The sequence below is a fragment of the Tenrec ecaudatus genome, chromosome 2, assembly GCF_050624435.1.
Source record: "Tenrec ecaudatus isolate mTenEca1 chromosome 2, mTenEca1.hap1, whole genome shotgun sequence".
Classification (NCBI taxonomy): domain Eukaryota; kingdom Metazoa; phylum Chordata; class Mammalia; order Afrosoricida; family Tenrecidae; genus Tenrec; species Tenrec ecaudatus.
Window position 1 is genome coordinate 245,005,283 of NC_134531.1, and position 67,546 is coordinate 245,072,828.

Below are 67,546 nucleotides of genomic sequence, written 5' to 3' on the forward strand. Positions count from 1 at the left end.
CAAATCATGTGCATCCTTCTCTCTGCCCTCTGCCCAGGGGTAGAGACAAGAGCTCTGGGAAGACCGGCCACCCCATCGCTATGGGGCATGGCCCGATGGTGCTGGTGCACAGAGCACTGGGCAGGCAGGGCTCCCTAAGGCCCTTGCGCCGTGTGGGGCTACAGAAGGGGAGAAAGGCAGAAGAGTGCTGTCAGGAGCCAGCTGCACTCTGGCAACGTGGGGTCCTCTGGGCTGGGCCACTGAGGTAGGGTGCTAAGGCTGTGCTCCCCTCTCCCTCTTCCCAGGTGTGTGGTTGTGCTCTTCAATCCACGGAAACACAAGCAGCACCACATCCTCAACAGCTCCAGGTAAATGGGCTCTGGGGCTTTGGGGAGTGCCACCTTTCCCCAGGGACGGCCAGAGGGGTGCCACCTGCTTTTCTGTGGCATTGGGCCCTGTTGGGCCCCAGGCCTGCAAGGGAAGCAGCACAGGGACGACGGGTTTGCTGCCCTTGTTTTGAGAGGGGACTGTGAGAGGCCAGACCTGGGGCAGGCTGCCAGTGTCCCTCTTGAGCCTGCCCCCATTCCTTTCAGGAAAACCATCACTGCCCTTGCCTTCTCTCCTGATGGCAAGTACCTGGTCACCAGCGAGGTTAGTGAGGAAGGAAGCTCAGGCACTGCAGAGGGGGTAGCCTGGCCTTAGCAGAGAGTGACAGCCTGCGGCCCACATAGGACTGGTGCCAAGTTTGACTTTCTGTACTGGTGTCCACTTTGGGTGTTTGGTCTGCCCTAGAGCAGTGTTCTTATACTGTAGCCTGCGTCAGAAGTGCTATGGTGGCCCCTTAGTACAGACTGCTGGCTCTCGGGTTCAGCAGGTCTGGGGTGGCTCTCTTCAGTTTGCAGTGCTAACAAGTAGTTCCCGATGAGGCTGATGCTGTCAATTTGGGAACCACATTTTGGAAAACACTTCCTTAAAACATTCCTTATCCCTGGAGTCCCACTGCTGGTCACAGTGTGGAACAGGGCTGCCCTCCCATAGACTTGCCCTGTGAGGCTGTGAGAGCAAACCGCAGGAGTGGTGGTTCTTGCCCATCCAAATCACGCCAGGAGCCCGTCCCTGAGAGTCCCTGTTCCCCAACACTGATCACATTCCCTCTGGGGGTGTCCTTGATTCATGTGCAGGCGCATTAGGTTAGGTGTCCTTCATTTATGTGCAGGCTCTTGTCCAGTGGCTGGGAGGGCCAGGCCTCCGTGGATGGGGAGGGAGCTGGCTGCCTCTGGCCTTTACTTCGGGGTCTTTGGTCCATGCAGAGTGGACACATGCCTGCTGTGCGGGTATGGGACGTGTCGGAGCGCAGCCAGGTGGCGGAGCTTCAGGAGCATAAGTATGGCGTGGCGTGTGTGGCCTTCTCACCCAGCGCCAAGTACATTGTCTCAGTGGGCTACCAGCACGACATGATTGTCAATGTCTGGGCCTGGAAGGTGAGTGGGCTGCTGGCCTCAGGACCGGCGGCGCCGGGAGGGGAGCCAAGAAACTGCTGACCGGTGGCCTTCACTTCCGCCTGCTGGCCTCAGTCCCTTTCTAGAGAACTCTGAGCAGAAAGGAGCACCTGGGTATCTAGGTTGCTGAAGAAGGGGCAGAAGGAGTGGTCAAGTTCACAGCTTGTCTAACCTCCTTCAGTGTGTAAGTTCCTTTTCCCTCAGCTCCTAGAAGCAGAGCCTGATTTCCCTTGACTTTCTCTCCAGAACAACATTGTAGTGGCTTCCAATAAAGTGTCCAGTCGGGTGACAGCAGTATCCTTCTCTGAGGACTGCAGCTACTTTGTCACTGCAAGCAACCGGCACATCAAATTCTGGTACCTCAATGACAGCAAGACCTCAAAGGTGAGGCAGCAAGTAGCCACTAGGGTGGGGTCTGCTCAGATCTGTTCCACCTGCGTCCCCTTCTGCATGCTCAAAAGCCCCTTGGAAGTCTCAGCTGGGCCAGGTGCTATGTCAATCTGCAAGGGAAGCCTTCTCCCTCTCTCCCCAGGGCCTGCTTTCCAGGGGGTAGCCTGCAGGGTGGGTGGGTGGCACCTGTGGTGTGTCTCCACAGGTGAATGCCACTGTGCCCCTGCTGGGCCGCTCCGGGCTGCTGGGGGACCTGCGGAACAACCTGTTCACTGATGTAGCCTTTGGCCGCGGGAAGAAGGCTGACAGCACCTTCTGTATCACATCCTCGGGGCAGCTGTGTGAGTTCAGTGACCGGAGACTGTTGGACAAGGAGGTGGAGCTGAGGGTAAGTGAATGCTTTGTCGGCACCCTCCCGTCTGTCACCTCCGGGCTCCGGGGGACCTGGGGCTAGCAGAGGGGTCTGCATGCACTCTGGGGGAGGCCCCAGGCGGAGGAAGGTGTTTGGGAACCTCTCTGCTCGCTCGCGCCCTCTGTCTCTGCCTCTTCCTCTGCTTTCCTCTTCTGCTCAACACAAAGACAGCATCACAGTAAGTGTGCTGGCCCTGTCTACTGCCTCTGCTGCCTCTCTCTTGGCCGGCCTTTTCTGAGTGTGTCTTGGCCTAAACCTCAGGTGCCTTATAAGGCTTGCTGACTTCTCCCCCCTAATTGCACGGGGCTGTGGGCCCTCTGGCCAGCTGCTGTTAGAGGGAGGGACATTGAGCGGCTCCAGCCAGGGCAGCTGGCCTGCTTTGCACTTGTCCTTGCCTCTTGGCTCATGGCTGTTGAAGTGTCGGGTGAAGGAGTGGGCAGACGCCCTTGCTGACTGGGGCTTCTGTGCTCACAGACCACAGTGGCCCACTGCATCTCAGTGAGCCAGGATTACATCTTCTGCGGCTGTGCTGACTGCACCGTGCACCTTTTCAACCCCTCCAACCTGCACTTCCTCAGCACGCCGACCCGGCCCCATGTCCTGGGGACAGACATTGCCAGCATCACAGAGGCCAGGTGAGCGGTGTGGGTGGGCCCCTGAGTCCTGTCAGAGCCCCACTCTGTGCCAGGCCGTCCTTGGCATGCTTCAAGGAGAGGAGGGCACACATAGACCTCTGGGAAGACCCTTGCAGTCAAGCACAGGTGGGTCTTTTAGCACTTGTTGCTCACTGTGGGCAACCGTGGTAATCTGAGTCTGCAGTGTGGTAATGCATTGTCCTGTAAAGACCACAGCTAGGACAGACGGGCAGTTCCTTAGGGTTTCTGAGAGATACTGGAGACCTGACGGAGCAGGCCTTTCACCCTCAGGGTGGTCCTGGGTAGCAGCTGCGGTAGGAGGGTCTTATTGTAGCCTCGGGCCTTGGGTTGGGTGATTGCAGGAAGTGAAGTTTTGCTCTGGTTTCAGTGCTGTCAGGAAGCGGGGCAGTTCTGCAGTTGGGTATATTAATTTCTCTTTCAGGGCAGGAGGGGACTAAATCTGCAATTGGTAGGAAATGATATATGACCACAGTTGTGGTTTGCACAGTGTCCTTCCTTGTCCTCTGATGTGAGTCTAGAAGGGCCTGACATCTGCTTGGCTGCATCACGGCCACACACTGTCCCCGCCTGACGTTGGGGGCTATGAAATAGCTTGTGTTCTTTTGGAGAGCCCCATGGCAAGGAATGCCAGGCCAGCCGCTGCGTTCTTTCTCCAGTGACTGCTGGCCAACCTGCTGCTCCTCCCTTTAGTGCCCCATTTCATTAGTGCTCACTCACCAGTTTGCCCTGTCTGCCCTGGACACCCCGCCCCCCTCTTTCCTTAGTCGCATTTTCACTGGAGTGGCCAATGAGAAGTATCCGGACACCATCGCCTTGACCTTTGATCCTGCAAATCAGTGGCTGTCTTGTGTGTGCAATGACCATAGTTTTTATGTCTGGGATGTGAAGGACCCCAAGAAAGTGGGCAAGGTGTATTCAGCTCTGTATCATTCCTCCTGCTTCTGGAGTGTAGAGGTACGTGGGCCAGGTCTGCTGAGACTGACCGTGTTTCCTGATCTACCATTAGGAGCTGGGGTTCCTCAAGTGTGGAATTTGTTTCCTCCAGCACCCTTGCTCCACAAGCAGTGCCCCTGGGTCCCTTCATATCTGTTAATTGTCTCTGAGGATGGGAGGGGATTTTAGTGCTGACTCATCTCAGACGTTTTTCAGTATGCACCTGTGCAGTCTTAGCATGGCCTCTTTGGACATGTTCCTGAACTTGACCAAACCTTAGTTTCTGCAATTGTGAAATGACATACCTGATGCATTTGATTTTTATGAAAAGGAGACAATGAAAGTGGGAGATTTAGAATGCCTAGTACTTACTAGGTGCTTGGTTAATGTATATTCCTTTACTTGTTAAAGACAAGAGCTAATCATTATGACTTGCTTGCTATGGGATAAGCCTGGGGCTAAGTCTTGACCAACCTTTTCTCTACTCTCACTCCGTCCCATCTGTGTGGGCAGCCAAGGTCTGACCCAGGTCCTCTGATACTTGTGCTCCTCCAGGTCTACCCTGAGGTGAAGGACAGTCAACAGGCCTGCCTGCCCACGAGCTCCTTTATCACCTGCTCTTCTGACAGCACCATCCGCCTGTGGAATACAGAGAGCTCTGGGGTGCATGGCTCCACCCTGCACCGAAACATCCTCAGCCACGTGAGCCTGGTGCCCCCACACCACAGTCTCAGGATCTGGGTCTCCAGACCAGACTGTTCCAGATGTTGTTTGGCCAAACTGTGACAAGGATGTCCTCTTGGCCCGCATTTCTCTCCCTGACAGGTGTCCTGTGTCAGGCCTTCCTCACCCACCTCTTCTCCTGACCTGTTTCACTAGTACCTCATTAAGATCATCTATGTGGATGGGAACACGCTGGCCCTGCTGGACACCGAGCTGCCTGGGGGAGACAAAGCTGATGGGTCCCTGATGGACCCCCATATGGGCATCCGCTCTATGTGCATCAGCCCCAACGGGCAGCATCTAGCATCAAGGGACCGTATGGGCACGCTCAGGTAAGGCCATTTCTGGAGTGCAACCCGTTGCCTCCAGGGGACAGGATGGGGGAACTTTAGGCCCCTAAGGACAGAGGTTCAGGAGGGTTTAGCTGAAAAGGGTTGGGGACAAAATTTATTATCTTCAAGGGAAAGATACTAACTTGACAATGAAGAAACTGCAAAACCCACCCTTAGCCAAGTCATTAAGTTTAACATCCCGTGGCAGCAGCATGAATCTGGTGACAGGGTACACTGAGAGTCTTCAAAAAGTTCCCAGAAAATGTTATGACTCTTAAGAACTCCCAGTAAAATGTTGAACAACAACAACAAACGTTGATGGAAAGTTTCTTTTAGTTCTGTTTTTCCATGTAGCCTCCTCCTAGCATTGTGTCTGGTATTCTTGACCCAAATGTATAAGGAACTTAGGATAGTCATGAGGAAACATCAGGCAACCTTCATTTGAGGTACACCTGCCAGAGTAACTTATCACACTCTCCCAGGTGTCAGGGTAGGAAAGACAAGCAAAGACTGAAAGCCCTTCTAGACTGGGACAGATGACACCCATGTGCCGTGGGGGCTCCTAGGATGCTGGAGCAGAAGAAGGACATTCATGGGATAAACAAACAAACTCATTGGCATTGGGTTGATTCCAGCTCAGAGCAACCCCCGCTGGTGACATTTAAATAAAGTCTAATAATGTTGTACCAGTGTGACCTCCGTGGTCCTTATCACTGTGTACTGTAGTGCATAAAACATTAATACGAAGGGAGACCAGGTGAGAGAGTTGAATGTGACATATCTTGACTCATTTTTCTAAGTCTAAAGGTTCAACCCAAAAGGTAAAGTAAAACAGCTCTTGATGGAGAGGAAAAGGTGGAAGAGGGCGAGTGATGATTCTTTCCCTCGCTGCCTGGCACTGAACGGCCTCTCCTCTCTTCTCATTTTGCAGGGTCCAAGAATTGCAGTCCCTGAGTGAAATGCTGAAGGTAGAGGCCCATGAGTCAGAGATTCTGTGCCTGGAGTACTCGAAGCCAGACACAGGTACCTGGCCCTGGCCTAGAATGGCCTTGAGTGAGCCCCTCCAGTCTGCCCAGAGCCACTGATACTTGTCCTGCCTCTTGACTATGGGGCTGATCCTTCTTTTTGCTACCAAAAGAGTTAGTGATCCTTCTTGATCATTTGTTGTCTCTGAAGGCTTTGGGGAGGACTGCATCTCAACTCTGCCCGACTCCATGGCTCATGTGGCTTAAGGATGTGGGGCTCAGTTTCTCTGGGTGCTGGGCACTCATCAGCTGACGGAGTTCATCCCATCCCAGGTCTGAAGCTGCTGGCATCAGCGAGCCAGGACCGGCTGATCCATGTGCTGGACGCAGGGGGTGAGTATAGCCTGCAGCAGACGCTGGACGAGCACTCCTCCTCCATCACTGCTGTAAAGTTCACAGGTGTGGGCAGAGCACTTAGACATACTCTGCCACCTACCACCCCTGCCACCTGCCTGCCACCCCCATGAAAAGGGAAGGTTGGCCTGGATAGGGGCGACAGGTGATGGACTCCCAGCCCAGGGCATGCTGAGCCAGCAGGCTATGCTAAGGGCAGAAAGACACATCTGGCATTGTTTGTTGGCTGTCCTGGTGAAGAGTAGCTGTGAGAGGGGAACTGTGTGGGTGGGTGTGTGGGGAGGGCAAAGGAACGGCAGTCCCTCTGTTGAGAGCGTGGAAACATCTGGGCCCCCTCCTTCACAGCCAGCAGTGGACAAGTCCGCATGATCAGTTGTGGAGCAGACAAGAGCATCTACTTCCGCCCTGCACAGAAGGTATGGCACTGGGCTTCCCGAGGTCGGTGGTGGGGAGGTGACGGAGATGAAAGCAGGGCTCTCGAGTCTGTCCACCTGTCCCCCCTGCAGTCTGGAGTTGGAGTACAGTTTACACGGACACATCACGTGGTTCGGAAGACGACCCTTTATGACATGGACGTAGAGCCCAGCTGGAAGTACACGGCCATTGGATGCCAGGACCGAAATATTCGGTGGGTGCCCCTTCTTCCCTCATGCCCTGGGGGGCTGCCTCCAGACATCACGTTCCCGTTTTGTCATTTTTCCTAGGATTTTTTATCACTTTAGAATCTTACCATTCCCAGGAGTTTGTGGCTCCCTGGGTGTTGGCGGTGGCTCCCCTCCAAGGACGCGGGGCTGGGAGGGAGGGCTGTGTTTCTGCCACCCCTGGGTGCACAATGCGGACCTTCTCCCTCAGCATCTTCAACATCAGCAGCGGGAAGCAGAAGAAACTGTTTAAAGGGTCTCAGGGCAAGGATGGCACCCTCATCAAGGTCCGGGCCCCGAGGGATGGACACGAGGTCACAGGCCTGGGAGAAAGGGGTGCTGGCTACAGAGAGAGGACCAGGGCCGCCTGTCCTTGTCCAGCTCTGTGGCTTTCTACTCAGGTGCAGACAGACCCCTCCGAGATCTACATTGCCACCAGCTGTTCTGACAAGAATCTCTCCATTTTTGACTTCTCCTCAGGCGAGTGTGTGGCCACCATGTTTGGACACTCAGGTGAGTGTAGTCTCCGTGCCCCACCTCTGACACTTGGCCTCTTTTGGGACTCAGCAGAGCTGCATGGGCCCTGCTCACGAGCGGGCCTGCCTCTGATGCTGGCTGAGCCTGGGGTGAGAATTCAAGGTGGCTCACTGGCCCTGCTCTGTGCTCCTTTCCAGAGATTGTCACTGGAATGAAATTCAGTAATGACTGCAAACATCTCATCTCCGTGTCTGGGGACAGGTGAGCGGAAGCAGCTTCCCTGGGGGATGGAGTCTCGTCTGGGCCCTGGACGTCTCCTGCCTCTTTCCTCTCTTCCATCTCAGGGCTTGGTGGCCGTGGTCTCTGGGATGTGGAACTGCACAGGGATACTTGTGGGCTGAACTGGACCTGGCAGTAGACGGCTGCCCAGGGAGAAGGAACTGATGACACTGCCCTTCCCAAAGGCCGTCCTCCCCTCCCTGACCCAACTCTGTGCTTCTGTCCCAGCTGTATATTTGTGTGGCGCCTGAGCTCAGAGATGACCATCAGCATGCGGCAGCGACTGGCTGAGCTGTGCAAGCGTCAGCGAAGGATCAAGCAGCAAGGACCATCATCACCCCAAAGGGCTTCTGGGCCCAGCAGGTAATAAGAGGAGCTGGGCCCAGATGGTGGGCTGCAGTCTTCCTGGCCCGCCCTCCCGGGCCCCAGATCTGTCAGCCAGCCACTTCTTCCTCCCAAGACCTATCTTCTCACATGAAGTCCACCTGGTGCCCTCTTCCCCGACTCAGCCTCCTTTCCCTCTGCCCTTCCTTGTCTCAGACTCAGGCACAAAGTCCCCCTAGTGCTCTCTGCTGGAGCAGCTCTCTCGTCAGACAGTGACAAGGAGGGAGTAGAGGAGGGGCCGGAAGAAGAAGAACTCCCCGCTCTGCCTGTTCCAGCCAAGAGCATCAGGAAGGAGCCAGGTCTGTGGGGCTCAGGTCTGACGGAGTCAGGTGGCCTCCGCGTATGGAGCAGCGACATGTGGGCTGCCTGGAACTGTGGGGTTGTGGCAGTGCTCTGGGGGGCGGGGCTCTGCGCATGGGTGGGCAGGAGCCACACCCTTTGACTGACTGTTTTTGTCTAGCCTCAGTCCCTAGTTCAGCCCTGTCAGGAAGCCTGTCCCACTGGGAGATGAGTCGGGTAAGTCACCATCCTAAAGGCCAAGGGAGGGCCTTGGGGTGGAAGGAGGTAAAGCAACTACGGATCCCAGTGAGGGCCCAGGGGAGCTCGGGTACTTCCTGGGTGGGCTCCATGAGGTCAGAGGACCAGGGTGAGGTTGGGACTGGAAGGGGGATGATGTCACAGGACAAACAGAACTGAAATCGGGAAATCGAAGGTCCCAAGAGCAGCAATCCAGAGAGCGCGCCCTGAAGATCGCAGGCGAGGAGGCCAGCTCAGGACCCGAGCATTTGTTAGAGCAGTGGCTCTCCACCTTCCTCATGCCGAGACCCTTGCACACAGTTCCTCATCTGGTGGGGACCCCAACCAGAAAGGTATTTTCATTGCTACAAATTGAACATAATTAAAGCGTAGTGATTCTTCACAAAACAACATGTAATTATATACTGTGAAATATTTTTTTGAAATCATTTTATTTGGGGATCATACTAATATCACAGTCCATACGTACATCAATTGTATAAAGCACATTTGTACATTCGTTACCCTCATCATTCTCAAAACATTTGCTCTCTACTTAAGCCCCTGGCACCAGCTCCTCATTTTTCCCCTCCTTCCCCCACTCTCCATTCCCTCATGAACCATTGATAATTTAAAATTATTCTTTTGTCATATCTTACACTGTCAGACGTCTCCCTTTACCCAATTTTCTGTTGTCCATTCCCCAGGGAGGAGGCTATGTGTAGATCATTGTAATCAGTTCCCCTTTTCTACACCACCCTCCCTCTACCCTCTCGGTATCTCCACTCTCACCGCTGGTCCTGCAGGGATCATCTGTCCTGGATTCCCTGTGTTTCCAGTTCCTATCTGTACATCCTCTGGTCTAGCCAGATTTGTAAGGTAGAATTGGAATCATGATAGTGGGTGGGGAGGAAGCATTTAGGAACTAGAGGAAAGTTGTGTATTTCATTGTTGCTACACAGCCCTGACTGGCTTGTCTCTTTCCCGAGGCCCTTCTGTAAGGGGATGTCCAGTAACCTACAGATGGGCTTTGGGTTCCCACTCCACATTCCCCCTCATTCACAATGATATGATTTTTGGTTTCTTTGATGCCTGATACCTCATCCCTTTGACACTTGGTGATCACACAGGCTGGTGTGCTTCTTCCATGTGGGCTTTGTTGCTTCTGAGCTAGACGTCTGCTTGTGTACCTTCAAGCCTTTAAAAATCCAGGTGCTATATCTCTTGATAGTGGGGCACCATCAGCATTTTTCACCACATTTGCTTATGCACCCATTTGTCTTCAGTGATTATATCGGGAAGGTGAGCACACAATGGTAGAATTTTTTGTTCTTTGATGCCTGATATTTGATCCCTTAAGCACCTCATGATCACACATTTTGTGTTCAGCAATCGTGTTGGGAAGGTGAGCATCATGGAATGCCAGTTTAATAGAACAAAGTATTCTTGCATTGAGGGAGTACTTGAGTGGAGGCCCAATGTCCATCTGCTACCTTAATACTAAACCTATAAATATATGCACCTATATCTGTTTTTCAATCCTCATATATAAATATATTTACATATGCACATGCCTTTATTTAGACCTCTATAAATGCCCTTTGCTCCCAAGATCTTTCCTCTATTTCCTTTGACTTTCCTCTTGTCCCACTGTCATGCTCAGCCTTTATTTGGGTTTCAGTAATTCCTCTGGTTACATTACCCTTGATCAAACCCTACCAGGCCTCTTACATCCTCGTCACCACCGATTTGGATCACTTGTTCCCTGGTCTCTGGGTTTGTTAACACCACTAACTTTTCCCCCACCTCCCCCTCTCCCATGTCCCCCCAGAACTGTCGGTCTGGTTGTTTTCTCCTCCAGATTGTTCATCCTGCCTGTCTTATTTAGACAGACTTGCGGAGAAAATAAGAGGCACACACACAAAAAAAAGACAGAGCAAAACCAAGCAACAAAACAACAACAAAAAGCCAATGACAAAACAAAACACAAAACAACAACAAGCAAAAAAGAAAAGCTTGTAGTTCGTTCAAGGACTGTTTATTGGCTTTTAGGAGTGTTTTCCGGTCGAGTCTAATGGGATGCCAAGCCCTGGACCCAAAGGCTAGTTTTGGTATTCCCTGGGGACGTCGTTGCTCTGTTCTCCTTGCTGTTCTGTCCCCACACTCTTAGTGTTTGGCCTCGATGTGGTGGGATCAGATCGGGTTTAATTCCCACACTGTATCTCCACTGTTGTCCCCTGTAGGGTTATGGGTCAGTGAGGGATGCCATGTCTCCTAGTGGGGTCGGCCATATGGTCTTCTCTGGGGATTGGCTGCTCTGAGCGGGAATATCGTCCTCAAGGCTTGGTGGGCCAGGATGTGCTCCACTATCACTTCCTCCCCCATCATTTGCTCCCATGTGCTTTGATCAGACATGCCCCTCTCCCTGAGCTGTAGATTCAGTGCTGTCCTCTGAAATAGATTCTTCTCGTGGGGGCGGGGGGCGGGTCAGCTGTCCACATAGTTGAGATTGGGGCCGGACCCTCAGACCTCTCCACTGGTTCCCTACTCCATACCGGCATGTTGCATTTACATCTTGGAGCACCGGGTTGAAATCTGGTCCCTCTTTCCCTGTGGAGATATAAACAATACCCTCCCCTTGGGTCGGTTAGTGCCCTGTGCTGCAACTACCAATTTCTTTTTTATTTTTATCCTTTCCCCCCTTCCTTTTTATTTGGCTACCATATATATCCCTGAATTTGGTCTGGTCACTACCATACTACCTGGTCTTCAACTCCAGGAATGTTTGTATACAATAGCTTTTTCCCATGCCCCTTTTGCATTTTTTTAAGCTTACCTCAGACTCATGTTTTACTTGTCCTTTTGTGCTTGGCTTACTTCTCTTAGCATGATTTCCTCCAGTTTTTCCCATGTGGCGATGTGCTTCATATGTTCATCACTGCTTTTTACTGATGCGTAGTACTCCATTGTATGTATGCACCAGTGTTATAATCCACTCATCAGTTGATGGAAATTTGGGTTGTTTCCAACTCCTTGCAATTGTGAACTGTGCCGCGATGAACATTGGAGCACAGATGTCTGGCCATGGTTTGTTTCTTGCTTCTTCTGGGTATATGCCCAGTAGGGGGATTGCTGGGTCATTTAGTAGCTCAATTTCCATTTGTTTTAGGTATCACCACATTGATTTCCATAGTGGTTGTACATACCTACAGGTCCACCAGCAGTGGATGAGAGTTCCTCTCTCCCCACAGCCCCTCCAACACTTCTTGCTTTCTGATTTTTTGAATTGGGCTACCTTTGAGGGTGTTAGGTAGTACCTTATTGTTGTTTTAATTTGCATTTCTCTTATGGCTAAAGATAAGGAACAGTTTCTTATATGTTTATTGGCCATTCGGTTTTCAGACTCTTTGAAACTTCTGTTCAGGTCCTTTGCCCACCTCAGCGGGAAATTATTTTTTTTTCTTTTTGGAAGCTAGCAGAGTATTGTAGATTTTAGTAATAAGGCCTTTGTCTGATGTGTCATTGCTACAGATGTTTTCCCAGTCCATGGACTCTCTTGGTGAATTCTTCAATATACACAGGTGTTTTATCTTCAGTATATCCCACTTGTCAATTTGTGCCTTCTCTGTGTTTGTGTCCTTCCCTATTTCTGATAGCCTCTGTACTCCCTGTGCCAAAGAACTCAAGTTAGTCCCAATTCCCTCATTGATGGCCCTGATAGTGTGGGGTTTTACTTCAAGGTCTGTCATCCACCTTGAGTTTATTCTTGTTCATGGTGTGAGATAAGGGTTTTGCTTCATTTCCTGTAGGTAGATATCCAATTTTTCCAGCACCACTTGTTGAAGCGGCATCTGCTTTCCACTGGACATTTTTTGGGCCCTTATCAAAGATCAGTTTTCTGTATGCTTATGATTTTATCTCTGGAGTTTCAGTTCTTTTCCATTGGTCTGAGTATCTGTCACACCAATACCATGCGGTTTTGACAACTGTACCTGTATAGTATGTGCTAAAGTCAAGTAAAGCAAGCCCTCTCACTGTGTCCTCCTTGAGGAGTCTCTGCTAATTCTGGGCTTCTTTCCTCTGCATATGAAGTTGGTAATCAGTTTTTCCATTTCTTTGAAGAAAGATGAGGGTAATTGTATCGGGATTGCATTAAACTTATATATTGCCTCGGGCAGAACTGACATCTTTACTAAAATGAGTCTTCAAATCCACGAGCATGGGATATGCTTCCATTTGTTGAGATCACTCTGGATTTCTTGTAATAGCGTTTTGTAATTTTCCTTATATAGCTCTTTTGTTTTTTCAGTCAGGTATATCCCTAGATATTTGAATTTGTGCTTGGCTATTGTGAAAGGTACCACCTTTTTTATCTCCTTTTCTGTGGTCTTATCCGATTTGTATAACAGTCCGATGGACTTCTGTTTGTTGATCTTGTATCCTGCCACTCTGACAAACTCCTCTGTTGCTTTCAGTACTCCCGTTGTGGAGCTTTTGGGACTTTCCATATATAAAATCAATCATCTGCAAATAACGATAGTTTCCCCTCTTCCTTCCCCAGACGAATACCTTTGATGTCTTTTCTTTGCCTTATGCTGTTAGCCATAACCTCCAGTACAATGTTAAATAAGAGAGGGGACAAGGGGCATCCTTGTCTGGTCCCCCTTTTCAGTGAGATTGTGTGCGTCTTTTCTCCATTGACTACCATGTTGGCTGTTGTTTTTTTTTTCATGTATAGCTTGTATTGTCTTGAGGAATTTTCCTTCTGTTCCTATCGTCTCAAGTGTCTTAAACAGGAATTGGTGCTAGATATTGTCAAATGCTTTTTCTGCATCTATCGATATTATCATGTGGGTCTTATAGTTTTTCATGTAAATGTGGCGAATGATACTAATGGTCTTTCGTATGTTGAACCATCCCTGCATCCCTGCATCCCTGGTAAGAATCTCACTTGGTCATGGTGAATTATTTGTGCCTGGTTTTGGTATCAGAGGTGTACTAGCTTCGTAGAAGGAGTTCGGGAGTTTGCCGTCTTCTTCTATGTTCCTGAAGAGTTTGTGTAGGATTGGTGTTAGTACTTCCCTAAGTGCTTGGTAGAATTCTCCAGTGAATCCATCTGGTCCAGGGGATTTTTTTTGTTGGTAATCCCTTGATAACCTGTTCTAGTTCTCCTATTGCTATGGGTCTGTTGAGGTTCTCGACGTCTTTTGGGGATAGTCTAGGGAGGGATTGTTTTTCCAAGAATGTGTCCATGTCTTCCAAGTTGTTGAGTTCATTGGCGTACAATCCTTCCTAGTACTGTGTAATTATCTGTTTGATTTCATTAGGGTCTGTTGTAATGTCCCCTCTTTCATCCCTCATTCCTGCTGTTGAAATTTGTTCCTTCCTTTCTTTGGTTAGGTTTGCCAGCTGTCTGTTGATTCTGTTTATCCTGTCAAAGAACCAACTTTTAGCAGCATTAAATATTTCCATAATTTTATTATTTTCTCACTCCTGAATCTCAGCCCTAATTTTTATTATTTCTTTTCTTTTCCTATTAGTGGGATTTTCCTGCTGACTGTACTCTAGTTGTGAATTTTTTGGCCTGCATATCAATCATGAGTCTCTATCTTTTTCAAGTGTGCATATATTGCTATGAAACTTCCTCTGATAACTGCCTTTGCTCTGTCCTGTAAGTTTCGGTACATTGTGTTCTCATTCTCATTGGTTTCTAGAAATTTCCCAAATTCATCTTTGATCTGTGCCAGTATGCACTCTTTTTGCAGTAGAGAGTTATTGATCCTCCAATTATTTGCTCTTGTTTTCTTTGTCTTCCTTTTGTTCATTTTCCAGCCTTATGGCACAGTGGTCAGAGAGAGAGAGAGGTCTGTAAGGATATCAATGTGTTTAAATTTATGTAGATTCGCCTGATGTCCCAGCATGTGGTCTCTGCCATGTGGGCTTGAAAGCCATGTGATTTTTTTGTATTTGGATGAATAGCTCTGTAAATGTCTATCAGGTCAAATAGTCTAATTGTAACGTTTAGATCTCTAGCCTCCTTGTTGAGTTTCTTTCCCTGTGATCTGTCTTTCTCAGTGAGGTGTATTGAAGTCCCCCACTACAGTTGTTGAGGCTGTGATTTATTTTTCCAACTTTTGGAGTGTTTGGTTGACATATTCATCAGGTCTCTCATTTGGGGAATATATCTTTAGAATGCTTAGAGGTTCTTAGTCTACCATTCCTTTGAGCATTATATAGTTTCCTTCCTTATCTCTTTTTATGGCTTGCAATTTGAGGTCAATTTTATCTGAGATTAGGATTGCAACCCTTGCTTTTAAATGAAATCCTCTTTGCTTGGCATGCCTTTCTCCAGCCTTTGAGCCTCAGCCTATTTTTGTCTGTAGCCTTGAGATGTGTCTCCTGCAGGAAGCAGGTTGGTGAGTTGTGTTTTCTAAGCCAGTCTGCTAGCCTCAGTCTTTTATTGCCTGAATTCAGGACACTGATATTCGTGGTTATTATCTCCATCTATGAACTCTGTGATGTCATCTTAGACCTTTTATGTTGGGTGTTTGCCTACCTTCATTTCTCATTAATGTGTTGTGCATGTTTGTGTGTGTATCATTCTTGACTTCTTTCCATCCTTAAGCCAATGCTATCTTGGGGTCTATTTTCTATTTGTTGACCTCTGGGTGAGGTTATTCTATGTGGCGGTCTCTTATTTATGCTTGGTGAATGCTGTTCTTCTGCCCATACTGGGTTGGCAAGGATCTTTTGTAGGGCTGGGTTTCTTATAACATATTCTTTGAGTTTTTCCTTGTCTGAGAAGACTCTTACTTCTCCATCTATCTTGATTGATAATTTGGCTGAGTAGATTATTCCTGGGTTTTCATGGTTTTCCTTCAATTTTTGGACTATGTTACTCCACTCTCGCCTCTTTATAGTTTCTGCTGATAGGTCTGAGCATATTCTTATTTGGGAACATTAATATGTGATTGCTTGTTTTTCCCTAGCTGCCCTCATGATTTTCTCCTTTTCCTCTAAGTCGGATAGTTCAACTATTATGTGCCTTGGTGAGTTCTTGGGATTTAGTCTAGCTGGTGCTCTTTCAGACTCCTAAATTGTTGCCTGATTTTTATTCATTAAGCTGGGGAAGTTTTCATCCAAGAATTCTCTCATTATGGTTGCTGATGACTTCTTTGTTATACCTTCCTCTCGTAAGCCAATAATTCTAATGTTGTTCTGCTTCATAGCATCAGACATAGCTCTTAGGTTTTCTTCAGCTTCTCTGATGATCTTATTAGATTTTTGTTTGCATTTGTTAAACTCTGCTTGGCTGTCCTCCAAGTCACTGATGCAGTTCTTTGTTTCCCCCAGTCCATTCTCAGGTCTGTTAGTCTACTATTGGTTTTTGTTATCTCCTCCCTAAGCTCTCGTACTTCCCTTTGTTGTATGGACTTTATCTCCTGTTTCATTTCATCCTTTTTCTGTATTGTTTCCCTCATATCCCTCATATTGACTCCAAGCAGCATTTGAAAATTTCTTTCTGTGTGGCAGCTCATTGTCTGCTTCTTCTATGCATGTCGTTATGTTCAGGATGTCTTCTGCCATTGCATTTTGTTTCTCCTGTTTTTGTGTCTATGAGGTCCTTAGGACTGATTGGTGTTTGCGTTGCTTTGTTTAAGCTGAGCCAGGTGTCATTTTCCAGGTTGTCTAAGAGCACTGGCTTCCTCTGGGAGACTTGTAGGAATGCTTCCTCGAACTGCCTACAGCTAATTTCCCTATGGAATTAGCCTACCGCTTTATCCTCCTGTGGCTTCCCTCTCAGGGGAGTGCCCCTGAACGCTGGTCTGTTGCCTGCTTTGGTGTAGACTACCGAGAATGGTGGGCAGAATTGTTCTGGCTAGGTAGCTCACTGTGGAGGTTGGGCAGAGGTTCCTGCAGCATCTTGAAATGTTGGTAAGTGTTGGCCGATTTGCCTTAAGCCGTGTGAGCATTAAGGTAGGAGGGAGGAAGTTCCCTCAGTCACTTGGGACAACAGAGGAAAAATAGGAGCTCCCCCAGCCTCACAGGCAGGAATTCTCCAGTTAGAAGTTGGGTGGGATATCTCCTGGTGGAGGTTGGCTGGGATTTCCCAATCCTCGGGCTACGCTGCACAGGGCGGAGCTCGCCTAACTGGGTGGGGTGCAGGCGGAGATGCACTAGGCTGAGGTGAGTGGTTTGGACATCAGCAGTGGTGTGTGAGAGAACAGGGAAGAGACAAAGAGGAGAAAAAAATAAACAAACAACTAAGACTGCTGAGACTGGGGGGGGGGTAGAGAGAAGAGAGGGAAACAAGAGTAACAATGCAGCTGAGCCCTGATCCCTGCCTGTGCGGCTGCAAGGGTTTAATCCCTGCCCTTGGTGTAGGCAAGCTGTGATGTGTTGAGATTGAGCTCCTGCTCTGGCTCTAAATGATCCAACCCTAGCTGGCCTTCACTGTGGTAAGCCAAAAGCCCCCAGCTCCTCAAAACGCTGTGTATCTGGGCCTACTTATCTTTATAATGCTCCTCCTGCAATCCAGCTGTGTTGAATTTCCTGCTTAGTTACTCTCCTAGGCTGATTTCTGTGGAGTCCCTCTGGTATATGTTACTTAGTCACCCTCTTCCTGGAAGTCAAGACAGCAGGGCATGGATCTGTTGGCTCAGACTGCGAAATAGTTATTTCTAAGGACAAATAATTGAAATGTGTCTTGAAGCATGGTTTAGCATAGGTAACAGTCTTCATGCCAGGCCCATGCATGTGGGTGTATCTGCATGTGGGTGGACTCGCCTGGAGATGGATAGAGGAGCGGTGTCTCGGTTCCCAAGACCATCGGAAATATGTTTTCTGATGGTCTCAGGCAACCCCTGTGAAAGGGTCATTCGATCCCCAAAGGAGTCTTGAACCACAGGTTGAGAACCACTGTGTTAGTGGAAGAAGGCTCTTGCCAGACAACACAGATAGGCAGCTGGACGGACGGACCGATATGTAGAGAGCAGGGACCAGGCAGCCCCACACCTCCTCTCCCCCAGCTCCTGGGCCAGCAGCAGCAGTTTTCGGGGTGGTGGTGGTGAGATGTCTTCAGGGCATGCTGACTGGTTGCAATGTCCAGTTTGGGCCCTGCCTTTGTCCTTGGTGCAGTGAAAGGACTTTGGAGCCCTTTGCAGGCGGTCCCCAGTCGCAGGGGACTTTTAGAGACTCCTTGCTCACAGGCGAAGAGCAGGGTGAGAGGATATTAGGTGATGGCAAGGGTAGAGCTCTGGAACCAGACTTACGTAGACTGTGGGCTTGGCCAAGGTACACAAACCTGTGCTTCCGTTTCCTCGCCTGTCAGAAGTGGATAAGAGGTTATTGTGAGGATGAAGTGAGTGAATACTTAACGTTAGTGAATGCTAATGTTAAGGGCATACAGAGCATGCACTAAGTGCTATCCGAGTGTTCTTGGTGTTCCTGCTGCCCCGCTCCCCACACAGGAGACCGGGTTCCTGGGCCCAGCTCCTGCATCCAACCATGGACCCAGAAGAAGGGGCCGCTGGGCTCAGCCGGGGGTGGCGCTGAGTGTTCGCTCCATGCTTGACCTGCGGCAGCTGGACACGCTAGTTCCGAGCTCTCAGGGCTCCAACCAGGACTCTCTAGCAAAGACCCTCTCTGGTCCTGGGAAGTCTGGTCAGAAAGCCTCTGAGGCCTCCCACACTAGCCAGGTGAGTAAGCTGCAGCCTCGGTCTGGCTCTGTTCTACAGTGCACAAGGTAACCCAAGCTGCAGGGGTGGGTGGGGGTGGGGGTGTGTGTGAGCGGATTGTGCTTGGGGTGGGCAGTGGGGAGAGGGAAAGGTGGCCTCTTTCTTGGGTGTGGTGACCTGGAGGACCCTTGGTGGTACCTGGTGGCTGGACGTTGGCAGCCCAGGGCACTGATCTCAGAACTCCCAGCTGGGCCCCAGGCTGTCTTTTAGCTCCCCTCCATAAGTCCTCGCCCGGCCGCTCACCAGGGCCCCTTCTCCCGTCAGCCACTGCAGTAGTGTGCCTTTCTGTGTTCCCAGAATGAAAAGCCCCTTTGGCCGTATGTTTCCCAACTCTGTTCCTGCTCCCACATTATCCAATTGTTGTCCCATGAGGAAGGGGTCTTTGCCCAAGATCTGGAGTCTGCTCCCATAGAAGATCGGACTGTGTACCCGGAGCTGAGTGACAGCCCCACCCTGGATACCAGGCAAGGGTCTTGCCCTGGCCAGCCTCGAGGGGTCAGGCAGCCCCCAGTTTCCCCTTCCTATGGAGTGGTTTGCACTCTTTACTCCCTGAAGGCTGTTCAGGGAGGGTTCTCAGGGCTAGCCTGCCTCCTCTTCCCTCCCTCCTCTGGCCCGCTCACAGACAGAGTTTGAGAAGGAGGCTGTGGCCTGCCGCTGTCTACTCACTGCGCTTCCTCTCCATGCCTTGTCGCAGTGAGTTCCAGGTGCAGGCCCCGTCTTACGGGGCCCTGGGGAGGGTGTACCCAGGCAACAGGGGCTCAGAGAAGTACAGCCCGGACAGCGCATGTTCAGTGGATGACAGCAGCAGCGTTCTTTCCAGCCCTGAGCACCCCAATGAAGGTGAGGCCAGCAGAGTGAAGGGGGGGGGGATCTGGTGGCAGATGGGGGCAGCGCAGTGTGATACCTACCCCCCGCTCCCCACATCCAGACTCTGAGAGCACGGAGCCCCTGAGTGTGGATGGCATCTCCTTAGACCTTGAAGAGCCAGCCGAGGGTGAGGAAGAAGAAGAAGAGGAGGAGGGAGGCACTGGCTCCTACAGGCTGCAGGAAGGCAGCCCCCATACCTCGGACCAGGAGCAGTTTCTCAAACAGCACTTTGAGACCCTGGCCAATGGGGCAGCTCCAGATGGGACTTATGGCTCAGCACTTGGCCACTGTAGATGGCCCTTCTCCCCAAATGACCTAGCTGAACAGGAGGGTTCAAGGGCAGAATCCCACCCTGGGCTTCCCTGCAGGGGAGGTAGAAGGCTGGGGCCCGCCCACTGTCTCCATTCTTGATGTCTGTCCCCCTGGCAGGGGCCCCAATCCAGGTGCCAGAGAGGACAGAGTCTCGGAGCATCTCTTCACGATTCCTGCAGCAGGTGCAGATCCCCCCACTCAGGTATGGAGACTGCCTAGGGCTCCCGGCAGGGCCCACCCTGCCTCCCTTAAGGGCATCTGTCTGCCATGTCCATGATGGTTGGGGACAGTTGTCTTGGCCCTGTGCCTGTCCTCCCTCCTGGCACCTTGGCCTGGTGGAGCACTGAGCCTTGTCCAGGCCTAAATCCACATTTCACCCCACAGGGAACTATCACCAGCAGCCTCCAGCCCAGCCCTGCAGTCCAGACCCGTCCAAGCACCACAAGTGTCTGGTGAGCAGCCGAGAGGCAGTGATGCCAACCCCCCGGGTGCTCCCCCAGAAGCAGAGCCTTACCCCGGCAACCCTGGACTGCCCCCATGCTGTTGCCACGACACCGTTTGAGCCTCGACAGCAGCTGGGCCCCCAAGAGAGCAGCCACAGCCGGCTCTGTAGGTGGAATCCATGAAGTCCAGTCCGTGCACAGCCTGGGGCTTCAGGGTGAGGAGCCTGGTGGATTCCTCGGGGTGGAGGTGGGGTGCGGGGTGCAAGAGCATGAGAAAAGGAGGGTAAACTTAATGTGGCCTTTCGGTGTCACACCTCACCTGGGATGCCCCTCCTCAGGTAGCACTCCTGGGCCCTGGAAGCCTTATTTAAACCCTGCCCTGCCTGTCTCCTCTGCAGATGAGACGTCTGTACCAGGCCCATTGCTCACCAGGGAGACCAAGGCCCCAGAGGCCCTGGGCTCCCTGATGCAGGCAAATGGCTGTCCACCGCTGCCCCACTCCTACTAGAACACCACCACCAGCTCCAAGGCCAAGATAGCCTGCAACATCTCAGTAGGGGAGAACCTGGGCCTGACTGCTGAACTGCAAGCTCTGTCTCCAGTCCGAGTCTCACCACTCAGCAAGCTGGCCCTGCCTAGCCACGCCCACCTGGTCCTAGACATCCCCAAACCACTGCCTGACCACCCTACTCTGGCCACATTCTCACCTGTCACCAAAGGCCGGGCCCCTGGAGAGGCAGAGCGACCTGGCTCCCCAGCAGGCCTGGGGAGGGCTCACAGTACACCTGACAGGTGGGCATGCTTCGGGGAGGGTGTTATTCCCAAGCCTAGGACAGAGGACCCAGCTCAGCCTGGGCCCACCCGCCCCTGTGCCCAGCAACTGCCAGTCAGCAATCTACTCCACAGCCCTGAGAGCGTGCAGCCGCCATCCACTGAGAAGACTCCTAGCCCTGTGGAGTGCACCAGGCCAGGGGCAGCCCTGAGCCAGGACTCAGGTGTGCATGGCCCCCAGCTCTCATCTCTTGTCCTATCCTCTCTCTCCTGTCTCTGTTGTCAGCTCTCTGGCTCCGTTCCATTTTTGTGTGTCCAGCCTCTGGCGTGTTGCTTCCTGTTTGCTCCTGTCTTGGTCCATATCTCACACCCCTCACGGTGAGACCCTCCTACCAAGTCCATGGTTCTTTCAATAGTCTTACCCAAACCATAATTCAAATTGTGCAGGAAGTATAAAAAGAGGAGGGAGGGAATACACCGAGCAAGAGGTAGCATATGACCAAGAACCGAAAGTGCTAAAGAGGACCAAGTGGTACTGAGGGTATTAGCAAAAGACAAAGCTCCTGGCCCTAGGGCTGGACAGACCCTCGCCTCTAGATCTGGTTTTCTGTTTAGTGTTGGGCGAAGAGGACAGGGCAGGTGAGAAGGGTGCCTGGCTGTGGGGAGTCCTCTCCTGGATGCACAGACCCTGGGGAGGGGACCTCACTAAGCTCCATTTGTCTCCCCCAGACACAGCTGTGAGCCTGGAACAGTGTGAACATGTTGTGGCGGAGCTCCAGGACAACATGCACTGGGCCATGCGACTCTACCGTGTGGTAAGTGTGTCCCCTGGCAGGAGGCGCCGGACTATAGTGCCAGCGGCTGGAGATGCTAAGATTCCCGGACAGTCGTGATACAGTCTGTCCTCTGCTGGTGGGCCAGTCCTGGGCAGTGGATGAGAGCCTAGGCAGGGCTATTGATCCAGTGCTATTTGGACACTTCCGGCAGAGAGCTAGACTTGCTCCAGTCACCAAGGACCACCCTGAGCGTTCACCTGCCCTAGTTTCCTCAGGAGGAGCCCAGTGGGCGCCTGTTGCTGTCACGCACCTGTTGTCTAGCGCGGCTCTTTGCATTGACCCTCCTGCAGGTGGCAGTCCGTGAGGGGCTGATGGAAGCCGCCTCAGACTAGCCCTGGAGCTCCTGGGCCCCGGGTGGTTGTGGGCTTTCTTGCAGAGCTTGGGCCAGGGAAAGTGGACTTTGTACTTTGTTACTTTTCGGGAGCGAGGAGCCCTCCACAGTTTCTCCAGCTCCCCCGGGGCCCTGTTGCAGGTGGCCAGCTGCAAGACCCCCTCGGTGGAGCAGAGCCGCATCACTCAACTCCTCAGAGACACCTTGTCCTCAGTGCGGCAGGAACTGGAGGCCCTGGATGGGGCCGTGCTGGCCAGCCCAGGGGGCAGCCCAGGGGCAGAGTGGTGCATGGAATGCAGACTCTGAGTTCCCGCAGCCTCTCCCAAGTGGACGGAATGTGGCTCCTTTGCCACTCACCAAAAGCTGCGAGCGGCAGGGAGGCCTGGAGTGGCTCGCAGGGACCAGTGCTCAAGAGGACCGCCTGCCCCTCGGAGGCCCCTGTATTTATTAATTTATTTCCCTGACTGTTGCCTCACGTCCTTGGAACTCCTGCTTCCACAGCCCGGGACTCTTGGCTCCTGGCAGGGGTCGGTCCTAGGTCTTAGTAATCTTGGTGCTGTGAGGGGTGGGAGGGCAGCGGCCTTCCCACCTGGGGAAATGGGCAGGCTGGCCCTCCCATTTTCGAAGCCATTTGAAATTACTGCAGGGATCAGCTAGCTCCCTGGGGTGGAGCATACACAGGGTATTCTGTGGGGTAGAGGTGAGAGGTGGGAGGGTCGTCAGTACCCTTCCGCAAAGGGGATCTTCACTTCTACCTCCATTTCCCCTCCCAAACCAACTGCACTCGCCTGGCTGCAGAGCAGGCCAGGGGTTCGCCCCAATTCTTCACAGCCCACTGACCCTCCGGGGCATTCCTTGCCTTTAGGAGGTCCCGGTTGGTATCAGGGCCCGAGCCTCCACATTCCACTCCCATGCCCTCTTAAGAGACCCCTAGCATTGTCTGTTATCGCCCCCCCCCCCCCCCCCCCGCACACCTCAGCCAGCCCTGGTGCAACCAGCTGTGGAAATTGCTGCAGGACAGTAAGCCCTTGGCTGGGCAAACATAGCAGCCTGACCCCCTTTCCTCAGGCCTCCCCCTCTTTTCCCACCCTGGTCCCCACCAGGCTGCTGTAGTCTAGAGGCTACCTGCTCTCTGCATCCTGAGAGAGGCTCAGTCAGAAGCTTGTGTGGGAATTTCCTTATGGTTTACAGGGCGCCGGCCCACCTTCTAAGGACCTTGGCTATGAGATGAAACCTTCCTACATGCAGACGCACACGTGCACACACACATGCACACGCATGCACGTGGCTCCATGTTCTTTGCTTGAGTACTTGAATGGCTGCTGTGTGCTTGATTCTGCCTCACATCCTGCCCCAGCTTCACCACCTGGCTTGTGTACAATTCAATGATTGGCACAGAAGAGATGGGATACACTGGATTCTTGGTGTCCCGGCCTAGCTAGTGTGAGATGCTTCGGGGGAACCTGGTCTGGCAGGCAGGAGCCTCCCCAGGTGCTGGAGGTTGCATAAGGAGGCCTAGGGACCAAGAGACACACTGGAAAGGTGGGAAGTGGGCCAGGTAAGTGGCAGAGGTGTGAGGCTAGATTAGTATTGAACGGGTGGGACAGTGACTAGAATCAAGAGGGGACAGATGTGAAGTACGGTAGGCAGCAGAGAGAGACCAAGTAATGAGCATTGGTTGTCAAAGTTGGGTGAAGATTGTGTGTCTCTGGCCCCTGTGGCTTCCCTCTGCCCCTGAAAGGTCAGGGCAGCTTTAGCACAGCTTCAGGCTGCAGAGGCCACTCACCACCAGCTTGGATAGCCCTCCAGACCCTGCTGACTGCATAGGCAGAAGGGAACCGGGCACTGAAGGATGCCTGGCCCTGTCACATCAGCTGCTCTGCACCTGACAGATAAAAGCCTATGTCACCCCACTTTCTACCACCCCAGTCACCTGCATGGGCAAACTGCAATGAGGCCGCGGCCTCGGGCCCTCATAAAGGCCAAGGTGGTCCCTGCAGGGCTGCCCCTGCCAGTAGCCCTGTGAGGGTTGGTCATCCCTCAGCTCACAGCAGCCACATCCTACCCAAAGTATGGCTCTAGCCTGGCCTCTGGGCTTGCCTTTCCCCATCCTCAGCCAGCCTGCCCCATGCAAGGAGGGGACTATGCTCATACAAAGGTCTTGTTTTAGAAGGTGGGTTCCTTTCCCCTCCCCACTGGCTAGGGTCAGGCTGGCGCCCATCCCCCTCTGAATGTCTGAGGCCACTGGCAAGCCCCACCCCTTCCAGATTTGCCCCGCCCAGGATTGAGGGCCCTTATTTATAACTTCTCCTTCATCCTGGACGTGGCTCTTTCCTCCTCCTCGGGCTCCTATGGGCTCCGGGCTGTTTTTAACGTGTCCGTTTGTATTGATGTATGGAATTGTCAATAAACACAATCATTTATTACTTTGGGATGCTTGCCTGTGAAGCAGAAGGAGGTCTTGCTCCCAGGGCGGCTCGGGGGCGGGGCCTTGGGGCGGGATGTCTCTGTGGGCCGGAGCTCGGTGATGTGGGGGCGTGGCCTTGAGGGGCGGGATATTTGGGCGTGGGGGCCTTGAGGGGACGGGATGTCTGGGTGTGGGGCGGGGCATCGGTGATCTTGGGGCGGGATGTCGCTGTGGGCGGGAGCTCGGTGATCTAGGGGCGTGGCCTTGTGGGGGCGGGGCGGAGCCTCGGGAGGGCCTTTAGGGACTCATGGCAGCAGGGTCATGGCGGAGGCGGCTTTGGAAGCCGTGCGCAGGGAGTTACAGGAATTCCCGGCCGCGGCAACAGGTGAGTGGACTCTTTGGAGCGCTCGACGTCCTCGCCTCGCCCGTGGAGCAGCTCCGGGCCGCGGGCGTGGCCTTAGGTTTAGAGGGGACCGGGCGCCAGAACCGGGTGCGCCCCTGCCGCGACCTCAGCTCCCAGGCCACGCCGGCCTAGTCACTGGTTCCCCGGGTCCCTTGGCCACTTGCGCGGGCTGCTTGTAGCCCCACCCATCGCTTTTCGGGTGCGCTCTCCCTCCCGCCCCACATGTTAACAGTGGTTTTCGGGGGTGTGGACGTGTGTGTAGGGAAAATACCACGAAACCGTTTTCTACTTCAACAGTATGTGCTCAGTGACGCTAATTACATCCATTACACTCGGCGACCTTCACCACTATCCATTTCGGAGGAAATTTCCACCACACTGCACAGCAGAGCTGTGAGGGACTTGGGGCCTGTTTTGAGCCCGGTTCTGTCCTGTTGTCGTTCTTGCCTTTCCTGGCCTTTCCTGACCTGAAAGCATGTCCGGTGCCTCTGAGTCGGTTCTGACTCTTAATGACCCTCCATGTACAACAGCATTAAACACTGCCCACCCCGGGCCATCATTCAGATGCACCCAGGCTGCTTAGAACAGGCCTCCCTGTTCTGTGTTCAACTTTCACCTGCGCAGGAGGGGATTGAAAATAACACGGCTTGGGTCAGGTGCACGTCAGTCCTCAACGTCACATTCTTGCTTTTCAACATTTGAGGGGTCTTGTGTAGCAGATATACCAATGCAATGCATCATTTGATTCAGAAATGCTGCTGCTTCCATGGGCATTGATTGTGGGTCCAAGCAAGGCGAACCCTTGACCTCTTCAACCCTTTCTTCATTGATCATGACGTTACCTATTGGTCAGTTTGTGAGGATTTTGATCTTTACATTGAGTAGTAATCCACCCTGAGGACTACAATCCTCGGTCTTCATCAGCAAGGGCTTCAGGTCTTCCTCCCTTTCAGCAAGCAAGGTTGTGTGACCTGCATATCACAGGTTGTTGACAAGCCTTCTTCCAATCCCGATGCAGCTTTCTTCTTGTAATCCAGCATTTCTAATTACTTGCTTGGCATACAGAATGAGTAATTATGGTGAGAGGATACAACGCTGACACACACCTTTTCGGAGTTTAAACCATGCAGTATTCCTTTTGTTCTGCCTCTTGACCCAAGTCCAAGTTAAGTTCCGCATGAACTCAGGGAAGTGTTCTGAAATTACCCTTCTCAAGGATACCCGTAGGTTTTTTTTGGACCATTTTATTGGGTGCTCTTACAACTCTTGTTCCAAATGATACATCAATTGTATCTGACATATTTGTACATATATCCCATCGTTCCTTTCTAGACATTTACTTTCCATTGAGCCCTTGGGATCAGCTCCTCTTTTCCCTCCCTCCTCACCAACCCCCAACCATGTGGCCCCTTGATAGATTATAGATTGTTAATTATTTTCAGACTACCCATACTTTTATATGATCCACACAGTCAAATGCATTTGGCATAGTCAATAAAACACCAGGAAACAGACTCGTCTGCTTTCAGAGAATCTGCACTGTTCCTCATCCTTGTTCCAGGTCCTCTTCTGAGTAAGGCCTAACCCTCTGACAGCCTCCTGTCACAATGTACTGCTGCAACAGTCTTTAAATAATATTCAGCAAAATTTTACTTTCTTGTGATATTAATGATACTGTTCTATAACTTGAGCATTCTGTTAGGTCACCTTTCTTTGGAATGAGTACCAGTAGGGATCTCTTGCAGTCAGTTGACCAAGTAGCTGTCTTCCAAAATATATTGACAAATTTTATTATGGTGAAAGATATATAACCCAAAATGCCATTTTTAAGAATACAGTTTGGTGACAGCAACATTCATCAGGTTATGCTATCACCACTATTCATTTAATGTTTTAAGTTATTTCAAAATAGAAAATTGGTACCCCCCTCAACGGATTCCCTCCCTTACTTAAAAAGAAAACAACCCCAAACTAATTCACTGCTGTTATTCTCTTCAGAGCATGGAGGACAAGCACCCCTTTGTGTTTCCGAGACTTGCACTCACGACGGGAGCAGACAGCCTCTTCTTTCTCCCACAGAGCAATTAATGAACTTCGGTTTCTGTGAATTTACCTAGTCTTGATAGGTCATATAATAACATCTAGCATCTTTGTCAGTTAGCATGTTTTCAGAGTTCATCCATGTGATAGCATATAGCAGGATGTCCCTTCTCTCTATGGCTGAATGTGCGGATGAGTGAATAAACAAGATATTTATTCATTTAATGGACAGTTGAGTTGTTTTTGCATTTTGGCTCTCCTTTTTTTTTAATCATTTTATTGGGGGCTCATACAATTCTTATCACAATCCATACATCCATCCATTGTGTCAAGCACATTTGTACATTTGTTGCCATCATCAGTCTCAAAACATTGCTTTCTACTTAAGCCCTTGATATCAGCTCCTTATTTCCTCCCTCCATTCCCGCTCATCCCTCCCTCATGAACCCTTGATAATTTATAAATTACTATTGTTTTGTCATATCTACCACTGTCCAACGTCTCCCCTCACCCACTTTTCTGTTGTCCATCCCCTGGGGTGGGGGGTTATATGTAGATCCTTATAATCAGTTCCCCCTTTCTACCCCACCTTCTTTCTACCCCACTTTCCCTCTACCCTCCCCGTATCGCCACTGTCACCACTGGTCCTGAAGGGATCATCTCTCTTGGATTCCCTGTGTTTCCGGTTCCTCTCTGTACTTTTGGCGCTTCTTAATACTAAGACAGGAATATTGGCAACATGTGTCTGTTTGAGTCCTTACTTTCAAGTGTCTAGGCTATGCTGTATACCTAGGAATGGACTCGCTGGGTCTATGTAACTTTTGAGGAACACAGAGGCTGTCCCATTTTACATTCCCACCGGCAGTACAAAAGGGTTTCAATTTCTCCATATCCTTACCAATGCTTGTTAGTTGACATTTTTTCTCTCTTTCTTTTTTTAAAAATCATTTTATAGGGGGCTCGTACAATTCTTATCACAATCCATACATACATCCATTGTGTCAAAAACATATGTACCTTTGTTGCCATCATCATTTTCAAAACATAGTTGACATTTTTTCCTAACCAGATCTATCCTAGTGGGTGTGATGCAATATCTCATTGTGGTTTTAATTTGAATTTCCCTAATGTCAATCTGTGCTGCATCTCGTTAAAGTATTGAAAGGCTCCCATGAGACTTTCAGGACTAAAGTGTGCCTGACCCAAGTCAAGATGTTTCAGTCGCCTCCTATCCATGTGAAAGCAGGACCCTGAAAAGGAGGAAAACCCCAGAAGTATCTGCATTTGAACTTGGTGCTGGCCAAGCATAATGAAAGTGCCATGGACTGCCAAAAAGAGCAAATAAGTATGTCTTGAAGGAAGTATAGCCCGAATGCTCCTTAGATTCAGGGATGGAGAAACTTTGACCATGTCGTCAGGAGAGACTAGTCCTTGGGGAAGGGCACCCTGCTTGGGAAAGTAGAGGGGCAGAGAAAGAGAAGGCCTGCGACCAGATTGGTTGACACCGTGGCTGCCACCATGTGTTCAGACATGAGAACAATTGTGAGGCTGGTACCAGACTGGGCAATGTTTTTTTCTGTGGCACACGGGGTTGCTATGGGTTGGGACTGACTGGCTAGCCCAGCAGTGACTAATGAAGGAGCCTTGGTGACTGAAGAGGTTATGAATTGGGCTGCTAACGCCAGGGTCAGCAGTTTGAAATCACCAGCAGCTCTGTGGGAGAAAGATGAGGCTTTCCTCTCCTGTAAAGGGTTGCAGTCATGGAAGCCCACAAAGCCAGAATGTACTTGATGTCACTGTGCTCAATGACTGATAAAGGAGCCCTCATGTCGCAGTGGGTTAGGCCATTGGGTTGTGACCTGCAAGTTATGGTTCTAACCCACCAGCTGCTCCTCCGGAGAAAACGGAGGCTTTCCAGTCCAGTAAAGAATTACAGTCTCAGAACCCCTTGGGGCCATTCGACAATGTCTGATAGGGCGATAGGGTTGCTATGTTTGTGTTTATGAATGACTTAGCGACCAGAGCCATGGTGGCATAGTGAGTTACTAGTTGTTCAGTGGTTCAAAACCACCAGCCTATCCAAGGGAGAAACTTGAAGCTCTCTGCTCCCATGAGGGCTTAGAGCCCCTGAAGCCCACAGGGTTTCCAAGACGAAATCTACATGAGCGCCACCATGTCATCTTTGTCCAGTTTCAGAGCTGGTTGTTTCAAACCGCTGACCTTCCCTCCCTATTAGCTGCCAGGCTGTCTTGCCCCAAAGAGGGCAGCCGAGGAGACCCGACGGGGCAGTTCTGCTTCGTTCCATACCCACCCAAGCCCACTGCTGTCACCGCAGCTCCCACTCCGGCGACCCAGTGCGGGGTCTCCAAGATTGCTGGTCTTTATTTATTTTTATTTCAGTCCTATAAGATTTTCTTTTTTTAAAAATTTATTATTTTTATTTTTTAAATCATTTTATTGGGGGGCTCGTACACCTCTCATCACAATCCATCTATCCACTGTGCCGAGCACATTTGCACATGCGTTGCCGTCATCATTCTCAAAACATTTTCCTTCTACTTGAGCCCTTGGTGTCAGGACTGTCAGTCTTTCCTGGAAGCCTCATCCTCGCCTGGAACAGGAGGTGGGTTTGAATTGTTGACTTGCGGGCAGTCAAATGCCTATTCCACAGCCACCAGGGCTCCTGAAAAAAGAAAGAAAGAATCAAACACAGCCATGGAGTCATTTCTGACTCATGGAGACCCTGTCGGACAGAACAGAACTGCTCCTGGAATCTGTACTGGAGTACAAAGCCTCACCTTTCTCCCAACAAGTGGCTGGTGGTTTCAAACTGCTGACCTTGAGGTTAGCAGCCCAACGTGTGACCCCCTACATCAACAGGGCTCCTTAGAGTTGCCGTCAGTTTGCGTCGACTCCGTGGCACACATAAAGAATACATGGTTCATGCTGTCGGTCAGCTCTTCACGTGCTGCTTGGCCATGTGTAGATAGCCTCTTGGTAGAAATCACAGCTTGAGTCTTTGGCCGATTTTGACTGTGGGTGGATTGTCTTTGTTGTGAATTTGTAGGGATTCTTTATCTATTCTGGATATCAAACCCTTATCATTGGATACAAGATTTTCAAATGTTTTCTTCCTGTTCTACAGGTTGTTTAGGTTTCTTTCTGCTCTATAGGTTGATGAAATCTTTACTTTTTTCCTAACAGTTTTATTGGCATCTACTCAAATGAACAATGCAGTAAGTTCAATCACAGTTGTACAATTATCACCACAGGTTTAGGGCATTTTCTTTAGTCTAGTACCCATCCTTATTAGCTCTCCATTTCCCACCACCCTCCCCTGCCATACCCCCAGGAACCATTAATCCAGTTACCATCTCTAGATTTACCTATCCTACATTTCTTATATAGAGAAACATTAAAAATCAAAAAAGCTAACAACAATAACAAAGTTATAAAACAGATAAAAACCTCAATTGTAAATTAACAGGGATGTCTCTAAGGTGAGCCAGAGCCAATTGCAAACCATAGATCATGAATGGATTTTGGGTTCCCACTTAATCGTAGCTTCAAACTAAGAGCAATTAGTTCTTACATCATGGCCCCGCTCATTACTCACCCTCATGAAGGAAACACAGAAGATAGGAGTGCCATAGCAAAATTTCTGTGGTGCAGAAATTTGATGGTACCCGGCTATCAGATAGAACAGTGTCTGGGATCTTCCAAGCAAACAGCCATCTAAGTGAGATATCTACTAAGCCCACCCGGAGGAAGCACACCAACATGTGTGATCCTTGCAATGTAAATTATTGAATCCAAATCCGAAGAAGAAGAGAGTAGTATCCGAATTGAAATGGTGAGACCCTGACTTGCAGGAGGCTGTGGATGGCAGTGGAAGCCCCAGACACATTTGCAGGATCTACAATAGGGACTAAGCCTCCAATGCTTGCCCTCTTGAACACCATGGAGACAGGGGGATGACCTGGTTACCTGACAGAGTGTTGGAGGAACGACTATAGTAGATTAAAATGATAAATTCAATTTGAACAGTTCAAACCTTGTCAATCGATCCCCTCTCTGATATATTTTGTGCTTGATGGTTTTTAATATTTTCTGGTGTTTTTCCCCCCCCATATTGGGATTTATCTCTGTTGTAGTTTGTTACTGTGGGTAGCAATCTTGAATCTTTGCTCTGTGTTTTTAACTGTTTTTCGGTATATGAAAAGCCAGGATTGATGAGCTCATATCAAGGAGTTCAAGAAGGAAGAAAATGTTTTGAAACTAATTTTGGTAGAAATTTTACAGTACTGCTTGATGTGACTGATCTACGGAATGTTTATCTGGATTAGCTCTTAATAAAATGGTTTGAAAAGAAAAGATAAGAACCTCAATTGAAAAGAAAGCAGAAGATATTAAAAACTAGAGTGAATTTACATGGATCATAAGGGAGATCAAATGATAGGGTGCTAGATTTTAGCCTGACTGCATCTGCAGCAGTCCACCTTCCAGTGCACCCTGCGTGCCAGCAGGCTGCTCACATCCCTGTTGCAGGCTCAGAGGGGATTATTCAGGGGCTTCATCCACAAGTATTTCCTCTTCACTTAAAAATAGCAAACAAACAAATAGCTTTGAAATGGTGGACAGGGGATCAAATGATCAGAGTTTACATTTTAGCCTATGTACGTTGGCCATAACTGACTTTATAATGCTCTCTGGCTGATAATAGGGCTAGATCATATCCCTTAACGGTGATAGAAGGATGTTTTCGGAAGCTTAATCTATGTGTGGACCCTGCAGAAGGAATTTGGGCTTTCACCGTCATCCCTAGCCTTCTGCAAACCAGGTGTTCACAATTTAAGCTCTAATGCCAGTCCCTCCTTTAGATGTGAATTCTATTATTGACAGTCCTTGGATCACACAGGCTGGTGTGTTTTCCATGTGGATTTAGTTGACACCCATTTCTTTACTTTCTTAATGAACTTTTTTTTCTTTCATTTTGATGAAATCTAACATGTATTTTAAAAATCATTTTGTATTTTTTTATTTAGTAAGGATAAAACAATAGTAATGTAAAGACAAAAATACAAACAATGGGTAAGAAAGAAAAGACCATCACCAATATGTTGAAGGTCATGGAAGAAACTTTTGTCATGCAACAAGCAAGAGATCCTTGCACCTAGAACAAAATTCAGGTTGGGTCTAGACTCTCTAGATGGAGGTCAACTAGCCAGCTATCAAGTTTGACCCAGCACAATCAGCATTATAGTGTTCTATGTTTGATAGTAAGGCTGTTCCAGACCTTTGCCAGTGGCTAGAGAGGATCTGCCAGGGGCTTAATCTGACTAGACACTCTGCAGATGGGTTTGGAGTTCCCGCTGCCCTTCATAGCCTGCCACAAATTGAGTGTTCACAGTTTTAGCTCTGATAATTTTCCCTTCGTCAGCTCTGGATCACACAGCTGGTGTGCTTCTTCCATGTGGATCTAGTTGACTCCTCACTTAGATGGCTGCTTGCTTGAATGTAAGCCTTTAAGACCCCAGGCACTATTGCGATCGATAGCTGGGCACCATCTGCTTTCTTCACCACACTTTGCTGTAGCACCCTTATCTTCAGTGATCATTTCCTAAAGGCATGTATCCTGCCGGGCCATGTGATCAGAACTAACTGTTCTTGGATTGGGGCTAAGAGTTCAATGGGAGCCCAGAATCCATGTGCTCCCCCATGGGTTGGTTATACATGACTCTGGTTTATTTTGGCAGTTGTCTTATGACAAAATCAAAACACCAACAACAGCAGCAAATCCACTAGCAAACAAACAAAGGGGGAAACAAAACAGAACACTCAAAAAAAATCCCCAAAACAAGAAACAAAAAACACTCAAGCTAAAGGCAGGAAAACAAAAACCCCAGTAAACAAAAAGTACATTGTCAATCATGCCCCTGGGGTGTAAGGCGATTGAACTGGCAACTAATTAATTTTCCTAATGACCCCCACTGTCGGTTTGAGGAGTCTGTGGGAGAACAGATCCACTCTGAGCTGCCATGAGTTCTTTCCTGGCAGTTCAACCTCTGTCTTGGTGTTAGGGGCAGCCTTCCTTGATCAGTTCTTCCAAGTGCAGGTCCCGACACAATAGATCCAAACCTGTCATGCCACTGTTAGGGCGGCATCGAGGTACTAAATATGTGGTGTCCTTTTCCATTGGACATCCACCAGGCTGGGGGTTTCCCCCAAGGTCTAATGACTGCTGCTTCCCCCGCCCAGGAGCAGCCCCTATCCGCTTCCTCTCCCACCATAGTACCCTCATCCCTAGTCCAAGGGTGCAGGCAACTTGGAGGCAGAGCTCAGTTCATTCAGCAGGACCTCTGTGTTAAGCCCCTCTGGTGCAGCCTCTGTGTTCTGCCGTGCTGCCTGCACGGTCGGCGTCCAAGGTCATCATGGTGTTTAGTCCATGGTGTGGTTCACCGAGGGTTGGGTAGAAATGTATTTGTAGAGTCTACCCAGGAACAGGAAATCAGGTCCATTGTCTCCCTAACTTCCCTACAATCTTTGTTTAGCATCCCTTCCCAATGTGAGTTGACTTCTCCCCAGTCACCCACCACACTCACCAACAGAGCTATCAGGGTCTCTTCCAAAATGTAGATGCTCCCTTCCCTGGTCTTCGTTTGCTTTTCGGACAGGAGTCTCCTCCCCTCCTGAGAGGCCCATTGGTTTGCCCCAGCCTTGTCTCCATGCTGTACAGCCTCCTGTGGATGGCCATCTCCCATCCCCCCTCTTCAGGGGGTCGACCCCAGACCATGTGAGGTCTCCTCCCTCCAGGTGGCTCTTGGGAAGTGCATGAAAGGGAGGTGATGTGTGGTTCGTGGCCGGTAGGTAGGTTTCTCCCCTTTTGCTCAGGAATTGGCTTCTAAGATTTGTTTAATTGGTGTTGCTCCTTATAGTAGTGGACTCATACAATGCTTGTCCTTTTGTGATTGGCTTACTTCACTCAGCACAATGGTTTCCAGGTTCTTCCATGTCATGTGGTGTTTCATGCTTTCACCGTTTTTCAAGGGGGTGTAATATTCCATTGTGTGTCTGTACCATAGCTTCTCTATTCTTCCACTGTTTGGCATTTGGGCTGCTTCCAGTTTCTTGCTATTGTGAACTGTGCTGCAATGAACATGGGGGAGCATTCATCCACTCGTGTTGTGTCTGTATTTCTTTAGGGTATATGCCTAAAAGTGGTATTGCTGGATCACCTGGGATTTCAATTCCCAGTTGCTTTAAGTATCTCTGTATCATTTTCCCCAGTAGCTGTATGTATTGACAAGTCCACCAACAGTGCACTCGAGGTCGAATCTCTCCATGTCCTCTCCAGCACTTGTTGTTTCTGGGTTTATATTTTTTTTTAAAATTTGGGCTAGTAGCTTATGTATCTTGAAAATTATGTGATTTTGGAATTTTGCCCAATTAGCTCATTAGCTCTGGTAGCGTTTTTGAAGGATCCCTGGTGGCGTAATGGTTAAGAGTGGGCTGCAAAGTGCAAGGTTAGCAGTTCAAAACCATCAGCTACCACTCAGGAGAAAGATGGGGCTTTCTACTCTTGTAAAGAATTACAGTCTCCGAAACTTCCCAGGGCAATCCTACCTTGTCCCATAGGATTGCTCTGAGTTGTCATTTGGATGATAGTGAGTTTGGATTTTTTTAATCATAGTTTTATTGACATCTTACACAATCCAGTATATCCATTCATGTACAGTTCTGTGGTTCAACCCTATCATCAATGCTGTCAGCTCCCCATTCCCTCCCCACCCCTTTCCATACCCTCAGGGACTTGTTACTCCTATTAGCTGTTTCTGAAGAGTTATCTATCTTGACTTCCATGTCCGAACAATCTTAAATATGCAAATGGACATATGCAAATATAACAATTAATGAGGTAAAACAAATAAAAACCTTATAGCAAGGGGATAAAATCTTAACTAGAGGATAGTTATGTGGTTCATCATTGCCACACTGCTCTCTGGATTTCTCTTCCATTCCATGTGGCCCTTCTGAGAGAGCCTGTCCAATTCTTGGTGCATTTTGGGGTCTTCTACATGCATTCCCCCTTCACATCAATATGGTTGCATGTTTTTGAACTTCTGATACCTCTTGCTGTTGACACCTTATGATCACACAGGTTGGTGTGCTTTTCCCATGTGGACATTATTGCTTTCCTGCTAGATGGCTGCTTGTTTAACTACAAGCCTTTAAGACCCCAGACGCTCTGCCTTTTGATAGCTGGGTACCATCAGCTTTCTTCACCCCATTAGCTTATGTACCCTCATCGTCTTCAGCAATCATGTCAGAAAGGTGACTATCATACAGTGCCAAATTATTAGAACCAACAGGTCTTGTACTGTAGCAAGATTCAAGTAGAGACACAAAGTCCACCTGCTTCCTTGTTACGAGTAATGGATATATATATATATATATATATATATATATATATATATATATATATATATATATTTCCCCTCGCGTCCAATTTTTTGGAGTAGCTGTTATGAATTCTTCAGAATTTTCTGTGTACACAAGCTCATGTCACATGCAAATGGAGATTATGTTTGTTCTATTCTGATTTAGATGCCTTTTATGTCATAGCTAAAAATTCATTGTCCAGAATAAGATCTTGAAGCTTTAGCTTTGCTTTCTTCTAAGGTTATATGATTTTAGTTTTACCTTCAGGTCATTGATCCATTTGATACATGTGGGGGGGGGAAGGCCAGCCCCCCACAACTAATGGTGGGTTCGATAGACGCAGTTGTATGGTTAAAATAGATTAAGATTATAGTAAAGTCCTAGAGAACACGAGAGATAGAAGACAGATTGAAATAATGGAGTCAGACACATTTCATAGTAGCATGCTCATCTCAGCCTCACTTGGTGGTCCATGTGGAGATAGGGGGAGGGGGGGAGGACAAGGGGAAAGGGAACAGGGGAGCCAGCAAAAGGGAGAGGGAAAGGGAGAACTGAGGAGAGGCCAAGAAGGGAACCCAAGAGAGCTCTTTATTGCTAACCCAGGCCTATATATCTTTGGGGGATGTGCAAGACCAGTAATTACAGGTAAAGACATACATCACAGGAAGGGGTTGCACTATAGGGTATACAGCAATGAGAGGGGGACAATCTAGAGATATACACAATAGGAAGAGGAGGGATTGGGGGCACACATGTGACAAGGGCGGATCCTAGATTCAGGATGGCAGCTTAACTTTGAATGTCACTGAGCTGGTTTGACCTGTTTTCTGGGTCTCCATAGAAACCATTATCAGTAGGGTGTAAACTCTTCCTATGGGAACCAAGCTAATGGTCACAAGCATTTAGGGAGAACTAGCCCATTGTCCTTAACAGCAGGGAGGGGGGGGCCTCTACATGCCCTGGGAGCAGACAGTTGTCTGGTCAATGACTGCCTTCAGGGAGGATGTCTACAAGCATCTGGCCTCCCACCATATGCTGGCAAATAGGCTCTAGTGTTTGACATGTCTTTGGGGAGACAAAGCTGGGGAGAAGTCTCTTTATAATTCCACATACATGATGTAAGGTATCGGTCCATTTGCATTCATTCCTTTGCATGTGGCGACTCAGTGATCATAGCACTGTGTATTGAATAAGTGAGTCTTCCACCATTCACATAATTGTCAAATCACAAGTTACCATAGGTGTATGGGTGTATTTCTTGATTCTCATTTCTACTCCTTGGCCTGCCCTCTTAGGAGTACCACACTATTTTGATGATTGTGGCTTTGTTAGAACTCTCGGGAGATCAAGTTGTACCTCGTTAGAAAGAATTCACGCCGGAGCCTGGTTCGTGATCCAAGTGAGTTTGATGAGAGGCAGAAGAAGTTTCAGGTTTTACATGGCACCCATAGGACTCCTCCCGACCTTGCAGCCTGGCTGAAGCTGCTCATCATCACGCAAAGATCTCTCCTTCCCTGCGACTCTCTGCTCTCTGTTAGATCTCTCCCGCTCCAGCTCGCTCTCCCTTCTCCCCCTCCCCCTCCCCCTCCCCCACCCCTCCCTTTTCATGGACTCCAGGGGGAGGCGTGGTGGACGACCCCAGATGGACCCCATTGGCTGAATTGAATTCACCTGGCTCAGGTGGGCCGATCCAGGTTTAGCACCCACCCAATCCCACTGGCAGGAAACCTGAGCCTCTGAGCATGTGCAGTGTGTTGCTCTTTGTTCCCTTGCCTGACTCTCTGGGCATGGCTTAAGGGGCATCCCATCCCTGTGCTAGTCTGCCTAACAACGTTACAGTACATTTTTTAATTGGAAAAGATGAAACTTCCTATTTTTAAAAATTTATTTTTTTATTTTATTTTGAAACCTCCTATTTTGTTCTTCTTTTTTTCAAGATAATTTTTACTGTTTGAGGCCCTTTGCAATCATGTGAATTTGAGAATTGACTTTCCGTTCCCCTAAAAGGAACATAAAAGCTGTTGGAATTTTTATAGGGATTGCAGATCACTTTGGTCATATTGTCATCTTAACAATATTAAGCCTTCTAATTTATTTATGTCTTCTTTAAATTCTCTCAGAAGTATTTTTAGTATTTGTCTCCCTCATTAAATTATTCCTCAGTCCCATCTACATGTAACCTCCTTTCTGGGAAATGGGCAATGTGACGGTGGGTGAGGGGAGACGCGGGGCAGTGTAAGATAAGATAAAATAATAATTTATAAACTATTAAGGGTTCATGGGGGAGGGGGAGGGGGAGCGGAGAGGGAGGGGAGGGGAAAAAAAGGAAAAAGCTGATTCCAGGAACCCAAGTGGAAGACGAATTTTGAGAATGATGAGGACAACGAATGTATAAGGGTGCTTTACTCAATTGATGTATGTATGGATTCTGATAAGAGTTGTATGAGCCCCAATAAAACGATTTATTAAAAAAAATTATTCCTCAGTCCTTTAGTTGTTTAGATGGTATTAGAAATGGAGTTGTTCTCTTTCTTTCCTTTTCCGATTGTTTGCTGCTGGTGTATGGAAGCACAACAGATTTTTAAAGAATCTTTTTATTAGGGACTCATACAACTCCCATCACAATCCATATACACATCAATTATGTAAAGCACATCCGTACATTCATTGCCCTCATCATTCTCAAAACATTTGCTCTCCACCTAAGCCCCTAGCATCAGGTCCTCATTTTTTCCCTTCCTCCCTGTTCCCCCCTCCCTCATGAACCCTTGAAAATTTATAAATTATTATTTTGCCATATCTTTCCCTGTCCGATATCTCCCTTCACCCACCCCTCTGTTGTCCATCCCCCAGAGAGGAGGTCTCATGTATATCCTTGTAATCGGTTCCCCGTTTCCAACCCATCCTCCCTCTACCCTCCCAGCATCACCACTCACACCACTGGTCCTGAAGGGATCATCTGCCCTTGATTCCCTGTGTTTCCAGTTCCCATCTGTACCAGTGTACATCCTCTGGTCTAGGCAGACTTGCAAGGTAGAATTGGGATCATGATAGTGGGGGAGGAGGAAGCATTTAGGAACTTAAGGAAAGTTGTATTTTTCATCATTGCTACATCGCACCCTGACTGGCTTGTCTCCTCCCCGAGACCCTTCTGTAAGGGGGTGTTGTCCAGTGGCCCACAAATGGACTTTGGGTCTCCACTCTGCACTCCACCCCTCATTCACTATGATATAATTTTTTGTTCTGATGATGCCTGATACCTGATCCCTTCAACACCTCGTGATCACACAGGCTGGTGTGCTTTGTCCATGTGGGCTTTTTTTTTGCTTCTGAGCTAGATGGCTGCTTGTTTACCTTCAAACTTTAAGACCCCGACTCTATAGCCGGGCACCATCAGCTTTCTTCCCCACATTTGCTTATGCACCCATTTGTCTTCAGGGATCAAATCAGGGAGGTGAGCACACAATGATATGAATTTTTGTTCTTTGGTGCCTGATAAGTGATGGCTTCAGCACCTCTTGATCACACAGGCTGGTGTGCTTCTTCCATGTGGGCTTTGTTGCTTCTGAGCTAGATGGCCGCTCGTTTACCTTCAAGCCTTTAAGACCTCAGACGCTATTATCTTTTGATAGCCGGGCACCATCAGCTTTCTTCACCACATTTGCTTATTCACCCGCTTTGTCTTCAGCAGTTGTATCAGGAAGGTGAGCCTCATAGAGTGTCAATTTAAAAGAAGAAAGTATTCTTGCATTGAGGGAGTACTTGAGTGGAGGCCCAAAGTCCTTCTGCTACCTTAATACTAAACCTATAAATATATGCACATAGACCTGTAAGGTCTCTCTCTCTGGGACTAAATTTCAGCCTCGGTCCTTGGCTCTGCACGAGAAAGATTTTATGCCGAAGCCGGGCTCATGATCCAAGTGAATTTAATGAAAGTTCAAAGAAGCATCAGGTTTTACTCGGCACCCATAGGATTCCTTTGACCATGCGGCCTGGCAGAGACTGCTCCGGGACACGAAAGGATCTCTCCCCTCCCACGGAGATGACCAGACCACCCAAGCAAGACCCTCTCCCTCTCGGTTCCTGCCTTCTTAAGGGTTCCTGGGGGACGTGTGGTGAACGACTCCAGGTCGATCCCATTGGCTGAATTGTAGTAACCTGGCCCAGATGGGCTGCTCCAGGTGTAACGCCCATCTCCACCCACTGGCGGGAAAATCCAGCTTTGTCCTTTGCTGGTTCTCCTGGGCATGCGTAAATGGACTTCCCAATTACCTAGGCTAAGCTACCTAACAGATCTATTTCCCCATCATCATATATAAACATATTTGCCTATGTACATGTCTTTATCTAGACCTCTATAAATGCCCTTTGCCTCCCAGCTCTTTCCTCTATTTCCTTTTTTGACTTTCCTCCTTTCCCACTATCATGCTCAGTCCCCACCAGGGTTTCAGCAATTCCTCTTGGTTACATTACCCTTGATCATGCCCTACCAAGCCTCCCACACCCTCCTCACCACCGATTTGGGTCACTTGTTCCCTTGTCCCTGGGTTTGTTAACACCACTACCTTTCCCCCCACTTCCCCCTCTCCCATGCCCCCCCGGAACTGTTGGTTCCATTGTTTTCTCCTCCAGATTGTTCATCCAGCCTATCTTATTTAGACAGACCTGAGGAGGTAATAACATGCACAAAAACAAGACAGAGCAAAACCAAGAAACAATATACAGCAAAACAACAACAAACCAATGACAAAAACCAAAACAAAACACAATAAGAAAGAAAAGCTTGTAGTTAGTTCAAGGATTGTTTGTTGGCCTTTAGGAGTGTTTTCCAGTCCAGTCTGTTGGGGCACCATGCTGGCTCCAAAGTCCACCTTCAGCATTCCCTGGGGACCTCGCCACTCCAATCCCTTGCTGTTGCACCCCTTTAGTGTTTTGCCTCAGTGTGGCAGGATCATATTGGGTGCATTTCCCACACTGTGTCTCCATTGTTGTCCCCTGTAGGGCTATGAGTCAGTGAGGGGCGCCATGTCTCCTAGTGGGGCTGGCCATGTGGTCCTCTCTGTGAACTGGCTGTTCTAATTGGAAATATCGTCCTCATGGCCTGGTGGTCCAGGATGTGCTCCACTCTCCTCGTTCCCCTTCCTCTGCTCCCGTGTGCTCTGATCAGATATGTCCCTCTCCCAGAGCTTCAGATTCACTGCCGCCCTTTGAAATAAATTCTTCTGGGGGGAGGGACAGGTGTCCATTTAGTAGTTGGGATTGGGACTGGCCCCCCAAACCTCTCCACTGGTTCCCTACTGCATGCTGGTATGCTGCATTCACATCTTGGAGCATTGGGCTGAAGTCTGGTCCCTCTTTCCCTGTGGAGATAAAAACAATACCCGCTCCCCTTGGGTGGGTTAGTGAGGCTGAAATTCTTTAAGAGAGCAGACAGCATCTATTTTCTCCTGAGGAGTGGCCGATGGGTTTGAACCACTGACCTTGCTGTTAGCAGCTACCGGGGTTCCTTACAGTTAGCCATAGGCACACTAAATGAATAGACAGTAGGTTAGAAGATAAATGTGGGGAAATCAGGTAAGTGGAATGAGGGGCTCCGGGATGGAGGTTCAATAGAGTGAGTAGAGCGGGCCTCAATGAGGAGGTGGCACTTGGGCACAGACTCAAGGGCAGGGAGGGAGGGAGTGTGCAGACACCTGCGGGGCCAGTTCACGGAAGGCAAACACCCTGAGTGGGAGGGAGGTTGGTGCGCTCGGGATAGGGAAGTGTTTTGCCCATGTGTATTTTGGTTGGTTAAATTCCTAGCAGAGGACTTATGGGGTCAAAGGAATTGACTAGATCTCTTTTGAAATTCTCTCGTTTCAAAGCCCTGGGATAGAAGAGTGACCGTACCCCAAAAGAAATCTATTCAAATGTAAGAAAATCAAAATGGAAGAAGAGTAGAAAACATAAAGGGGCTAAAAATAGCAGTTACCACCTCTGTTAAGAATTTCTGTGAGAATCTCAGGGGTTTACTGAGCCTGAGTCATCTTCCGGGGTGCCTGTTACAGTGGGCTGGCACAGCTTGGCCACGTGTCACCCCTCCAGGTTCCTGTATCTACTAGGCAGGATCCTTCTTGCCTCTTTGCCAGTGACTTTCAAGTACCAATCAGCTCTTCCCTTTCCACCCTCCCAGGTCCCCTGGGACCTTCCTATTCAGCTCCAATTTCTGATCTAGCTAAAGACATCCCCACTTTCCCACTGACCTTGAGACTAATCGGATGACTTCACCGGAGGCGCGCGACCTTGTGGTTCACGGGGAGGGCAGTGGCCTTGAAGCACAGGGGGGACCTTCCACTCTACCCAAGGGAAAGAATGGAGGGAGCTGCAGGGCCAGGGAGCAGGGAGGGTGTGTGGTAAGGGGCCGGCTCCAGGCAGAGGCTAATCAGAGGAGAAGAATGGGTTGGGCCCCGTTACCAAGGCCAGGCAGACTTTATTCTCCAAGTGGTAAGTCATCAAAGGAGGTTTGCTCAGAGTGACAACATGAGGCTGCCTTTCAAGAAGATGTCTGGAGCTGGGGTGATAAATGCTTTTGGAAGGAGGGGAGTTAAACCAGGGGAACCAGTTAGTTCACTGTGGCAGGAGATATTGTAAGCCTTTCATCCAGTCATTAAACCAGTGTGTACTGGGGATCTTGGGCGTGCTGGGCACTGTGCTCCATCCTGGGAAGGTGTAATCCACACCCCCACCCTCATGGAGATCACATTCTAGCCGGGGACAGAGACAGCTATCCAGTGGAAATCAATTGAGTAGATAGTATATTAACCTGTTTGCAAACCTGTCACTGGAGTCGTAGAACTGCCCCGTATTGTGTCTGAGGAAACAGATTGGCCACCACGTCTCTCTCCCGAGGGGCACCTGGTGGACTGAGATCAACCCCCTCCTGGTTATCAGCCACGTGCTTAAGCACCGTGCCACCACCAGGGCCCATAGATAGTGTGCTTGACGGTGCAGGTGGTCAAGTGGACATGCACGCAGGAAGGGAACGAGGGATTTTTCAGAGCCCCGGGGTGGTGTCCATGATTAAGCATTTGTCTTACTAATGGGAAGGTCGGGGCACTTTGCCTACTCCTAAAGGACCCCCAACGAAATGCAATCCTTTTCAGAAAAGTCAGGGCCACAAACTGTGGAGCAAAGGTCCACTCTGACATCCCGGGTCACCAGGAACCAGAATCGACTCGAGGGCAACTGTTGTTTGTTTACTAGAAATGGTTGTGGGCTGGGGCCGGGAGGGGGTGGGCGGGGGTGGGCGGTGGGTGGTGTGGTTCACAAGTTTCTAAAGAAGAAGGATAGCCAGCTGGGGGAAGGAAGGTTCTTGGGGTGACTTGTGAGTGGAGGGGCCCCAAAGGAGGTGGCATGGGAGAGGGAGAAGGTGAGGGCGAGGGAGGTTGGGAGTGTTTGTAGGTAGACGCGGTGAGACGAGGAGCCAGCCAGGAGCACAACAGGGAGTCAGTGATGTTTATGAAGGGTGCGATGAAGGGCAGCGAGAGAAAGCCACCCAGGCAGCACACAGCACGGTACCATCATGGAAGACCCAGGGCGTTCAGGTGATAGGCATGTCTCCCCGATGAGGCTGTCAGCATCTTGAAAGGACCCATTCACACTGACCAAGCCAAGTGCTGAGCACATTCCAAAATATTCCGTGAATATTCGCAGTTGGAAGGCATTCTTCCTTCATCTTGCTGCCCCCAGCCACGGGGAGCTCCCTGCGTGGTGCCTGAGGCTGCTTTTCTATACTTCGCTAGAGGTCCGCCACTGCAGCTAGGGAAGCTAACCAAGGGTCTGGCCCCAGGGAGGACTGGGGTTTGGGCCAAGCAGGAGTCCCGCTGTGTTAGCCCCAGTTGACCAGAGAAACAAATTCATAGACACTTATATGTGTTTTAAAAGAGAACTTTATGTCAAAGAAAAATTGTACATTAAGAAAACATCCCAGCCCAGTCCAGATCAAGTCCTTAAGTCTGATGTTAGACCATATGTCCGATACCAGTCTATAAATCCCTCTTCCTACTCACGAAACACAAGCAATGATACTGATGCAGGAAGATCACAGGCAAGTGGGTGGAAAGTCTTGTGGACCCAGTGGCGGTGGAGGCATCCCAGCGCTAGCAGGGGTCTCCAAGTGGCCCCTGTGGCTCCATGGCTCTAGTGTAGCTCTGTGTGTCTTGTCAGCAGGAATGTCTCACAGGAAGCTAGCTATTGATTTCCGTGAGCACCTCCAAATGAGGTCATCAAACTGCAACCTGAATGACAGCTTAGACTCCACCCCTCCACAAGTTGACACCAGAGTATGTTGCTCACCTGCTCTTGGGCTGTGTGGCCCCTCCTGGAGTAGGCGTGCGGCAGCCTCCTCCTTGAAAATCCCCTTCTATTTCTGGTGGTCCAGAGTCTCTTGGTCCCTCCCCAGTGAGCACTGCCCAGTGATACCCTGTGGCCTGCCCAGAGAGGGCATCTCATCCGTAAGTGTCTGGGTGCTGTTTATGTCAACATCTACCTCCCACCCCACTTAAGAGCTTGGCGTGCCTCCAACCGTGCCCTACCTGGATGAGGCCCCGATGCCACTGCACTTCTACCAGGACTGGGTCTGCCCCAGCAGGCCCTGCATCGTGCGCAATGCCCTGCAGAAGTGGTTGCTCCCCTATCTGAGGTGGGTGCAGCCCTGGGCTGGGCTAGGGTGATGGGCGAGCTGTCTTGTGGCATGTGGGCATGCTCTTAGAGCCCCTTCCCCTAGGGCCACGGTGGGCGCCACGGAGGTGAGCGTAGCGGTGACCCCAGATGGCTATGCTGATTCCATGCGCGGAGACCACTTCTTGATGCCAGCCGAGCGCCTGCTGCCCCTGTGAGGTGTGTTGGACGTCCTGGAGGGCAGGGCCCGGCATCCTGGCGTGCTCTACGTGCAGAAGCAGTGCTCTAACCTGCTTACCGAGTTGCCCCAGTTGCTGCCCGACTTGGAGCCCCACGTGTCCTGGGCCTCCGAGGCTCTGGGTGAGAGGGGGCGACTGAGGCAGAGGGCAGTCATTGAGAATACACAGCAGAAGCACACACCAAGCTTCTCCGCTGACAGCTCAGTGACATTGATTGTCTTGGCCCACATCCACCACCCCATGGCCAGGGTCAGGCCCTGCCGCCCTGAAAGCCTTGACTGTTGACCGACTGCAAAGGATTAGGCCTCTAACTTTTGCCTGTGGGGGGCTGGGCCCACTCCCCAAGCCCTCCACACCATGGCCTCTTCGCCACTTTTCCCTGGGATGCCACTCGCTCGCACGCAGCACCCCCGCCCACATCCCGTTGGGTGTTATCCCAGACCAGACCTGCAGAGGACAACCGCTCCTAACTCTCCTCCTCTGTCCTGCAGGGAAGATGCCAGACGCGGTGAACTTCTGGCTGGGGGAGGGGGCCGCAGTGAAGTCCTGTAGGTGTCTCTGGGATGCAGGGACAGGGAGGAGCCAGGACGGGGCCAAGGGTGCGAGGCTGGCCTGGATGGTCGGTCTACAATTCGGTGAACAGAGGAGGAGCTGCGTGGCAGCGTGGTGGGTGGGATGACTTTGGTGTGGGGGCGCACTAGACATCTCTCAGAGGGCACGTTGGCCCTGGAGGTGAACTTGGGAGAACCCTATGCGTGGATATTTACCTCTTTGGAGAGATGACCCGCATGGGGGGCGTGGTGAGTGCCAAGTCCCTGGTGGCTGGGATCTGGAATGCCCTCCACCCCAGCCCCCCCTGGGCATCTCCTGGAGTCTGGTTTGACTATGTCGTTGAGAATACACAGAGCAGAAGCACACAGCAAGCTTCTACGCTGACAGCTCAGTGACATTGATTCAGTCCCTCTAGTTGTTTCAAACGTTCTCACCCTCCCTTCCCAAGTTCTTCTCCCTGAAGGAAACGAGGGGACTTCAGAAACTGTGTAGAAAATAATGGGATTCCCCCTCCCCCCTTATAAATTCATTGTCCTCCAGGATCCTGGCTGTTCTTTGAAGAGGCTGTTTTCAGTCTGAGCCCGGATGGAGTTTAAAAGAGCACCATGCTCATGGCAGAGAGATGGAGATCCTTTACTGGCTAAGTTGAACTAGTACTGGGCGTAAAGGGGACATCAGGGGACACTTTGGATGGAAGGTTGAAATCTTTATTCGCAGGACTTTCTCGATTTTACACCCCTGGCTGTCTTGAGGCGCAAGGCTCTGGGTGGGCAGGTTCTGCCTCTCATGTGCCCTGCTCCGCCAACTCTGCCCAGTACCTTCTTTGTGTTGGCAGTGCACAAGGACCACTACGAAAACCTCTACTGTGTCCTCTCTGGAGAGAAACATTTCCTGTTACACCCGCCCAGCGACCGACCCTTCATTCCCTATGGTAGGGCTGGGGCCTGCCTTACGCATGGGCCTCAAACCAGAGGAAGGGTAGCGAGACTTCCTTGCCTGTGTCCCTGGGGCCAGGCAGCCAACAGGAGAGGCTGGGAGGAGGTGTGAGGGGCTGGGGGCACTCTTTGCTGAGCTCCCCCTTTTTCTCTGGCATCAGAGCTGTACACCCCAGCAACCTACGGACTCACTGAGGCGGGCACCTTTGAGGTGGTGGATGAAGAGGCCATGGAGAAGGTGTCCATCTTGGCCCTGGGCCTCAGGGAGGGGCGAACTCATCCATCTCAGGCAGAGAGGGGGCCCTCTGGGCTCCGAGGAGCAAGCGGGCCCCAAAGGTCCTGGGAAGGTGGCCCCTTCCTCCATAAGGTCCCGCCTTCTGGGGCTGGCTTCCCAGGGCGGAGTGGAGGGAGACCTTTGGCCCTTACCTTTGGCAAGGCCAAAGGCCGAGTTCCCCGGTCCTGCTCCGTCCCCAGGTTCCCTGGCTTCCACTGGATCCCCTGGCACCAGATCTGTCCCGGTACCCACAGTACCGTGGGGCCCAGGCCCTCTGCTGCACCATGAAGGCTGGCGAGATGCTCTACCTGCCGGCCTTGTGGTTCCACCACGTTCAGCAGTCCCAAGGCTGCATTGCTGGTGAGGAGCTGCCGGCCTCGGCCAGCGGGTGGGCTGGGAGGCTCTGGGTCAGAGCTGGGCCACCCACTCATGTGCTTGCTCTCCCCACAGTGAACTTCTGGTACGACATGGAGTATGACCTCAAGTATAGTTACTTCCAACTGCTCGACACCCTCACCAAGGCCTCAGGCCTGGACTAGTGGAGCCCCCAGGGAATGTGCCCCCCCTCACAGCTCAGGGGGCACTCTGGCTCCTCCCCAGATGGGCCCCCACAGAGACACCCTGCAGTCTGTCTGACCCAAAACCCCGTTTGGGTTGGGACCGACCCTGGAGACTATCGTGGGTGATAGGAGGAGGACCAGGAAGTGCCAGGCAGGTGTCTAGGTCAGGGTTCCCAGAAAGCTGCCACGAAGGTGAAGCAGCCCCGTGGGTGGAGGCCAGCTGCGGCATCCTCCCTCCTCTGTAAAGCTGTGAAGTGGAGATAATGATGGTCCCTACCTTTCTGGCTGCCCTGGGGCCTGGAGAGGGTTTCTGTAAGGGCCCGCTCACTCGCTCGAAGAATATGCTCAATAAAGCCGGGGAGGCTCCATGTGGTACCTGCTCCTTGTGGCTTTCTGTGTCTCCGGGATGGCGGGGAGGGTTCAGATGGAAACATCAGAGAGAGGAGCTAGCTCCCTGTCTGTCCAGGGACCACAGCTTGTACTCCGGTCTGGCCGGCAGGCCAACCCTGTTTTAACTCTCTGCCAGGGCTCGTTGACTGGGACTCTGGTTAGCTTCGCGATGGGGTTGGTGGCTTGGGGACTAGCCTGTGTCTCCTAACCAGCACAGGGATCAGGGGACAGAAACTGCCCCACCCCCCACCCCTGGGCTGCTCCTCTGCAGAAGGAACTGGCTTTCTCATGCTGCCCCCACAAAAGGGGAGATGAGCCCCCTTCCCCTGGGTGCCCACCTGGAGCTCTAGTCCTGGCCATCTCTGGGGACCCAGGTGACCCAGGCCCTGGCTTTGAAGAGCTGTTTTTAGTAACAGCCACTCCCCTGCTCTGATGATAGGCTCCGGATACAGCCCTCCTCCGGGTCTGCTTCAGTGGAGACTGGGCATTCCTATCCTACTGGTACCTGAATGTTGCTACAAGCCTTGTTGGTGGGGACTCTGCCCTTGCCCTACCTCTGGCGCCTGCCCAGACCTGTGGCCCCTCCAAGACATGCCTTCCTGTCCTGCTCACACGGGTGGGTGGTGAGCTGTCCTGGAAGCAGGACCCGGCTGGGCAGGCCCAGGTGTTGTCTGCTGGGGGAAGTGGGTTTTCCAGGAACCCAGCAGGGGTGGGGGACCTTGAGCCCATGGGAGGGTGTCAGTAGCCCCAGTATAGGCTGAGGTGCCTCATTTCTTGGGCAGGCTGTGGGGCTTGGGCGGAGCGGAAGATGCAGGTGGGAGGGGCTAGGGAGGCCAGTTGGGACATACTTGGATTTTGGCTTAAAACCCCACAGTCCTCGGCCCAGTGGCTACTGCTGCCTTTGCTCGCCCCACCTGGGACCCCCAGCCTCATGGCTCTGGTAAGACTGGCGTGACGCTGGAGCCCACTCTGACCCTTGCTCCCCACCTGAGTCCTGGCTAATGCTTTCTCTGGAGGGCTGTGGCTGCGGTGGTCTTCAGGTGTAGGGGGCGTGTTTGCCAGCTTTGGGTAGGGGCATGGCTGGACTGGGGATCCACAGAGCTTCTAGGCAGGGAGAGGCTCCTGGCTGCTCCCCTGCTCCCTCTGAGTCAGTTGCCTGGGCTGTAGGGGCCTGAGACTGATGAGATGTGTGACTTTCCCGGGTTCTTCCTCTACCAGGAACCCCTGGGCGCATGCAGCTGGGACTTCCAATGGTAGCTGGGAGGCCAGTGAAAGGGTGTGCTGACACACGCTCCCTGGCCCCAGCACACCTGGCAGGGCTTCAGCCCAGAGCCCGGGGTGGTTTGGGATGGAGTCCTGGGGTCCCTTGTTTCTCTGCCCTCAGAGAACCTGGAGGGTGCAGGGCTTGGCGCCCATGGGCTGCCTGGCCTGGTAACCTCCCACCTGCCCCAGCACAGAGGTGGCTTCCAGAACTGCCCCCTGACCAGGGGTGGGATGCACAGGGAGGAGCGAGTGAGCAAGCAGGAACTTAGTCCTAGTAGGCCGCTCCCTCCATGCCCTTCTGTATGCCCACCCAGAGCTTTGTAAGCGAGGGCATGGGCTGGGGCAGACAGGTGGCAAGATGGGAGCCTGCTGGTTCCAGGAGAGGGAAGCGGAGAGCACAGCAATCCTGCCTCTGGGTCTCCGGCCAGTTGCTGGGTCACCTCTCCATGCCTCCGCCTACTTGTGAGGCAGCGTAGTAGTCGGCTGAGTTAATGTATGGATAGCCCTTGGGTCAGACCTGTCATGGGCATTGTGTAAGTTCCTATGGATGTACCCTGTCTCTTCTAGACTCGGGGTTCTGGGTGGCCTTGGCCCTGTTGGTGCAGGATGAGCCCTCACAGGTGCCCCAACCTCCCTTCCATCGCCTGCGGCCTTTGGTCATGTCATCCCACAGCAAGCTTGTCCCCTCCCTGCTGCTCTGCAGGCCAAGTTGCCCAGGACCTGCCTGCTCACCATTCGTGTGCTGCAGGCCCACAGCCTGCCTGTCAGGGACGTGGGTGAGTTGACCGAGAGAGGAGAAGGGAGCTGAGGTTGCAGTTGGAGCAGGGCAGGGACGGTGGGAGGTGGCAGGAGGGCTGGGCCTGCGAGGTCCTGGGAGGAGGGGCTGCAAAGAGGGACGGGCAAGGGCTGGTGATGGAGGGTGGGGCTCGGTGCGTCCCCAGGGATCCCTCTGGTGGTGGACTCTGCGTGGCTAGCTTGGGGGAGAATTGGCCCTCATTTCTTCTCATCCAAGTGACCCACCCTGACTTCTATGTGACCCTGTGGCTGCCCACGGCCTGCAACCACAGGCTCCAGACGCGCACGGTCAACAACTGCAGAAACCCTGTCTGGAACCAGAGCTTCCACTTCTGGGTGCACAGCCAGATCAAGATGGGCCTGCCTCAGCCCAGCCCTACGTACCCCCAGTGCCACCCCCACCCGACCCCCCACCCCATGGCCCTGTCCTGCTGCTCCCCTTCCAGAACATGGTGGAGCTGAAAGTCTTTGACCAGGACCTGCTGACCAGCGATGACCCCATGCTGTCAGTGCTGTTTGACGTGGGCACTCTGCTGCCTGGGGAGTTCCGGCGCCAGAGCTTCTTGCTAAGCCCGCAGGCAAGACTCCACATGGGCGGCCACCCTCGGTACCACCAACGGGATGCTGCTTAAATGCCCCTCTTCAAAGAACTTGTTTACAGACCATGAGGTCAGGTTTCCCTGGTGCCCGAGGCCCTTGTCTACCAGGACCTGCTTCCCGAGGAGCGGCCCCCTCCTTGGGGCCACATTATGGACAGCAGCCCTCCCCGCATTGGCACCCCTAGCTGACATCTGGGTTGGAATCTGCACATACCCACACTGACACACAAACTCACACTCACATTCACACCCACACTCAGCCTCACACACATACACAGGTACACTCACACGCAAGCACACGCACTCAACCACTGTCACACTCACACATGCACAGCCATGTGGATACACATGAACACACACTCACATGTGCACACAACCACTCACATGCATGCCCACATACATGCACACGTCTTACCTTTATAACTTGCTTCTTCAGGGTGGGGAACGGTTCGACGTTGAATTCCGCCTGCGGAGTGTGTGAGTTGGGGGTTGCGGGTGTCAGGGGAGTTGGGGGTTGCGAGGTAGGGAGAGGGGCTCTGGGTCAAATCTCTCCCTTCTGGAAGGAGAGAGCCTCGTGCACTCAGGGCTGGTGTCCTTCCCCGGGGACCCTCTGTGGTTGGAAGGATTGCCTAGGCTTCCTTGGGGACAAGAACCTGACCCCCGCTCATGGTTTTTCCCAGGACAGACTGTGCGGAGCAGCTCACCAGCAACGGTGTCCTAGTGGTGAGTCAGATCATTGTAGTGATTGATTCAGGATCATAGTAGTGATTCGGGATCATAGTGGTGATTTGGGATGGTAATGGTGACTTAGGATCATGGTATTAATTCGGGATCATGGTAGTGATTCGGGATCATAGTGGTGCTTTGTTATCATAGTAGTGCTTTGTGATCATAGTTGTGATTTGGGATCATAGTAGTGCTTTGGGATCATAGTAGTGCTTTGTGATCATAGTAGTGATTCGGGATCATAGTAGTGATTTGGGATCATAGTAGTGCTTTGGGATTGTAGTGGTGAGTGACACACCCTCCCTCAGGCCATCTGCTCACTTGCCTCCTGGCTGCAAGTCTGTCTGGACCAGGAAAGAGCAAAGTGGGAGGGGCTATGATTTCCAGAGGACATGGGACTGAGGAGCAGGAACCGCGGGCTGCAGGGGAAAGGGTAGTGGTGAGATATCCTTGCGTGGGAGGGGCGGCATATGAATCTTCTCTTCCCAACACAGGCCCGTGAGCTTTCCCACTTGCATGTGCAGCTGGAGGAGACCGGGGACCAGAAGGGTGAGTCTCCCAGGTCACCAGGACAGCCCTGGCCCTCAGCCTATGTCTTCCCCCTTCCTCAGCTGCCCATCCTGGAAGAAGCTGCCAGCCACCTTTAGCCTCCGAAGGCTAGGGGCTGGGGGTGAAACTGCCCGGGCTTACCAGGACCTGGTCTTTTCCCATGACCCTGCTCCGAGGGGGCTGGGCTGGGGGTAACTCCTCCCAGCCTCTGCCAGCCACAGGGGTGGGAGACACCTCACGGGCAGGGAACCCCCTCCCACCCCTACCTCGGTTCCTTTCTCCAGAGTCAAAGGGAAAAGTTCAGCTTGTGGTCCCCAGGTCCTATGAGGGATCTCAGGAGGCCACCGTAGGCAGCGACTCCTTCCGTTTCCACTTCCCCACCTGCTGGGAGCAGGAGCTGAGTATCCACCTGCAGGTTGGGTGCCCCCCCCCCACTGGCCCCCTGGAATTCAGGCCCTCAGGGCCGGGTGGTACCCCTGCTCTGAGACTCGGGTAAGTGTACAGTTTTGGTCCCCTTGCAGAACGCCCCCCAGGAGCAACTGAAGGTGCCACTCAGGGCCCTGCCATCAGACCAGCTCGTGAGGCTGGTCTTCCCTACGTCCCAGGTACTCTTCACTCAGAGGAAGAGACCTTGATGTGGGGGTGGGACAGGGCCTCAGGCCAGTGTGGGGGTGGGGGCAGGGGGTGACTCCTTCTCTCCCTTTTCTTTTGGGCCAAGCCCCTGGGCTGGGCTGTGGGGGTGCATCCCAGTGGAGATGGCTGGGGCATCCCAGGACCGGAGTTGGGGTGGAGGTGCCAGCCTTTCTGAGTGGTGTGTTGCTGGTTTGCAGGAGCCTCTGATGAAGGTGGAGCTGAGAAAAGAAGACAGGTGAGAGGCTGGGCTGGGGGAGAGCAGCCGGGGGAGGGAGGGCACTACGTGCAGCTGGGTGGCCTGGAGGACCGGAAGGAAGCGGGTGGCTGCAGCAGGGAGCTCCCAGTCTTGGGAAGGTGCTCAGAGCAGAGAGGGTCCTTCCTCAGCCTTGTAGTCTGCATGTGGCCTCACCGGGTGGGAGAGAGGTGGGGGCTGAGGAGAGTTACACGTCTGGTTTGAGGAGCACAAAGACCAGAAGGAAGCAACCTTTTGGGTGGAAGCAACGTGGCTGGGCCTTCAAGAACTTTTGCTGGCCCTCGGTGTCTAGGAGCATAAGCAGCCCCAACTTAAAGACCTTTGTTCCTTCTCAGCCCCCGTGCCCCCTCCCCAGTGTAGCCCTGGTCCAGCGTTGCAGGGGAGGGAGAAGCTGAGACTCAGGGCCGCCTTTGGTCACAGGGACACCCTCATCTGCCGGTTGGCCTTGCTGTCATCCCAGGCGTGTTGGTGTGGCTCTGGGCCCACCATCCCCCCCTCACTCTCCAAGCTTCAGCACGCAGGCTGAAGGGAGAGAAGAGATGGACGTGGATCTTTCAGGGAGATGGGCCCAGTGTCCTCTTTTCTGACGAGGATGAGCACTGTCTCACTGTCCGTCCATCCCCCCACCCCACCCCCAGACCAGGGGAGCTGGCCGTGCACCTGGGCTTCGAGCTCTGTGCTGAGGAGCAGGCCTTCCTGAGCAGGAGGAAGCAGGTGGTGGCCAAGGCCCTGCAGCAGGCCCTGCAGCTGGAGGGAGACCTGCAGGAGGACGAGGTCTGTTGGGCTGGGCAGGAGTGTGGGGGTCTCAGGCCGAGGGTTGAGCTAAGTGGGCCTCCACGCTTCCATTGCTCGACCAGGGTTGGTTGTAAGGCGGACTTGTGTTTGCCTCTTGTCTGCCCACCTACCCCCCTTGTACTTCCCGGAGCTCTCTTGATGTTATCTTGGGCCCGATGCGGCCGAGCAGTGTCAGAACCACGGGCCCCACCAGGGGTAGCTACCCTTCTCTGGGCGTTGGCCCCTGGCATGGAGCTTCTTTTAAGACTGGGCCTCTCAGACAACTCGGTGTACATCTGGCCAGGCCTCTCTGCTGGTTGGGCTGGCTCCTAAGGAAATGAGCTCCGTGCAAAGGGAGAGGGACGCTGATTTGGGGGTTTTGAGGTGAGCCTGTGTCTTTTAAGAAGTGACCGCCGTACTCCCCAGGCTGGGGAAGGGGAGATAAGGCCTGTGGCCTGTACACTCCCTGGAGTTTTCAAAACCGGAAAGGACCTACCCTGCTGAAGGAGGTTATCCTGACATGACTCTCCTCAGCTGCTCTGACTCAAACCCGCTCCATGGGTCCCCACCAGACTCTGACCTACACTAACTTGGTGGTGGGGCCAGGGGCAGGGGACTGAGTGGCCACTTGACTTGCTGTGTTCTCCTCCTGTGGTTTTTACTGCCCGGCACACCCTGACCTCCCCTCCACTAACTGGAAGTCCCCGCAGGGCCTACCTTGAGCCCAGCTGTACTCTGCCCTTCCAGGTCCCAGTGGTGGCAATCATGGCTACTGGTGGAAGGGTCTGGGCAATGACTTCCCTGTATGGGCAGCTGACTGGCCTCAGGGAGCTGGGCCTCTTGGACTGCGTCTCCTACATCACAGGGGCCTCGGGCTCCACTTGGTGAGCAGGCTGAGTGTGGGATCTGAGGGTGAGTGGGCAGAGGCAGGGGTGCCTGTGGTAAGGCTTCTCCAGTGCCCCCTTGGCCTCCCTGACTAGATTGGAAGGTCTGCGAGGAGGCAGGTGGCAGGTGTGATATGCCCAAGGTGCCCCATGGGCTTCGGCTGTCTCCATGGAGCTGGAAGGCACCTGCGGGCTGCTGCCCTGGGAGAGAAGGTCCGAAGGGGTGTGAGGTCTCGGGGGACTCTTAGAGGAACCTGTCTGCCCCCGACCTCTGGCTTTGTCTAGGACCTTAGCAAACCTCTACAAGGATCCAGAGTGGTCGCAGAAGGACCTGGGGGGCGCCACCGTACTGCTGAAGATGCAGGTGACAAAGAACAAGCTGGGCGTGTTGGCTCCCAGCCAGCTGCAATGGTACTACCAGGAGCTGGAGGAGTGCGCTCGCCTGGGACACCCGGCCTGCTTCACCAACCTCTGGGCCCTCATCAATGAGGCCATGCGATGCGACAAGATGGAGTACAGAAGGGCAGCCCACGGGGACGGGCCTGGACCTGGAGGCAGCCCTGCTGGGTAGCAGGGCGAGGGGAGATCTCCAGAGACCAGGCAGCAATGGGTTTACATGGAGGTATCTTCCTACAGCCTGATGACCACAAGCTCTCGGAGCAGCGACAGGCCCTGAGGCACGGCCAGAAACCTCTCCCCATGTACTATGCCCTCAACACTAAGGGGCATGGCCTGTCCACCTTCGAATTTGGAGGCAGGTCGAGGCAGCTGGTTGAGGCCCCAGGCGGCCAGAGGTCGGGGAAGGGGTGGTTGGGATGGTGTGGGGAGGCAGTTTTTCATGCCCGTCTCCTTACACTCTGGTCCGGGACCCGAGTGAATCCAGACACCCATGACCCCAGAGTCACTTGGACTGGAGGGGAGTCGCCCCGTCCTTTGTGGCTGCCCTGCGTGGGTTCGAGTGGGCAGGAGGGTGGTGGCCAACAGCGGTCCCTTCCCACCGCAGAGTGGTGTGATTTCTCCCCCTATGAGCTCGGTTTCCCCAAGTAAGGTGCCTTCATCCCCTCCGAGCTCTTCGGCTCCGAGTTCTTCATGGGGCGGCTGATGAAGAGGATGCCTGAGTCCCGCATCTGCTTCCTGGAACATGAGGGGGTCTTGGAGAGAGAATGGGGGAGGGGAGAATGTTTCTGGGGGAGCCCCATCACTGAGGGGGGCAGCAAGGAAGGGTCAGGCTGTGACAGGGATGGGGGCTCTCATCCCCTTGTGTCTGCGCTCCCAGGTATCTGGACCAACCTATATGCAGCCAGCCTCCAAGACAGCTTATACTGGTCCTCGGAGCCCAGTCCATTCTGTGATCGCTGGGCTCAGACCCTGACCAGCTTGGGTAGGTGCCCAGGCTCCAGGGCTGGTGCTGGGGGTGGGCATGTGACTCCCAGCTCTGTGTGTGTGTGGTGGTGGGGGCACTGGTCTCAGCTCTTTCCCTCTCCAGGGTCACTGCCCTCAGACTGGGCTAGCACCCACGCCCCACTCCCTGGCTGTGCAGACAAGGAGCAGGTCCCAGTGCTGAAGATGGAAGAGCCACCCAGCCTGGCTGGGAGGATCGGGGAGTTGTTCTCTGGCCTCCTGACGCGGCGCCCGCTTGCCCAGGCCACCCACAACTTTCTGCGTGGTCTCCAGTTCCACAAAGACTATTTCCAGCACCCTCACTTATCCTCCTGGAAAGGTAGCTTCTCCCACCTTGGCCCAGCCCCCTGAAGTCTTTCCAGAGCTGTGGGCCTTGGCTCCAGGCCCCTCCTGGGCCCCTCACCCCACCCCTTGGCTCCAGGCCTTCCATGTGTGGCCCCACGGGATGTGGGAAGTAGAGTTTCCTGCCTTCTCCTTCAGCTGGGGCTGGAGGTTGCTTCAGGGCTGGGGCCAGGTGGGTGGGGCCTGAGGGCGGAGTCTTTTTCCAGGAGCAGCCAGTGACTGCCACTGACCAGGGGAGCAAGCATGGTGTCCTCAGCACCCGTGCTCAAGGCTGCCCTCCCACGCCGCCCACCTCTCCAGACACCAAACTGGATGGACTCCCTAACCAGCTGACCCCTGGGGAGCCCCGCCTTTGCCTGCTGGACATGGGCTACTTTGTCAACACCAGCTGCCCGCCCCTCCTGCAGCCCACCCGGGACGTGGACCTCATCCTGTCGCTGGACTACAACTTAAATGCCGCCTTTCAGGTGGGGGAGCTGATGAGTGGCAACCGAGGATGCTAGGGTGGCTTCACAGTGTGTGCCTTGCTGGCTTCCTCTCAAACCTACGAGACAGGGACCCACATGCTATGGGCTGAGCTGTCCAGAGAAACAAAAGCAGCAACACTCCTTTGTGTAGAAAGAAAGAGCTTTAGATCAAGAAGTCATTTTAGATCAGCAAGGCATCCAAGCCCAGTGCGATTCAAGACCATGCTAGTCAGAACCTTCCTCAGCCTCTGTGTAGCTGTAGGCAGATAATGCCCAGGCTGGCGTGAACACAGCCGAGTCGGCGGCTCTCCAGGCTGGTGGCCCCATGGGGCCGTCCCTGGAGACAGAATCCCAGCAAGGAGGAAGAGGCTCATAACATCTCCCCTTCCTTCCAAGGAGGGATCACCAGGCTTCCACCTGAGTGACAGGTGGGACTCCACCCCTGCACTTTCACGCAGGTCCAAGTGGACATAATATCTAACCACCACACCATGTCAAAAGAACCAAACCAGGATCCCCACCATGGAGTCCATGCTGACTCACCGGGTCCCCCTTGGTGTGTTTCCGAGATCGAACTGCTTACGGGAGTAAAAATGCCCATGGAGCAGTTTGTCACAGGAAACCAGCCTCTAACAACCAATGGGTCAGTAGGCACAATTGTATGGCGATAAAATAGTAAAGGTCTAGTAAAGTCATAGAGGCTAGGAGAGATAGGGGAGCGAGAGTACAATAAAGGTGTCAGGCACGTTTTATGATAGCATGCTCACCTCAGCTCCTCTTGATGGACCACGTGGGAGTGGGGGAAGAGAGAGCATCTGTATTATCTTGGGGGTAGTTACAGGTAGCCTTAAGACATGCATATTCAGTAGTTACATACGCCACAAGGTGGGTGGGATCGACAGTAACGTCCTGAGCTCACAAGTGAGGAAACCTAACAGCTGCATTGGGGGAAGCTGAGAGGGGGGCTGGGCGACAGCAGGAAGAGAGAGCCAGAGGATGTCTGCCTCTGTAGGGAGATCAGACCAGCCATGTGCTCACTTGAAGGAAGCATGGCTGTTAAGGGAGAGTCTGTGGCTACCAACGTGGAGGCACAAGTTCAGGAATGTGGTGCTCGGCCCTCTCTCCATGGAGCAGCGGGTGGTTTCCCAGTGCTGACCCTGCAGAACCTCGCCCAGCACATAACTGCTTCACCACCAGCGCTCCCTGTGAAAAGAACTGGAGTTTCATTCACGCTCCTTCAGGGGGCTTTCTCCGCAATGGGGAGAGGATGTGATGGTGAATCTGGTTGGCTGCACCTGCACCCTGGCTGGTTGCAGGCCGTCGGCACTCCAGCGTTTAGTTTCTGTGTTAATTTAGTGAGAGGTGTGTGCCCTTCATGGCTGGCCTCAGCGATGGCTACAGTCCGTTTGGTGGAGCTCTGAGGGGCTGCGGCATGGCTGTCCACTCTGACTGATGCTTGGTCCTGTGTGACGTCAGTGTCCAGGACCAAGGGAGCCCGAGGCTAGCCCTCTCCTGACCTCTGTGCCCCTGCAGTAGCTGCAGATGGTGGGCCGCATGTGCCAAGAGCAGGGCATCCCATTCCCGCCCATCTCTCCCAGCCCTGAGGAGGAGCGCCAGCCTTGGGAGTGCCACAAGTTCTCCGACCCCGGCCGGCCTGAGGCCCCAGTCATTCTGCACTTCCCCCTGGTCAACAACTCCTTCCGGGACCACTTGGCCCCTGGTGAGCCAGCTCGCCGCCACCCCCTTCTTGGTGTCCCAGCCTCCCCGACCCAGCAGACCCGCCCTCCACCCCAGCACCCTGCCCCTCCATGCCCACGATGTGCTCTCTCTGCACAGGGGTCCCTAGGACGCCCGAGGAGCAGGAGGCCAGCCAGGTGAACCTGTCTCCGTCTGACTCCCCCTAGCACTACTCGAAAGTGACCTATAGCCAGGAGGACTTGGACAAGCTTCTGGGCCTGGCCCACTACAACATCTGCAACAACCAGGAGCCGCTGCTGGCTGCCCTGCGCGAGGCCGTGCGGAGGAGAAGGCAGCGCTGACAGCCCGGCCCCGAGTGACGCCATGGAGGGACAGCGCTGCAGCTCTGCCCGGCCATGCCTCGGCCTCAGAGAGCCATCCCCCAGTGTTCTGGGGCCTCGGAGGGCCTGGTTGGCCCCAGCGGTACCCTTCCTAGCCTTGGGTGTATGCCCTGGTACCCCAGACGGGGCAGGAGCTGCCAGCACCTCACAGAGGGCCATCTGCACTGTGAACCGAAGCTGTGACTGCGGGCTTGCTACAGCTCAGCAGCTGCTCTGGTCCTGGGCCCTGGGCCCCTGGAGCAGGCCACAGTGGGCCTCTTCTCCAAGCACCGGGAGAGGTGGGGTGCAGAGGTGCTGTGGCAGCCGGGGTGCAAATGGGTTGGGGTTCGGGGTGGCTGGGCCCGGTGTAGAGTGCTGGCACTGGAGGGAGGGTCCCAGGCTCCCCTGCCCTGCTGCTCTGAATGCTGTACGCAGGGACTCAGGGGCTGCACACATTACAGGACTCGTCCCACCAACGGTCTGAGGATGTCATTGCTGCTACGAATGGGGATACCTTTGGTACCACCATCAAAGACCAGTTTAGGAAACAAGACAAGGACACATCTCCCTGGCCCCGCAAAGAGTTGCCAGCCTCTTGGTGCTGTGCCACCCTTTCCCAGCAGGAAGCCCCGTAGGAGGTGTCTGCTTCGGGCACCCCTGCCCCACCCTCCCAGCCAGTAGCTGCCCTCTTTGCCGGGTGGGGGTCAGAGCACCTCGAGAAAAAGCCTAGGAAGGTGTGACCTCAGAAGGGCTGCCTCTTACCAGGAGCTGCCTGTTCCCAGGGTGCTGCGTGGTGGCCTGGCTAGACTGTGGCGAGCCTGCATGGGCAGTCTGTGGTTGGTTCCATGTGGTGACCTGGATGGAGCACGTCCTCACCTACAGCCCCAGGGTCACTTCTGGCCCCACCCACCCCTGTGGAGGAGCAGCGAGGCCCATTGAATGAATGTTGGGTCCCTGGGCCACACCTGCCCCACCCCACCTCCCTGACCATACCCCACGTTCCTCTAGCATTGGTAACCACGTGGATTCCCATGACACTCCCCTTCCCCCAATGCATGGCTGAGTGACTCCCAGGTTGGGCACAGAGTGAGAGTCAGGGCAGGAGTGACTGCTCAGTACCCCTGTGTCCAGGATGAGGCTTCACCCCAGCCATTCATCCCATTCATGAACTGGACCCCATGGGAGAGTGCGTGGAGGTGGGCAATTACGTGGAGGTGGTGCCCCAGGATGTCTCCACTGGTGGAGGGTGGTGGGCTCAGGGGTGCTGCACATTCTGGGGGGTGGGAGTAGGGGGGAATAGGGGCTCCTGCTTGCACATGTGAGAGAGAGAGAGAGCCTTTTCTGCCCTGCCTTCTCTGCCTCCACTTTCTGACCCCTGACTAGATTCTCATCTCTCCTTGGAGGGCGACGGGGCCTGTGCCTTGGGAGAGCTGCAGGGGACTGTGACAGCAAGGGACGGGGAGGCAGCAGGCTGCCCATGAGCTGAGGTTGGTTTGGAGAGGGAAGAGGAGAAGGCAGGCCAAAGGGCACAGTTGCAGGAGGCCAAGTCCAGGCAAGCTTGCTGGGACTATGCCAAGAGAGGCTGCCCTAACCCCGTGCTGCTCCAGTAGGCAAGGCGTTCCGAGAGGGCCTACTCTTCTCCACAGACCAGCCAGCAGCAGGAAGCTGAAGGATCGCAGGGGTCTGCAGATGTGTGTGTGTGCCCATGGACGCACACCACACACACACACACATGGATGGACATACCACAGGCACGTATACCATAAACACACCTAGATGAACACACACCACACCGATGGACACGCATCTACCAAAACACGTGAACACCTATCACAGGTGCACCCGCACACACACATGCACACATGGACAGGAATGAATGCAGAGGGCTGAGCCCGTGGGTGGGGCAACCGTCAAGTCTGGGGAAGGGAGTGACATGGTCCAGAAGCTGCCTGGGGACAATGGGTTGCCCTGGCGGGTGGGGGTGAGGCTTCTCTTGGTCCCAGGGCAGTGGGCGTCTGGTGCGGGAGGTGCAGAGCAGATGGGGACCTTGCTCCAGGAGCCCCGAGCAGGCGATGCCGGCGTGTCCACATCCAGTCACACCACCACTGTCCTGAGAGGTGAACTGGCTTTCTCTGTGCCCACATTGGGGGCCCGGGCCACGTGTTCCAGGGAGCAACTTGTGCAGCCTGGAGCTTGGGACCCCTTACTTAAGCTGAGAGGCCCTGTCGGACAACCTTCAGCAAAGCTCAGCCTTTGAGTTCTGGGCTTCTGGCTTCAGGGCACGGTGAGGGCAGCTGCTGGTTCTGGCCCAGCTGCAAGCAGCCTGGCTGTACCTGGCCCTTCTGGGGACTCCAGATAGCACTGGGGAAACTGGGTGCACCGAGAGGCTGGGTTACTTGCTAGAGACCACAGCTAATTAGCAGTGGAGTTGAGACCCGATATGGCCCTCACCGTAAAAAGGAAGTGTTTTCTGCCCTGGTGACCCTTGGCCTTCCCTGACATCAAGGGTGACCATAGCAGCCACATGAAGAGTGTCAGAAGCAGGGCACAGTGACTGCCTCAACCTCCCTACACTCCCCCCGCCAGGGCTCTTTCAGTCTTGGCCTAGTGCCTCTATTGCTGGGGAGCAGGCTGGAGAGTCCCCCACCCCTGCAGGGCCCACAACCTTCCTAGCAGTGCCAGCGGATCTGAGAAGGCACAGCCTGGCAGTGTGTGGCCAGGCTCCTGGAAATGGTCCCATTGAAGATCTGGAGAGCAGACCGATTGTTTTCCTTTGATTGTGTTACAGACACCTTACAGGAGAGAAGGACGTTTATAGATCACTGTCTACAGTTTCTGACCTTCAAAGCACTCAAATCATTGCCATCGAGTCGATTTCTATCATCGAGGCCCTGTAGGACAGCACACGACAGCCCCTGCGGCTCTCTGAGGCTGTCACTACGGGAGCAGACAGCCGAGCCGCGTCTTTCTGATGGGTTTCAGACCACTGACCTTGCCACGAACAGCAGCTCGGGGCATGCCTTTTTCTGACCTTGGGTTTGACTAATATATATATACACACATATAATGCACATATATATATGAATTTTAATATAGAGGGTTTTTGTTTTAAGTGGACACATGCAGAGCAGTTTAACAATTTATACACATTTTGTTTGCAGCCCTCATAATATAACACAGCACTCTTCTTGCCTCCTCCCTGGCCACTCCCTCCCTCCTGAACTTTGAGGGCAAATGCTCCCCTTTGCTCTGGGAAGCACGTGCCTCACAGGTGCCATGCGTTCACTTTATCAGCTCGACTGTTGCTTGGGCAGGGGTGATTCCCGGAGCTGGGCTCTGTTTTGGATTTGAAGGGCCCTGGTCTCGGGGTTCCAGCAGTCCCTGTCAAACTTGTAATGCCCTCTCTTCATGAAGTCGACTTCCATTGGCTTTCAAGCTGTGCACAAGTTGCCAGTTTGAGCTCAACCAGAGCAGTTTGAGGCGGTGGCTGGGCACCATCTAACTCTCCTGGTCTCCAGGACAAGGATGGAGGGCTGTGGTGTTGGTGGTCCGTTAGTCCTGTGGACTGCTTTGCTTCAGTTTTTTATTTTCTTCACTTGTCTGCTCCAGATGGGGAGAGAGGGGATCCTAGTTGCTAGAGGTGGCTTTGCAATGGAGACAAACATTTTATACTAAAGTGAGATTCTTCTGTGACATTTGTGTGACTGCAGAGCCCCTGCTCATCTTCCTCCGTGCTCACACTAGCTGACCACCTTCCTGCCTCAGAGGATGGGGCACTCCCTCTGCCCGTCCACCCTCAGGTCCTCACTTTCAGTCCCACAGGATCCTGTGGTATCAACCCCCCCCATCAGCCCCGCCCCCAGCCTACACAAGGATTACAAACCCTCGCTCCACTCAGATTCTCTGTAGCTAGTGTCACCTCCCCTGTGTTCCTCAGAGTGTGCTCTGCACCCATGAGATTATTGATTGGTTTCCACCCATAGTGATCCTCTGTGTCCCACAGGGCTGTTAAAAGGACACAAAGTCAGAAGCCCTCTAGGTTTTCTGGAAAGGTATGAGTGTGAGAGTGAGGGAGTGTGTGTGTGCAATAAGGACACGAAATCAGAAGCCCTCCAGAGATTCTACAAGTGCATGTGTGTGTGTGTGTGTGTGTGTGTTTAAAAAGGACACGAAGTCAGAAGGACTGCAGAGATTTTGCAAGAAAATGGCTTAAGGTTGTCTGTGTGTGTGTTTGTGTGTGTGTGTAAAAAGCACATGAAGTAAGAATCCTTGTAGACATTCTACAAGGGAGTATGTGTGCGTATGTGTGTAAAAAGGACACCAAGTCAGATACACTCTAGAGATCCTGCAAGCGTGTGTGTGTGTGTGTGTAAAGAGGACACGAAGTCAGAAGCACTCCAGAGATTGTGCAAAGCTGCTTGTGTGTGTGTATATGTGTGTAAAAAGATATGAAGTCAGAAGGCCTCCAGAGATTCTTCAAGGGTGTGAGTGTGTGTGCGTGTGTGTTTAAAAAAGAAACGAATTCAGAAATCTACTAGAGATTCTGCAAGGGTGTATGTGTATGTGTGTGTGTGTGTGTGTGTGTGTGTGTGTGTGTATAAAAAGGACATGAAGTCCGAAGCCCTCCATCGATACTAAAGGTTGTGTTAGTGTGGTTTTGTGTGTTTTAAAAGGACAGGAATTCAGAAACCCTCTAGAGTTTCTGCAAGGGTGTGTGTGTTTGTATCTGTGTAAAAAGGACCCGAAATCAGAAGCCCTCTGGAGATTCTGCAACGATGTGTGTGTCTGTGTGTGTGTGTGTGTGTGTGTGTGTGTGGTAAAAGGACATGAAGTCAGAAGCCTTCTAGAGATTCTGCAAGGTTGTGTGTATGACTGTGTGTGTGTGTGTGTGCGTGTGTTTTTGTAAAAAAGGACAAAAAGTCAGAAGCCCTCTACAGATTCTGCAACAGTGAGTGTGTTGTGTTAAAAGGACATGAAGTCAGAAGTCATCCAGAAATTCTGCAAGGATGCATCTTTGTGTGTGTGTGTGTGTGTGTGTAAAAAGGACATGAAGTCAGAATCCTTGTAGACATTCTGCAAGGGTGTATGTGTGCGTATGTGTGTGTGTGTGTGTGTGTGTGTGTAAAAAGGACACCAAGTCAGAAACACTCTAGAGATTCTGCAAGCGTGTGTGTGTGTGCGTGTGTTTGTGCGTGTGTTTTTGTAAAAAAGGACACAAAGTCAGAAGCCCTCTAGAGATTCTGCAACACTGAGTGTGTTGTGTTAAAAGGATATGAAGTCAGAAGTCATCCAGAAATTCTGCAAGGATGCATCTTTGTGTGTGTTTGTGTGTGTTTGTGTGTGTGTAAAAAGGACAGGAAGTCAGAATCCTTGTAGACATTCTGCAAGGGTGTCTGTGTGTGTGTGTGTGTGTGTGTGTAAAAAGGACATGAAGTCAGAAGCCTTCTAGAGATTCCGCAACAGTGAGTGTGTTGTGTTAAAAGGACATGAAGTCAGAAGCCCTCCAGTGATTCTGCAAGAGTGTGTGTGTGTGTGTGTATAACACGTACATGAGGTCAGAAGCCCTCAAGAGATTCTGAAAAGTTTGTCTGTGTGTGTGTGTGTGTCTGTGTGTGTGTAAAAATGACAAGAAGTTAGAAGCCCTCCAGAGATTCTGCCAGAGTGTGTGTGTATGTGTGTGTGTCTGTGTGATTTTGTAAAAAAGGACACAAAGTCAGAAGCCCTCTAGAGATTCTGCAACAGTGAGTGTGTTGTGTTAAAAGGACATGAAGTCAGAAGTCATCCAGAAATTCTGCAAGGATGCATCTTTGTGTGTGTGTGTGTGTGTGTAAAAAGGACATGAAGTCAGAATCCTTTTAGACATTCTGCAAGGGTGTATGTGTGCGTATGTGTGTGTGTGTGTGTGTGTAAAAAGGACACCAAGTCAGAAACACTCTAGAGATTCTGCAAGCGTGTGTGTGTGCGTGTGTGTAAAGTGGACATGAAGTCAGAAGCCTTCTAGAGATTCTGCAAGGTTGTGTGTATGGGTGCGTGTGTGTGTGTGTGCGCGTGTGTTTTTGTAAAAAAGGACACAAAGTCATAAGCCTTCTAGAGATTCTGCAACACTGAGTGTGTTGTGTTAAAAGGATATGAAGTCAGAAGTCATCCAGAAATTCTGCAAGGATGCATCTTTGTGTGTGTTTGTGTGTGTTTGTGTGTGTGTAAAAAGGACAGGAAGTCAGAATCCTTGTAGACATTCTGCAAGGGTGTCTGTGTGTGTGTGTGTGTAAAAAGGACATGAAGTCAGAAGCCTTCTAGAGATTCCGCAACAGTGAGTGTGTTGTGTTAAAAGGACATGAAGTCAGAAGCCCTCCAGTGATTCTGCAAGAGTGTGTGTGTGTATATAACAAGTACATGAGGTCAGAAGCCCTCAGAGATTCTGAAAAGTTTGTCTGTGTGTGTCTGTGTGTGTGTAAAAATGACATGAAGTTAGAAGCCCTCCAGAGATTCTGCCAGAGTGTGTGTGTATGTGTGTGTGTCTGTGTGATTTTGTAAAAAATGACAAAAAGTCAGAAGCCCTCTAGAGATTCTGCAACAGTGAGTGTGTTGTGTTAAAAAGACATGAAGTCAGAAATCATCCAGAAATTCTGCAAGGATGCATCTTTGTGTGTGTGTGTGTGTGTAAAAAGGACATGAAGTCAGAATCCTTGTAGACATTCTGCAAGGGTGTATGTGTGCGTATGTGTGTGTGTGTGTGTGTGTGTGTGTAAAAAGGACACCAAGTCAGAAACACTCTAGAGATTCTGCAAGCGTGTGTGTGTGTGCGTGTGTGTAAAGTGGACATGAAGTCAGAAGCCTTCTAGAGATTCTGCAAGGTTGTGTGTATGGGTGCGTGTGTGTGTGTGTGCGCGTGTGTTTTTGTAAAAAAGGACACAAAGTCATAAGCCTTCTAGAGATTCTGCAACACTGAGTGTGTTGTGTTAAAAGGATATGAAGTCAGAAGTCATCCAGAAATTCTGCAAGGATGCATCTTTGTGTGTGTTTGTGTGTGTTTGTGTGTGTGTAAAAAGGACAGGAAGTCAGAATCCTTGTAGACATTCTGCAAGGGTGTCTGTGTGTGTGTGTGTGTGTAAAAAGGACATGAAGTCAGAAGCCTTCTAGAGATTCCGCAACAGTGAGTGTGTTGTGTTAAAAGGACATGAAGTCAGAAGCCCTCCAGTGATTCTGCAAGAGTGTGTGTGTGTGTGTGTGTGTGTATAACACGTACATGAGGTCAGAAGCCCTCAAGAGATTCTGAAAAGTTTGTCTCTGTGTGTGTGTGTGTCTGTGTGTGTGTAAAAATGACAAGAAGTTAGAAGCCCTCCAGAGATTCTGCCAGAGTGTGTGTGTATGTGTGTGTGTCTGTGTGATTTTGTAAAAAATGACAAAAAGTCAGAAGTCCTCTAGAGATTCTGCAACAGTGAGTGTGTTGTGTTAAAAGGACATGAAGTCAGAAGTCATCCAGAATTTCTGCAAGGATGCATCTTTGTGTGTGTGTGCGTGTGTGTGTGTGTAAAAAGGACACCAAGTCAGAAACACTCTAGAGATCCTGCAAGCGTGTGTGTGTGTGCGTGTGTGTAAAGTGGACATGAAGTCAGAAGCCTTCTAGAGATTCTGCAAGGTTGTGTGTATGGGTGTGTGTGTGTGTGTGTGCGCGCGTGTGTTTTTGTAAAAAAAGGACACAAAGTCAGAAGCCTTCTAGAGATTCTGCAACAGTGAGTGTGTTGTGTTAAAAGGACACGAAGTCAGAAGTCCTCCAGAGATTCTACAAGTGCATGTGTGTGTGTGTGTATGTTGAAAAAGGACACGAAGTCAGAAGAACTGCAGACATTTTGCAAGAAAATAGCTTTAGGTTGTGTGTGTGTGTTTGTGTGTGTGTGTAAAAAGGACATGAAGTCAGAATCCTTGTAGAGATTCTACAAGGGAGTATGTGTGGGTATGTGTGTAAAAAGGACACCAAGTCAGATGCACTCTAGAGATCCTGCAAGCGTGTGTGTGTGTGGAAAGATAACCCGAAGTCAGAAGAACTCCAGAGATTGTGCAAAGCTGCTTGTATGTGTGTGTATGTGTGTAAAAAGATATGAAGTCACAAGGCCTCCAGAGATACTTCAAGGGTGTTAGTGTGTGTGCGTGTGTGTTTAAAAAAGAAAAGAATTCAGAAACCCTCTAGAGTTTCTGCAAGTGTGTGTGTGTGTGTGTGTGTGTGTGTGTGTATGGGTGTATGTGTGTCAAAAGGACACGAAGTCAGAAGCCCTCTAGAGATTCTGCAAGGGTGAGTGTATTGTGTTAAAAGGACACCAAGTCAGAAGCCCTAGAGATATTCTACAAGTGCATGTTTGTCTGTGTGTATGTTAAAAAAGGACACGAAGTCAGAAGGACTGCAGAGATTTTGCAAGAAAATGGCTTTAGGTTGTGTGTGTGTTTTTGTGTGTGTGTGTAAAAAGGACATGAAGTCAGAATCCTTGTAGAGATTCTACAAGGGAGTATGTGTGCGTATGTGTGTAAAAAGGACACCAAGTCAGATGCACTCTAGAGATCCTGCAAGCGTGTGTGTGTGTGTGTGTGTGTAAAGAGGACACGAAGTCAGAAGCACTCCAGAGATTGTGCAAAGTTGCTTGTGTGTGTGTATATGTGTGTAAAAAGATATGAAGCCAGAAGGCCTCCAGATATTCTTCAAGGGTGTGAGTGTGTGTGTGTGTGTGTTTAAAAAAGAAAAGAATTCAGAAACCTAAAAGAGATTCTGCAACGGTGTATGTGTGTGTGTTTGTGTTTATAAAAAGGACATGAAGTCAGAAGCCCTCCATAGATACTAAAAGGTTGTGTTAGTGTGGTTTTGTGTGTTTAAAAAGGACAGGAATTCAGAAACTCTCTAGAGTTTCTGCAAGGGTGTGTGTGTGTGTGTTTGTATCTGTGTAAAAAGGACCCGAAATCAGAAGCCCTCTGGAGATTCTGCAACGATGTGTGTGTCTGTGTGTGTGTCTGTGTGTGTAAAAAGGACATGACGTCAGAAGCCTTCTAGAGATTCTGCAAGGAAGTGTGTATGGGTGTGTGTGTGTATGTGTGTGTGTGCGTGTGTTTTTGTAAAAAAGGACAAAAAGTCTGAAGCCCTCTGAAGATTCTGCAACATTGAGTGTGTTGTGTTAAAAGGACATGAAGTCAGAAGTCATCCAGAAATTCTGCAAGGATGCATCTTTGTGTGTGTGTGTGTGTGTGTGTGTGTAAAAAGGACATGAAGTCAGAATCCTTGTAGACATTCTACAAGTGTGTAAGTGTGCGTATGTGTGTGTGTGTGTGTGTAAAAAGGACACCAAGTCAAAAGCCCTCCAGAGATTCTGCAAGAGTGTGTGTGTATAACAAGTACATGACGTCAGAAGCCCTCAAGAGATTCTGCAAGGTTTGTCTGTGTGTGTGTGTGTGTGTGTGTGTGTGTAAAAAGGACACGAAGTAAGAAGCCCTCCAGATATTCTGCAAGAGAGTGTGTGTGTATGTGTGTGTGTGTGAAAACGACACGAAGTCATAAACCGTCTGGAGTTCTGCAAGGGTGTGTGTGTGTGTGTGTGTGTGTGTGTGTATGGGTGTATATGTGTCAAAAGGACAGGAAGTCAGAAGCCCTCTAGAGATTCTGCAACGATGTGTGTGTGTGTGTGTGTGTAAAAAGGACATGAAGTCAGAAGCCTACTAGAGATTCTGCTAGGTTGTTTGTGTGTTTGTGTGTATCTGTGTGTTTGTGCATGTGTTTTTGTAAAAAAGGACACAAAGTCAGAAGCCCTCTAGAGATTCTGCAACATTGAGTGTGTTGTGTTAAAAGGACATGAATTCCGAAGTCATCCAGAAATTCTGCAAGGATGCATCTTTGTGTGTGTGTGTGTGTGTGTGTGTGTAAAAAGGACATGAAGTCAGAATACTTGTAGACATTCTACAAGGTTGTATGTGTGTGTATGTGTGTGTGTGTGTGTGTGTTAAAAGGACACCAAATCAGAAGCACTCTAGA

At 51.5% G+C, this 67,546-nt stretch overlaps 1 protein-coding gene and 2 pseudogenes across 1 annotated transcript in view; all 3 read left to right on the forward strand.

Moving 5' to 3' along the window:
• The window catches only part of LOC142440570 (mitogen-activated protein kinase-binding protein 1-like), a 63,690-nt gene extending 41,487 nt beyond the window's left edge, over nucleotides 1–22,203 (forward strand). The window contains 30 exon segments of the mRNA XM_075542934.1: nucleotides 285–347; nucleotides 573–630; nucleotides 1,290–1,460; nucleotides 1,725–1,862; nucleotides 2,074–2,256; nucleotides 2,755–2,915; nucleotides 3,701–3,890; nucleotides 4,425–4,571; nucleotides 4,749–4,924; nucleotides 5,856–5,947; nucleotides 6,223–6,348; nucleotides 6,649–6,719; nucleotides 6,810–6,931; nucleotides 7,156–7,231; nucleotides 7,346–7,457; nucleotides 7,619–7,682; nucleotides 7,929–8,063; nucleotides 8,247–8,383; nucleotides 8,545–8,600; nucleotides 16,782–16,787; nucleotides 18,071–18,298; nucleotides 18,635–18,801; nucleotides 19,032–19,177; nucleotides 19,266–19,475; nucleotides 19,634–19,718; nucleotides 19,901–20,043; nucleotides 20,046–20,174; nucleotides 20,358–20,954; nucleotides 21,460–21,545; nucleotides 22,039–22,203. Coding sequence (XP_075399049.1) covers nucleotides 285–347; nucleotides 573–630; nucleotides 1,290–1,460; nucleotides 1,725–1,862; nucleotides 2,074–2,256; nucleotides 2,755–2,915; nucleotides 3,701–3,890; nucleotides 4,425–4,571; nucleotides 4,749–4,924; nucleotides 5,856–5,947; nucleotides 6,223–6,348; nucleotides 6,649–6,719; nucleotides 6,810–6,931; nucleotides 7,156–7,231; nucleotides 7,346–7,457; nucleotides 7,619–7,682; nucleotides 7,929–8,063; nucleotides 8,247–8,383; nucleotides 8,545–8,600; nucleotides 16,782–16,787; nucleotides 18,071–18,298; nucleotides 18,635–18,801; nucleotides 19,032–19,177; nucleotides 19,266–19,475; nucleotides 19,634–19,718; nucleotides 19,901–20,043; nucleotides 20,046–20,174; nucleotides 20,358–20,954; nucleotides 21,460–21,545; nucleotides 22,039–22,203 — 4,240 coding nt within the window.
• A 2,408-nt stretch (nucleotides 22,204–24,611) lies between these two features.
• On the forward strand, nucleotides 24,612–46,383 carry LOC142440571 (bifunctional peptidase and (3S)-lysyl hydroxylase JMJD7-like; annotated as a pseudogene).
• A 1,342-nt stretch (nucleotides 46,384–47,725) lies between these two features.
• On the forward strand, nucleotides 47,726–57,519 carry LOC142441411 (cytosolic phospholipase A2 beta-like; annotated as a pseudogene).
• Nucleotides 57,520–67,546: the final 10,027 nt, after the last annotated feature.